Source organism: Pseudochaenichthys georgianus, chromosome 24 (assembly GCF_902827115.2).
Source record: "Pseudochaenichthys georgianus chromosome 24, fPseGeo1.2, whole genome shotgun sequence".
NCBI lineage: Eukaryota > Metazoa > Chordata > Actinopteri > Perciformes > Channichthyidae > Pseudochaenichthys > Pseudochaenichthys georgianus.
The window spans coordinates 16,334,209-16,395,156 of record NC_047526.1 but is presented as its reverse complement, the minus strand read 5'-3'; the positions used below and the strand labels follow the sequence as shown (position 1 = coordinate 16,395,156).

The window sequence follows — 60,948 nt, the reverse complement described above, 5'->3', positions numbered from 1 at the left end:
CCTTCTGATCTCAAGCTCCACCCTCTTGTCAAAAAATGTTCACCTTTGGCTCCAAAGATGTTGAAGGACAAAATGCCAAACCAGGAGCTTCAAAACAGTTGTCCACAAATTACTGGGTAACATATAGGCTCGATCGTTATAGATTTCGTTTATACATTCTATGATTTGCACTTGTGGGTCTGATCACATGACGTAAGCCCAACATTCAACTCTCTTTAAGCACTGTTTTTGTTCGCTAACAACCGCTGAGGGATATGTCTCTTTACCTGCTAAGTGCTCCTATATCTTCACCCAGGGATCTATAAAGAGAACGTTTTCACAAGCTAACTGCTCTTTGTTTGTCTGTAGTTTTGAGGAGAGCAGGAACCGTGGGGTGTACTCTGTTTACTAATTTTCCAAATCAGCTTTATTTGTTAGCATGCTAACATTGCTGTTGTTAAATGTAGAATATATGTCATTCAGTTGTTCTCTATAGCAAACATGACACCCAGCAGCTGTGTCTGAGTTTTGCGGCCTGGTTGAATCTGCCACATTGTTGTCATGACCTCCCTCACTTTCAGCTCTTGTCTTTGAACTGTATTTCAAACTTCACACAACAGCGTCTCAAGAGCTTAAGAAAAAACAATGCATGTCCTCTCCGGCTTAAATGAGGCTAGGGTTTTAAGATCTGGTTAATTGTTGTTTTTTCCCTGTGTTTAATTATGAAAAGACCAAAGAACTGTCATTGCTGCTGTCTAATTCCACCATGTTCCGCTAATTATGTTGTGTTAATAGAGGTTTTTTTGTTACTGCGTCACACTCATTAACTTAGCCGTTCGCTGCCCTTAATTGGATAAGAGGCCATTAAGTCAATTTGCTTTGATACAAATTATAGCTTCCTTACAAACATCAACCCTGACACTAACTGCTTCAAAGCACACGTAACAACACGAGACATAGCTTTCACCACGGCCTGTATAAAAATGCTATATGTTACCTTTTGTGTTGCTTCTTCCTTTCTTAAAACAAAATGCAAATGTATCAAATTTCTAAATGTAACATCACAGTTTTAATCCTACATAAGAAATGTATCTCTTCACATCTGCACATAACAACACAAAGAAATGTGCACACAAGGACTTCTTCTAAATCAGGGGGAGATGTGTCACTTGCTGCTGCATCCTCTGGTTGCAGATACAACGCAGCTCTATAGATTTAATAAGGGTCAGTCTGGAAAGAGAAGCTCTACAAAACTCCAAAATGTCAGACACTGCGGTATCATCACTCACAGAGTAAATGGGCTTCTTTTTCCAGCATCTCCCTTTTGTCTTTTTCTTCGTGATCCTCCTGGGTCCGGAGCACGGCGGGGAAGCTGCGAACTGATATGCAATTATTTAAAGCAGCATGTAAAATACAAAGTTTGAGGTAGACTGATGAAGCAACACAGTGATGTGTCAGTGATACATTTAATTTATGTAGAATTCAAGTTGTCCTACTTAAGACTAAAGCAAGCTACATTCTCTTCCATGTTCACATTACACTGCCTGCTACCATGTTTTAACATCTCAGAGTTAATATCAAGCATTCAACACAAGGCCCGGTATAGACAGAAAACAGACTGACACCAGCACTGCTTTCCAATCCCCAGTACCCCTGTTCCCATACCCACACATGCCCCCAATTACCCTATGAGCACCACATGTGCAACATCATTAATAAGATTCACTAATAATGGTGGCGAGCTCCATTGGCCATGAGTGAGATTTGACTAATTACTGTAATTGTATTGGAGTCATGCTCATTAAATATGAAAATTGTGTTCTGTGAAATGAATGGGTTTTCATGATCACTCTTGTATGGACAGGCAAGAAATAAATTAGAGAACAGTTTCTCGGTGCGCAATTAACAAAGTACAGCACACACACAGCTATCTGCCACACCCCACGGTCTGCTAATATAATGTGTTTGTGTGTGTGTGTGTATTTTTCAGGATGTTTTGCCATTACTTGTTGCTTATGATTCTCTTTACACGCACTGTACGCATGACCTGCTTGCCCATGAAACGTTGAAATGTTAATATTGCTCAGAGCATATAATTGCAATTGTAATGATGTTTTTCTTTATCTTTTAAAGAGAAGTTTATAGAGTTCTCTTGATTTGATTTCATAATGCATGTATTTTATATCAGGTGTTTTCTCTTTTTCTGGTCTGGTTGTACAAATGTATGAAGGAGAGTAAGACATGACAAACATTGGACTATATGCCCTGAACACAATTTGTATCTCTTATTTTTTAACCACATTTCTAAACCTGTAACGGCTGAAAGTGTTTTTTTTTTTAACCAAAATGTGCGATAACTGCCATACGTAAAGAAAAGCAATGTACTATCACACACTTAAAATCCATGTTGTATAGTGATTTAAAGATTTCTTGCCATAAGCAATTAGATGGAAAAAAATGCCCTATCCAAACACAACAGGATTTGCCGGTGACTCTTCACTGTAACTTTTGTTCATACTTCTTTCGATCATCTCTGGGGATTTCAGCAGCTGTCAGGACTCCAGAGCCTAGACGACAGCGTCTGGGAGTGGCTACGTCCCCGAGGAGCAGAGCATCTTTATTCCCCCCTCCCTTGTTTCTGCATGCTCAAGTTGTTTGAGAAATCTTGCAATGCAAATGTGGTACTTACCTTTACCGCCCAGTAACAAAACGGTGTCACACTCTCAGTGTTCTGTGAAAGCCCTAATTTTGTCTGAGGAGATATAGAGGTGAGGAGAGGCAGGTAAACAAAGCATAATGGAGGTCAAATGCTAATGAGCGCTCCATTTGTTACGTCTGGCTCCCTGCAAAGGCAAAGTAACAACGTCAGAGGCGCCCAGACATAATAAATCATCCCAATAAATAATAAACCTTAAGATTCATAGAAGACTTCATGGTATTCATAGTGCCACCTCGAATTAATTTACAACCAAGTGCTGATTGTTCTCGTGTGGCCATATTTAAATGGTCCCATTTTAGGCCACATGCAAGACAGCAAGATGCTTGCAAGTCCATTTTCAGGCCCAACACCCTACCATATCATTTCCATCTGCTCACTGGTTAATGGGGTAAGACCAGAGAGAACCCCACTCTGAACTGTAATGTAACTTGCTTTAGTTGAGATACAGGCCATAATGCTGCAAGACTTGAACAGATGCAATGCCATGCGGGGTTTGCAGCTGTTGCGAGGCCTTAGAAAAACCCACAGCTGTCCCCTCTCTGTCTGAGTCCCCAAAGTGAAAGGAGACAAAAATACATACGTGACTGATGAGGTGATGAAACACCCAAAGAGGCAGGTGGATTTTGAGTATCACAGGTAGTAAAGTGCACCATTTGAAAGCATATTTATCTCCTGCACCCTCTGAACAGCAGAGGTACTGTCCCTCAGTCACTGGGGCTGCCTATAGATGGCGCTCAACTCATTTTGAAAACAACAGCCTTTTCTCAGGGATGTCCATCACAAAGTGCCACAGACTGCACGCCGGTGGGGATGAGCTGCGGAGAAAGGCACCCTTACCTGTCCTTGAGCCAGGCGACAGAGGGAGAGAAAAAAAAAAGTAGATTCAGCATGTATGGACGCTGTAGCCGGCAGCCATAAATCATGACCTTCTTCAATTTACACAGGGAGCATATTGATGGTTTCCTATCTCCTTCACTCACTTTCACCTAGTTACATTGTCCAAGACAACACCACTCCGGGTAACCATGACTGACACTTTGCAGCCTATTCTCAGAGGACTCTCACCTCCGCCGCTGAATAATCCTCACATGAGGCAAAAGGAAGGAGTGTGAGTGTACGGTGGCGGGGACAGTACAAGGTTGCACTAACAGTGTGATCATAGATTTTCTGAAAGAGGAAGGCAACAAGGTTGGCTGATTAACAGACCGCAGGGTGACAGTGTCAATGCCCTTTCTTAAGCACAGGCAGGCCTTACGACTGGTGACGATTTAAGGAGAATAAAACATGGTTTGCAAGATGGAAAGTCACTCTGAGGACAGTGGGCCATGCCCTAATTCCCTCCAGCAAGACTGAAAACAGAGAAAGAATACTCACAAAAGAGAGGGTGGAGCTGAGAAGTGACCAGTGTTTTCTTTAAGTGTTTTCTATGTTTCAGTTATTGTTCAGCAGTCCCTAAGTGTCAATGGGTGACACCTCACTACACTAGCATACTGGTGTTGCTGCAGAACAAACCACAAGTTAATACACAGTTGTTATTTTCAGCAATAACATGGAGTGGCGGGCGTAGCCGGGCCAAGAGAATAAATAAAAAATGAAAAAGTGACAAGCCCATTTATTTGTTTAATTCAATCTTCTGTTGAGAGATCTTTTCGCTGGACATCGTAGCTGATTTTGTTTAAGGGAATGGTTTGTGGCAGGCTGATTAAACACAGACTTACTCCCCCAACCCCCATATTGGCTGAAGTTGAAAGCCCAGTAAATGAAATGACTTCCACAGGATTGTACCACAAAGGACGGGAGTGCATTCAGCCAGTGTTGTAGCCAACGCAAGGTCAAACGGGACATTGTGTAGACAGCTAACCAACTGACAGTCAGGGCAGGAGGATGCCGTTACACCCCAAGGCACCGTCTCGCTAAATGTACAAGTACACAGACAGATGCGCATATACATGATGGGTCAGGCTGGGCACCGTTTGACTGTACATTATATACGCCGATATCAGGGCAATGCTGCACTCTAGCACTCGATACAAATATGTCTGATAAAAGCATTGTATCAGTATTCACTATTATTTTGTTGATATCTATTTAATAAAAAAATGTTACCAGGAAAATTGGATGATCCGGAGTAGCTAAAAGCAACAACACATTACAGCAAACATGTAAAAGTTACTTTATATTACAGCCTGTATTGCTTTGAAGTAATTTGCATATTTCCGAAGGCATGTATGTTTATAAAACCTTGACAGTATGAAGATATTTTATTATTTTAGAATTAACCTGTTTTCTTTTTTCTTGAGGTGTAAATGTGTGTATTACTGCAAATGATATTTTGAATATTTTGTGTAAAATACCCCCTCAAACATTTTTGTAATTGTGTAATGTGGGTAAAATCATCATTGTAGGAGGAAAATATTGTATCTTGCAATTTAATATATTTGTTGAAAACTTAAACCAGAATTATTGTTCCATAAAATATGTATTCTTTAAGTGAAACTTGTCATTAAATATGTTACAAAGACGTTTTTTTAGAAGATTATTTTCTTCCCATGTTCATTAGTAAGAAATAAATTGCAGTGATTACATAAACCATGTGATTTTATTGTCACTGTACATTCAGTGCATTGTTAGATCTGACTCACTCCAAAAAAAGCATATATTTACACATGGGTACATTAGGCATGGACACAACAAACAAAACACAAGAGAATGCCACACAATACTGTCCAGTGAAACCCAGCTGTGGTTGGCTTTTTGCTTCTTCATCCCAACATTTTCACATTATTTGTGTCTCTCCAGGACTGTGTGTGCATAGTTACCCTGTCTTTTTCCAAACATAGGGTACGTTTATAATTACAATGAACCAAAGCTCCCTTTTAACTTGATTCATATATCAGAATTTCTAACATATTGCTTTTGAGGGGAGTAAACCTCTTGAGTAATCATATGTCTACGGTACACACACCTAAGCAGGGTCCTTTTATACACCGCGGAGCAGAACGGCCAGGGAGGTTCCTCCATGTTTTATGTAAATCTCGTCATCTCAGAGTGCATGGAGATAAGATAAGTCCGCAAATGGAACAGCGAATAAGCAGCTTTCTCCTCTGAGGAATGTGTTCCCCAATTGCAGCAGGTTCATCTACATTTTTTTAATACCCAGTCAGTGATGTCACTTTATTTCTGTGCCACTGATTCCCAGGAGAAACCCATGGCCCGCTTCCAAGCCCAGTGTAAGTTTCAAAATATGAATTGAGGTATAGGGTCTAGACTACTACTTCACTCGCTATACGTCCTGCTGTGCTCATAAACAAAACGGACGGCAACACAGAGCGTTTGTTTCAGCTTTGAGAGACACAAAGACACAGTAAAGAAAAAAAACATCCCACCTTAGACCAAATATAACAGACTCAATACAGTGATTTATATTACACAGCTATTCAGGTGGGCCCTAAATGTGTGTTGAAGTTGCTGATACATTATGAAAAATTCATTAACGGGCAAATGAAACAAACAATCATCGTAATATCAATGCACAGCAGCTACAGTATAGTATGGTGAAATATGCACAATACATTTGCGGCGTACAGCTCTGTACAGTATGCCCACGTTGTAAACAAAGCACAGCTAAATGTCCGTCTGATGCTCCACAACACAAGGGAACTTAGGTGGCCATATTTGCCTTGCATAGCCCAGTGATCGCTCTGTTATGAAACTATTACAGACACCCATGAAATCGCCTTTGTAAAGGTTTAGACAAACCCTCCCCGCCGTCAACCGAAATAAAATGTCTCTCGTCCCCAAGGTAGAGCCAAAGCAGAAATTTAATTGCTCCATTTCTATTGAGAATTTCAGCTTAGGAGACAATTAGAATTAATTGGATGTAGTAGAACCGTTTTAGAACTCTGAAAATAAATTAGGCATTTTTCTTTTATTTTCTCATGTTCATTTGAGAAGAAGGGAAAGTTAGGAAACAATTATCCTTCTTCAAAGTGCACAGAGGAGGTACGTGAAGAAGAGGAGAGAAGGTCAGTTTGCATGTTGTGGTCAAGCTTTTGGCCAGAAACAGTCTCCTTTAACCATGGTAACATGAAAAACATCGGTAGTTTCATCTCTTACTTCACACGGTGTCTTATATCGACAAAGTGACAGATGTCTAATCAACATATAGACTAAACAAAAAAGAAAAAAGGTCTTCAGCTTGTTTAGCGGTCATCCCGACCATCGTAGGATTAAAGGATGGTACAACAAAATAACAGACTGGATGATAAGCAGAATAAAAGGTTTAAAAGTTTCAAAAGGTTTAATGTATAACACATTATTATACTGTTAACAACCACAATGGTCTGGCTGGCTCAAAATGCAGTTTTATAAACTTTAAGATATTTACGCTTTGGTTTGCTTCTGTACAGCGGAGACTCATCCCTCAATTTATTTGGGGATGAATTAGCTGGTTACTCATTAGGGAAGTGCATCGTGGGAATTGTATCCTCTACTGTATTGGGTTATATTTATCTATGCATCGCATTACAGTGAATCAATAGCGTCTGTTCCTGTGGGGATCATTTCAAGTGTAGAAAGTGGCGAACGTCTTATACTTGGCTTTATGTTTTATTCTTGTTTGGGCAGAAGCTAATTGCACTTTAAAACACTTTAGATTAACGGCTGCTTCAAAGTGTTCGTAAGGGACAATATCTGTCTCACTAAAGTCCTACAGCAGCTGATTATTGTTATATTTTGATCTTATGATAATACGTTTATTGCAATCACTTAATTGATTGATTTATTTTAATAATTTGGCAACTGGTTTACAATGTATATAGTTTAACCTGTGTCAGTGTTTGTAGAAATGGACAGAGTGCCCTTTTGAATGATGAGCAAAATCATTTTTGAAGATGCAGACTGACAGAAAGCTGTAATCTGAGAGCTGATAAAATACAAATGTAACAGTAATTCAAGTTATTCTCAGAAAGTGTCATTATATTGTTTAACAGGCTGCCAGATTACTTTTGAACAAACACGAAGACAAAGAGACTCAAAACTCTCAAGTGAAAAAAAGAAAATTGCATTATTTCTTTTGATCTTGCCACCCTAAAGATAGCTCACGATAGCTCACAATTATGAGATAATATAAATTATCTGTAAAGCTTAAGCTATGACTATTGTGTGTAGTTGCAAACCAAAACATCTCTAATGGAAGCTTATGGATGGGTGCGTTTCAGAAGGATTATGCCAAATATTTACCCAGCCTTCATGAAGAAGTTACGGTTTTGTTATTTATAAATGACAATGAAAAATATTCGAGTCATATTTAAAAGTTTTCACCCTCAGGGGCCACGATATTTCCCCTGTAGTTCACACCGAGAACAAAATACAGGATCAAAATATATTTTTAAGTTTAGATGAAGCTAACACGTAGACTTTGGTATCACACAGGACTTAAAATGAACAAAAGATAAACTGAAAATAATACCATCAACAAAGTGACATTTGTTGTTTGAGCATAGAACCTAAGCAAAACCTACACAACATAATGCAATCTAATACCGCACCGTCACAAACTACGGCCTCTACATTTAGAGTTGAATCAGCACCTATGTGACACAGAGTGAACATTAAATAAACTTCACAATGGTAGTATTTATTGCAGGGCTATCAGGTTTCATTACAGAGCGTTTTAGATTGCATTCAATTGCATAGATGTTTCTGTAATTGATTTAAATTAAATAAACTTTTCTTTAACAAGCCATACGGTTTAAAAGCTCTCCGCACAAATATAGCTTATCTTGTGTTTTTTTCACAGTATGCTTAGTTTCCAATATTAATGTATAACACTGAACAGAGAATTGAGGACGGGGTTTAGTGTTAATAAGAAAAAAACACTGACTGAGGCTCGGAGCTGGCTAGTACAATACCCATTATTGCCATTTATCCACCGATGCTTAGTGCAAACTCTTTGTGAACTGTGATCACCGGCCAACCATTGTCCCTCTGAAAGCACCAAGTTGACTAAAACTGAGTCGATGAAGCTACTACGAGGTAAATATATTACGAGGAAATCGAGAATCCCACAGTACCACTTTCTTTGCAGACGAATATAAGAATATGTCTAACAATTCTCGCCCCTGCCCAGTGCAATTTCACACAATATACAGTACACATATTATATGTAGACCAGTTAGAGACTATTGCTTTAACAGCTGAGATTCGAAAATATGAGAGAAACAAAAACACTTAATGTGGCTACGTGGCCGTACAGTTCTTTAGGACATTTATATTAACACGCTTTGTTTTGAGATGAAAATAAGATAAGAAACAAATTCACAGAAGCTTCAGGTGATATAGAGCAAAGGGCCTCTGGTTATAACAAGACCTCAGTTGCCTGATTTCTGTACAGAACGTCTTTATATACATCCTCATGATCCCATGTCAATCAAGTTGATATTCACCCTTTTTTTAAACCATTTCTAGTCCCTTTTCCTGTTATGTTTATTACCATTAAAAGTGTTAAAATGACTCAGTAGTCCACGCTTCATCCTCTCTTTGTCAATTGGCACACCACCTTATTATTTTTTATGGGCTGTCCCTCGCCTCCCGTTGGGTGATGCAGCTGTCTGTCAAACATCTGGCCCGGGTGTCAAGCCTTGGCCTCCAACATCTCGAGGAATAGTTTGTGCATGGGGACTTTGCCCTGCATTTTGATGCTGTAGAAGTGCTGCACGGCCTTGGTGGCGGTCTGCCGGAGCAGAGGAAGGGTCATCAGCAACTTGCCCGCCCGCCTGGGGTCCTCCGGATGCTGGCCCTCAAAGTCCTGCAGAGCCTCGTGGAGGGAGTCCTGGAGCCTCTGGACGGCCTCGATGTTCTCTATGTGCATGGAGTCTGGAGAAGGACACAAGAGAGAACATTTAATCAACCTATTCCAAAGCTTTGTATTAAATGACAAACAAATGAACATTTTCTATTGACCTGCAGTATGACGAAAACTACTTTTGCAGCAGCATCCCCCAGCTTTACATTCAGCTGCTTGTCTTTGCAAACATGTAATTTTGGAGAGAGGTTTTCTCTTGGTAGTAGTTAATGACGCTCCTTAAATAAATGCCTACGCGTGGCCGGGACTCTAGGGAGAGAGGTACTGTAGGTCCGTATAAATATACGGCGGGGACAGGAAAAAGATTCATTTCTTTTGGTATCATGGACCACATACATCCCCCCCTGCTAATGAATTCAGATGGCTGCATTACTGGGATATCGTTCAGCTGAATGATGGCGGCAGATGGCCTTCATTTCCATAAGAAAGAGCAGTTGGCCCCCTTATGTATAGGCTCTAAAATAAAACCAGTTGAGACTTATTAAAAACTGCTCTCCATGTATAAGTCTACAAGTCAGGGGAAGGAAAAAAACAGGCTTGTCCTCCAAAGGACAAACGGACAGAGAGCGTTTTAATGAACAAGCAGCGGATTGCTTTCAGCCAATTCCAATGCACAGACTTATATCGGGTCTAATCTGTGTATGTATCATATCCACATTTTATTAACTGACACAATTGTGCACAACAAAATGGGAATTTAATTCAGTATTATAACATTCGAAAAACATCTCATCTTGGTATAACAGAATAAGAGTGTCTCGTCTCCTCCTAAACACACCGTGTCCCTGAATTTAAAGTGAACGTGGCTCCTGATTGACGTGTGTGAGTGAATTAGATCGCCTCAGCTATGTGTCATGAAAGTTGTGAAATGAAGTAAGACCGCGTATAAACATGTAAATGAGGCATACAAAAGGAAAGTACAAGGCTAATTATGTTCCTAACTGACTGATTAAGTCTCTTTTACCAGTCGCCTTCCGTGTAAATTGCGTTTCTATCTTGGGAAATTAACTAGGCTATGTGGACCGCACATGTGTTCCAGCTCTCTTCATTTGAAACCTTCATGTTAATACTGATCTGATCCTCGTTTGGCTGTGCGAGCATATGTGTGTGTGTGTGTGTGTGTGTGTGTGTGTGTGTGTGTGTGTGTGTGTGTGTGTGTGTGTGTGTGTGTGTGTGTGTGTGTGTGTGTGTGTGACTCAGTGAGAGAGAGGAGGAGAAGAGGGAATATGCTTTTCAAATGTGTGTCAGCGTGTGTGTGTAAATGCACAGCGTTTCACATGTGTTGAAGGAGTTTACCGGCGGAATGCAAAACTAACTTTGAAGAAACAATTTCCATGTAATCCGTCAGCAGCCTGGCGTCAATCCCGTCGATACTCCGCTAATTACAAAATCAATGGCCATGAATTTCGACAGCTGTCACACCCACAGGACCCCTGCTGCCGAAGCTCTGCGAGAACTGTGTTCAAACGAGCCGAAGCTGCCCTCTCGCCCTCCCTGAGCCTCCCCCTCAACCCCTGCCTTCCTCTCTCACACTTCTCCCTTACCTTTACATCCCTGTCTTTCCATAACCCCCCACCCATTTATCCTCCTCTCCCATGGAGAGTTTGTCATCAGAAGACTAAAGCTCTGGGCTCAGCATTTTTCATTTTTCAGTCAGGCAGGAGAAAAGACTCCTAACAGGCATTGATTAGTGGGGGACAGGCCCGGCCTCATGAAAAGCAAACTGTCGATACGGGCGCAGCATCTTCACATTGGAACAAACGAGGCCCGTCGCTCCCCACCGCTCATTCCACTCCACTTAACACATTTTATTGACAGCCCCTGTTTTCCTAATGAAATGCTAAATATATCTCCCTGGGCTGTGGCGCGCTGGCAGCCACTGTTATGGAGATGGAGAGAATGAGAGCGCAATGTGACAGTCTCTCACACACACACCCGCATATGTGCACACAAATTAAAAAGGAGATGCACACACACATTCACGCACATTGAGCATTGCATTAAGCAAGCACGCTGCTGACCTTTTTGTCCCCTCTTATCAGGTACCCTTCAGCGGGGAAGTGATCGGCTCACCAGATATAACCAATCACCTGACATTTTTTTTGTTTTATTTAATTGTTTGCTTTAATTGAATGCCGACTATCTAGATTTATTTAAGATTTCACATAGAGATGTACCTTCCTGTCAAGCTTGTGACGTATTCTTGTTTGTAAAGTAAAATAGGAAGGAAATAAGGATACAATAACTTTATATTTGGTAGTTCTTGATGCTACCAAAGAAAAACCATTTGGTAAGTCATGTGCTTAAACCAAAAGTAAAAAAAGTAAAAGCCCTGAAATATATATTTGTTGTGTGTTGCCACCCTTTAACGTTTCGTGTTGAAGAAAACAACAACAAGGTATTCTTGGTGTCTTCCCGCATTCTCCCAAAAATACTCATCAAAAGCATTAATTGGTATATTTGGAAATATTGGTGTCTCCAGAATGTCAAATAAAATGATGTGGGTCTGAATAAAGGTTTTGCTGCACTGCATCAGTTAATTCTATTTTATTTGTATTTACTTGCAATATTTTATCTGTTTTATTGTGTTGCACTGTTGGAGGAGCCTGTGACCTAAGATTTTCACTGACATAACTACTGTAGCTATGTACACATGAAAATAAAAGCCTTGAATCTTAATAGTCACAGACAGTGGTATTGAGGAGGTAAACTGTACCTGAGTTGGCGAGTGCGATGGCTTTGAGCGTGACGAACTCTTCCTTCTCCATGCGCAGCTTCTTGTAGCGTCGCACCAGCGGCAGGATGGCGACGTGCAGGTCCAGCAGGCCTGAGACCCTCGCCTGCTCCTCGTCCACCACGTAGTCCTCTGCGTATACTATCTCGTCCTCGCAGGGCAGCGAGCGAAACACGATGCTCAGCACCAGGATCTCCATCCAGGCGCTCTGCAGTAGACTCATCTGGTCTGCCAGCGAGAGAGTGGAAAAACCTGCAGAAACCAAAATAAACTAATGTTATTTTTGGGAGATTTCCTTTCCATGTATTGCTGCACTCACTCACATGACCGTGAGATCAACCCATTAACTTCACTGCACTGTAAACGGCCGACTCAAGTCCTCAATGTGTTTTATGGGCTGTGTATACAACCCTGTATAATCCCCGGAGAAGTCCAACATGAAACAGAGGCCGATGGCTGTATGTGGTGGCTTAAAGGAAGAATATAAATCAGTCAAGTATGGAGGCCTTTGAAACATGAGCTAGCGCTGCTTCCACCATCAACCGTCCACAGTCAGCCCTCTCCACCTCATAGACACATGACACACCGCTTAGTGATGTGACACACCCTTAAACCTAGTCACCTCTCACTCTGGTCATGCTACAGAAGAGAGAAAACTAAATGAATTCTTCATAGCCAAAACATTTTATTTCAAAATCAACTGAATTAATGGTCTAATATAAATGTGTTCTCAGTCACTTGATCATTGTTTCTGGTTGGTGTCACCATCTGTCATAACATGAACTCAATCCATCAAACAAGTTGCAGAAATATCTACCAATATAGCGGGTTTAATTTCTCGGATATTTTGTGTCTACTATGCCTTTATCAGATTTGTTTAATTATATGTTGTGAATCAATTAGTCATATCATTGTCAAAGAGTTTTGGATTAATGCGAAAGCTCCTTAAACCCAAAAGGATTAAACAAGGAACCAAAGGGGACGTTTGTTTTCTGTAGAGTTTAGTCGATAATATCTGTTCTAAAAAATCAAATAGCTAGGGAGAGTTACAACAACATCGACAATTGATGTGAGACAAATAAACCTCAGTTACCACTCTGATGAAGGCAAGATGGCGGAAGTACAGAAGATTATTTCAGAAGAGTTTTTGGTCTTAAATCCACACTGATCTGCATCAAGTCAGCTCTGATAGTCATATCAGTCAAAAACATACCTAATGAAATTCTCATATACTTGCATTGTTATTAACACTTGGTGACATAATGGTATTTAGATGGGAACGGTTTTCAAATGAAGTGCTGAAACAAAACCAAAACGTATTCCCTGATAGACACCATCTTGATCCTTTTGTCTCTCGTGTTCAACCTTCTGCACTCGAGGTAACAATCCCTCCAAGATCTCGAGGTCGACCCATCAACTCTCTTTGCGACAATCACACCACATCAAACAGACAGACATCTGAAAGGACCTCAAGCGCCACAATACCTTTCACTTCTCTATAGTGAATAGGAAGGTGATTGGGGGGTATTGACCAGGGCCTTGAACCCAGCACTCTGCTTACTTAAATCTGCGCTTGTATGGATGGGAATGGGGCAGGTTGACTTAAAAGGAATTCCTCCCGATGGTTCTTATCAAGCAAATAGAGAAACGACGAGGGGGAGAGAGAATGAGGGAGAGAGAAAAGAGTGCTGGGGGTGTCATTGATTAGTAGATTGTAATCAGTCCACCAAATGCGAAAGGGGGATCGATCCAAGCATCAGATCTGACAAACAGACAGTTGATGGAGGACATCCGGTACACGTTTAGTGGGGGGGGGGAAGGAAGAGAGACTACGGGATCCCTGAATGGAGATACTGTAGGCTGCATCAGGAATTCATGAATGTACTTACCATCTCCAAAACACAAGCAAATTAATGGCTTCAATCCCATCAGGTGTATTTGGAATAATAATGGAGGATCAATGACTAACGTGTGCACAAAGCGAGTCCATACAAACTCAAACTGATGTTGAAATGCTTATTATGAGTGTTTAATACATCAAACCTCCAAACTGGTTATATTCAAGCTTTGTCTCTACATTTTTTTCAACCTTTTCTAGAAAGTAGAGTCACCATCTTCAGCTGTCTCCATCTTTTTCCCCCCCAGTCTATGTTTTTATTCCCTTTCCGCTCAATTTACTGAAGCGATGGAGTGACTTCCTGGCTCCCTGGAGGTCGCCCTCGAGCTTCAGGTGTGCCGCCTGGAGGTGGCTGAGTTAAGTGTCGCTGTGGAGGGTGATTCCCCGCCATGAAATATCAATATTTTGCCCTACGGATTTACTGCCGTTTGACCAAACATGACACAGTATCGAGCCGACTGGGGAATGCCTCCCTCTCTGCAGTTTTATCCTCTTGTGATGACACAAAGCATGAACTGAGACAAGAGACACCACAGGTTTCCATAGTTTTAAGAGAAAAATCTATTATTATATACAGTATGAATCTCCACTACAAAGGAAGAGTGCAGTTAGGGAGGAATTAAGGAAGTGTTAAACGATTACAGCCTAGCAGGCAAACTGCATAAAGGGTTGTCATGTTTTCATTTTATATCTTTTAAAGCTAATTATTATACCCAATTAAACCAGTTTTAAATAGAGAGTACCCAAAATTCAGATATTTCAACCTATTACAACTAAATATACAGTATATTTATTATGTGATTTAAATTCAATTCAATTACTTTAAGATTATGCTAGTGGGTTAGATGTATAGCTACCGCCTTGTTTATTTATTTTGGATAACAAACTGAAATACAATTATGTATAGTTAAAAAAAAGACGGGGCAAGTACATTTGATTAATAGCTGTAACTCTGTGACAAACTAGCATTTAGTCTAGCTATGGCTAACGGAATGTTGCTTTAGCTGTCTAGATGAACGGCCGTAGATTATGAAGCAAGAGACATATTACAATTTGGAAAAAAAACATTAATTAAATCTGAATGAATAAATGTTGTTAATGTACATTATCTCCCAGTGTTCAAATAAGTCATAACTTGTATGTCAAATAATCTTATATATATTATAACTATTACAATGATTAGGCTCTATGGGGAGTAAGGGAAAGATCATGGTCTTGATTAAATATTGATAAAGTCAATATTTTTCAAATTAATATTGAAGCATGAGGTGCAACACTTCTTCAACATTTGATCACCATCGCCCCTGAACCAAAGTGTTTCTGTTGCCTAACCCCAATCACTTGAGGAATTCAAGATGCTAATTCTGCCGGTTTCAAAGTCCATTTAGTCTTTGTAACACTGGAATAAATAATGGTGGAACAAATCTCAATTCAAAATCTGTTTAGTAGACTGAATATCTTCCACACCCAAGGGTGCTACAGGTCACACTGAACCACTGTACCCTCGGGTTTGAACAGCATTGTGTAGGATAATTGTTTGCTGAAAAGCAGAGTGCTCTGGCTATGCAACAGTACAGTACAGGAACAAATCAGATAAGTAATTGAATCCCTATTCAGTACACTGAAGAGAGTGAGTGATTGGCAGTGAAGCTTGAAGCTGTCATTGAGAGCTGGGTCTAAAACAGACAGCAGTTCACTCTCTATTCATTTAGTATCATTACAGGCCTCCTAAGAGCCCTAATGGGCCTAATAAAAAGACAGAGGTAATAATGAGACTAGAGGGCCCGATATGAGCCGCAGGAGTAGGAGGGGGAGAGTCATGGGAACGAGAGAACAAGGAAGCCAGAGAGTGTGTGAACGATATGATGGTGGTGTGAGAGAGTTAAGGAGAGAAAGAGGGGAAAGAAGAAAGCCATGCTGAACCGAGAGAAATACCAGAGGGCGCTGGATGCAGTTGCCTGAATATAAATCTTCACATGTTGTGCACACTTACATGTTAGAGATGGTGTCTGTGTATTAACAGCTGCACAAATTAGTGGCCACCCCTGACCCCCTGACTACCGAGCTGCGATTTTGCTTCCATTTTCATGACAGTGTGTGTAACATCCAATCAGTGAATGCCTCATGATGAGTTATAGCATTTCTTTCACACACGTTTAGTAACTTTATTTAAAACGCTATGAAAACCATTTCTCCTAACAGTTTTGTTCTCGAAGGCAAACATATGTTTGTTTTGAAGCTTAGGAATAGTTGGTTTTGTATAATTAACTAAACTAAAGTAAAGGAAGTTGCAGTGGGCTTGGCGGCCATTTACCACACATATTTAAACAAAATGTCAACATGTAACATAAAATCTTCCCATGCATGTTTTCTCCCAGGTCTCTACATCTGGATGTTGAAGGACTTTTGCATTAATGGAGCAATCCGCAGTAATGACTCTTATTACCTCATCGTTAAGGCCATTTGCGCAGTGGGCTATGAGTGTAATGGTGGGAGTGGACTGTTAAACTGTAGGGACCCCTTTTGTCTTAATCGTTACTTGGTGACACTCTGACCCGCTGGCCCCGGGTAAAGTGTCCCCAGAGTGTCGCGTGCCCCTTTAATAACTCTGTCAGGTCTGCATTTAGATCTACATAGCATTTAGATCAATAGTTATACATAGAAAATGTAACAAGGATTGACGTTCCAAAATATTATATTATTACTGAACCCCTGGAGCTATATGAATACTTTTAAGAATTTGTGACTACTCTCTGATAAATATACATGATGTCATTTTAAAACTAAATGTGTTCTTTTCTTTCTTTGGAGCATTCTTTAGATCCAGATTCTCGAATGTAAGGAGCTTCTTTGTTTTATATAAATTAAATATCTTCGTGTTTTGTATTGCTGGCGGGATATATATATATTTTTAAAGATGATATATTTTGCTCTGAGAAATTGTGATGGTTATTTTATTGATAAATAAAGAACATTTTAGCCAGTTAATTAATAATGAAACTTGTGTGCTGCATTAAAATATTCAATTTGCTACATGTGCAATTTTGTACATACTCGATGGGATCAATAAGATCTACTTTGAGTCCAATCTGTGCTCCCTCCAAACACAAAGTGTCTGTTTCAACTGATAGAGATAAAAAGGATCTCAGGTTATTTGCATAACAAGTCTTATTTAAGAATTTGTCAACAAGGGCCGGGGAAATCCATCAGTATTTCCCTAAATAAATCAATGTTACTGTGTAGTCTCCTTAAGTAAGTAAGAGGATTGCTTTCTTTAAGTCTGGGATTGAAATGGAATACATTGACATGGGGCGTATCTTCCCCCCCACACAGACTCTCCCACTCCACCCAGTCAAATCAAAGGTTTCAGCTGCTCTTTATTGATTAGATTTTAGAATATGGGACTAGCTTCTCCCTTAGGTGCAGATGAGTAGCAGATGTTAATTATCCTGTGTCTGTCAGTGTGTGTTGTGTGTGTGTGTGTGTGTGTGTGTGTGTGTGTGTGTGTGTGTGTGTGTGTGTGTGTGTGTGTGTGTGTGCAACAGTCAGTGAACTACTTCAGTAATCGCATACTGTATCGTTCCAACAAATTAAAAGTATAAATGTGGGTTTTCTTGCTTGCTTTATTTTAAAGTATATCATACGAGTGTCGTCACGAATCCTGTAATCAAACCCTACAAATTAGATATTGATTTTTTTTTATTCGATGAACCAAAACAACTGCTGACATAATCCTAGTTGTATAATGTATGTAATTTGTATTTCAATTGGACCTTCTTAAATTTGGTTTTGTTCATAGAATGTTTGCCAAAGAAAGAAATAAGTATCTAACTTGAAAGTGTTAAATACGGAAATGAATATGTTTTTTTAGAAGTAAAGTATGCCAGACGACACAGTCATCCATTAGAAGCCATGTCTCTCTACCTGGGATATGTTTGGCCCAGCCGATGATGACCACCAGTTCGCGGTCGGCCAGGTCGCACAGCGTGGTCAGGGCCTTGATGTCTCCGTCGGGCATGGTGGGGTCGGGCATGGCATAGATCTTCTCCGGCTCCACCACCAACAGATGGGAAACGATCTTCGTCACTGAGAGAGAGAGGAGGACAGACGCAGAGATGAAGAGAGAGAAGAGAGAGGCGTGGTGAGACCATTTTAGGTGACAAAACAGTATTTGTTTGAGAGAAAAACAAAATGAAGAAAATGAAGAAAATATACATGTATGTTGGATTATAGTGGAGCATAGGAATGATAACAAATAAATAAAGTTTAAAAAGAAGTGGCAGTCTCAATTGAAAAAATGTATACTAATTCTATAAACACATTCTATAAATACCCCAAGTTGTGATATTGCTTATTTGATTTAAAAGCTAAATGAAGCCTCTCTGTAACGCTGAGTTGCCAAACAATTGAGCTGAGTCAGATAGAAACATCAACAACTGTGTGACTCACGTGGCTTTTTGGCAGGAGGGGCCATGCTGAGGCCGAGGTAGGCGCTGTTCTCTGCGTCCAACCTCCGCTTGTACTTCTGTCTCCCCCCTCTCACCCGGTCCAGACGTACACCTGTAAAAAAAAAAGATCACACATGTAGAAATGGCTTCCAAAAAAAGTTTAAATGAATTCAATAACAGCTACATCTATAACTACTTTGCGTGATAAAAGAATATACGCAAATACTTTGCTGAGTCATAGATCTCAATCTCAGATTCCCTTGTTTTTATTATTTTGACATTCATGATTGATTGATCGATTGATTATGTCATGCATACACAATATGCCCAGCACAAACAAGCTTACAGGGCATATTTATTTAGACAGATATAGTAAACTTAAATAAGTCATCCTTTTGGTCATAGTTAGTACACCAAAAACTTTCTAGACTTTGAACAGAAATTCAAAAGAAACACAAAAAATGTCATGAATTTTCATAATTCACACAACCTGTTATTTGACATTACAGCCGTAGAGAATTGGAGAGAGACTTAGCATTTCTTCAGTGTCATATAACTTTAAGACTTTTTTTTGGAAAGTTATTCCTGTATAAGTAGTTATTTATGCATATTCCATAGTGCTGAGTTTCCTTCTTTTATTTTTGACCTTTCACTGAAAGAGTTAAATACCTCTGTGTTGGAGATGGAGCAGTGTAAGAATCTAGTTAGTATACAAGCTGACATATCAGGGATTATCTTGAAAGCCATCTCAGAGGACATCAGATGCACCTTACAGTATGTGCTGGATTTACACGCTTGTATTACAAGTTGTTTGAGCATTGAGGGAGAGCAAACAGATTTTACATGGTCAAGTGGAATTGAGTCGTATGAGATTTCCCAGTGACTCGTATAAATTCCTTTGATTCCCTTGAAAACAAAAGAATCCGATTAGGATGGTCTTTCAATTTCCTGACACCGACTATCCACTAACCTAATTACCCACCGTGCCCAGAGGGAGCTCATTCTTCCCAGCAAACACAGTGAGATCATTTTATGCCTGGCAGATTGAAGCTAAATCGAGAGCCCCTCTCCTAACACAGCTTTCCATTTGTACGCCTTAAAGTAATCAATAAGGCTTGCAAATAGACTTCTTGTTCTTTGAACACATGCGGATGCGGTTTTAATTAGTCAGTTAGGCAGCTAGGAACTGGGTTTGAGATAGATGGAGCTTTTGTAGTAGTTTCTGCCATTACTCTGGGTTAAGGTGAATTTAAAATGACAAATTGTGCTTCGGGAGACCGTGCGCATGTACTCTAGATATTACAATTCGAAAGCTTCTGTCTATTTAATGACACACATAGGCCTAATAAAGAGATATTGAGTAAGTAAAGGCTTTCAAACAATACGAATGTGTCATGCAGAAACTTAATAAGCAGGTGTCTACACTAAATATATGTAGACTTGTCAGACTAAGTGACACAAATTATTGCTGCCTTTGTCCCTGACATCTACCACCGACCTCACATACACACTCACACAATAACACACGCACAGTTTTCCTGCTGCAGGGTCATGTGGCTGCAACAAGCGACAAGTGACCAAACAGCCGGAGTTAGAATTCCAAGATCCGCGGGGGCCGTTTGAACTGGAACATCCAACTGGCCCATAATTAATAGACGCTGACAAGAATTAAGAGCTCAGTGCTAACCAGTTTCAGTTTACAGCTTAGCAGCACTGCAAACGGCAGAGAAGCAAAGCAGGAGGGCAGAGAGGGTAAAAAAAGAGTTAGATAATGTGAAGAATGGGAGGAGGGGGGAGGAATAAGACAGAACAAGCTGCTGTTTTTGGCCGAATGTATCAGTTTTCTGCAAGATCTCTGTTTTTCTTTGCCTTCTGTCTGTCTCTTTTTTCACTCTCCCTTTCAGCATCGAGTTCACGTCTCCGGGCCCTGACAGCCCTGTCTGTCCCAGCCAGAGCTTGATCCGACCATTGCGGGATTATCTCCTCCCCATGTGATACAGAAGAGTACTGAGAATCTGACCACAACAGGACAGCTGGATGAGGCCCCCTTGTCGAGGGCTAGGGGAGGGATGGGGGGGTTCGTGTCATCGTCAGCCGCACATTCAACACCTCGGGCCCAAAACCGCAGCAGCCTTCACGCTTCAGGACAATCGGGTCCAGAGCTTGTGTCTCAGCGCTGAGAGAGCCTGACATGGGGGCCACAGATCATCTTAAAAGCATCCAGATCCATTTTTTACGGTTGCTGAAGTATGGAAGCAGGGGCGAGGCTGCTAGAAGTGTGTGTGCTGAATGTTATGAGCTCGGTAAGATCATACAGTGCAGTATGCTCATAACTTAGCTGGCCTGAGACACAAAGATACTGGCTGACAGTCCATCCTCGCTCTGTGTGTGTGTGTGTGTGTGTGTGTGTGTGTGTGTGTGTGTGTGTGTGTGTGTGTGTGTGTGTGTGTGTGTGTGTATACATGTGTATGGAAAGACGATGAGGCATGTTTGCATAGCAGCAATCTTTACGGCCACCTGACCCCGGCTTCTCTTTCACATTCAATATCTTTATTGACCAACCTTAAAGCACATTCCCGATTCAAGCGGCTGTTTTCCTTTATGTGGCGGTCGCTGTGTGTATGTACGTGTCAGGTGAATTTATTTCTTTCATTGTGTTTATTTTTATTGGATTCCTATTAATTTCAACACAGCAGTTGCTAGTCCTTGCTTTAATGTCCACATAAAGAAATATTTATAAAATCATACAGCCAGGTTTTTGGTATTAAATTAATTCCCACCAAGCCAAACACCAAAAATAATGTCAGGAGGAAAATGTCACTAAATAGTTGTAACTACTTGGACTTGTTATGTTTTATTTATTATGTTAACTGTGGAAAAAACTTGGAAAAAAATTAATCCTTTATCTTGTGGTTGTTATAGTAAGTCTAAACATACTGGGATAACCCTATAACAGGGGTCTTCAACTAAAATTCAACGAGGACCAGTTAGAGAAAATCTCCCCATGCAAAGGTCCGGAACATCAAAATGTCTAAGTTGCTTCATGAATTAGTGTGATATATATTGAAGTGACCTGTAGCTTTATCAACCTCTGCATGTAATCAACAACTGACTGCCAATCAAAGAAAGTACAATTCAAAAACAACAATATTTATTGTCAATTAACATTACTTAAATACTGTGAATATGTGTAATGTTTAAATATTGAAGTTAAATGCATCAATGTGGTGCACTTTGAGAGCAACATTAAGAGATCTATGGATACATCTCTCAACACCCCATATGAAACAGAACTGTAGCATATTTTCCTTTTTGGATATTTTACAAATCACTCCCCTTTTAAACTCTATTCTTGTTATTTTTAACAACTTTTTTGTTGCTGTCATATAGTATTTTATACCTGTTTTTCATTTAGTCTCATTAATAACTATAATGATCATATCAAGGTGTGCGATTAACCTCAGGTTATTTGAGCCTCTCAGGAGAGAGCTCTCTTCCATCTGGTTGTAGAAAAGCTCTTTAAATTCGTTAGCATAGCTAGCTAACCAGATGCTAATAACAACAGATCGCCACTGTGCTTACAACTAAAGACAAAGCCACGCAAACACTGCGGCATGTGTACGGCTCCTTATGGGTATTGCAATATTTTAAGGGCTGGAGCGGCGTTCCAGTGCTCAGCACTCCTTTCAGACAAGACATACCACGTGAAGACACGTTACGCTCATGTTGTGTTCATGAACCTGTCCTTGGCCAGGAAAAACAGCTACTCGCTTGTTTAATTATTTTTGCGGTCTAGATTTCTTCTTCTTTTTTGAAGTGAGAAGTTGTCCGTCTGTCGGACTGACACCCTCCCCCCCACCCCCACCCCCAAAACGAAAACTCTTCGATTCTCCACGAATTACACAAGTCACCCAAATCAGCGTTAAAAAAGCGGGAGGCGCCGAAATATCCCCTATTAATGTATTGATTATAGCCCCGGGTTCGTATAGGTCGGCGTCTGGGTCCGGATCCGGACCGCGGTCCGCCTGTTGCCGACCCCTGCCCTATAACATATCCACCTTGTATACTGTAAATGGGAAAGTAACAAAAAGTTGACTAAAATGTGTATATGTTTGTATATTGAAACGGAAAGTAATATAAAAACTAAGTTATAAAATAATGATATCTGATTTGTGTAAGGGTTTGTTTAAAGTGGACCTATCATGCTATATTTGAATAATATATTGTAGGGCCATACCATACCTATATAAAACATGCCTGCGAAGTTTTTTTTTCAAAATCATGATCATGCATTTTAGCCATGCTCTTTTTTAGCCCTGTTTTTGCAAGGATGAATCTCGGGCTGAAGTCGAATAGTCCATTTAGCTTAGGAACCTTCCTAAAGGAGTGAAATGACCCGGAAGTCCCTCAGTGGCAGCCATGATAAGTGCCGTTCGAATTCTCTAGAATGATGAGAATGATAGGAAAGGAGGTTTCAAACTTCCTTTATAGCCTCCTTTAGCTTAGGAACCACTGGACCTCCCTAACTGACGGGAGAAGCGAAAATGCTGCCCCACAATGCCTTGCAGCCGCAGCATTTGCCGTCACTCAACAGTCGGCCGTTCACGGAAAAAAACGATTATGACGGAGAAATTATATCATGAAAGTTGCTTATTAAGCTTTTTAAAACATAGGTGGTAAGTTGCCAAAGTGCTTTGTTTTGAACGTTCATCAGTATTATAATCAAAGAGAGAAATATGAACGTTAGTTTTTACTGAAATGATCAAATAAAGTCAACATTTCAGTCTTCGCTGAGCTGTGTGGGGTTTGTTCAACTTTTAAAAGATGTTTGAATGGTGATATACACAGTGATAGATGTTAAGGACTAACGTTTATAATAAATACATCTGTATTGATTTTAAGATCTTTAGTTCATACAATCATACGTATTGGGATCATTTGTATTAATGTGGACCGGAGGGAGAGGGTGACGAGCATAAGTTTCACTTTCCTTTTTTATTTCAATTCCAACTTTGGTCATGAAGAATATGTTTCTCTGTTGTCCACGTTCACAAAGCAAAGCAGCAGCATCAGAGAACGGAGCAGAGTCTCTAGATGAGTCCCTCGTTTTTATTGAACATCCATGTTGTAGTCCGCTGTATAGAAAACTGTGGTTTCCATAGTTTCCCCACAGCAGCAGACGCACACAATGACGTCCGCTGGCGCATCATAAACACGTCGGATAGTGAAAGTGCATTCGGATTCTCTAAAGTACCGCAGTCTCTTCTCCTAAGTCCTTTTGAATTCTCCTATCCACTATCCCTTAACCCCGTGACGTTTCACTCAGAGGTCAAGGAATAGACGATAGGGTTAGAATTTAGGAGCTGATTTTTAAACTATCCGACTGCAGCCAGGGTGAATCTGAGAAGTCTTCTTCGCTGCTTTTGTGGCAGACTACAGCGACACCTACAGGCCTGGCATATGTACTACATCGTCTCCAGCGCTTTCGAACGGCAATGGCCGTGGCTGCCTCCTCCGTTTCATTGGTATCGGTACTTTAAGAATGACCGGGAAAAGTACTCCGGTGAGAAAGTGCTGTTGCAATCCCTCCCCTCTCTCGTGCACGTGCTAGCTGCCAGAGCATGTGAGAAAACGAGAAGCATGGCTGCAAGTGGGAGGGCAACTGCTGCTGCGCCTTGGCTTGTTGACAGAAGCGAAATGTGGACGTATTTGAGCTATATATCTGACAGTGAGGGCAAGCCTACGGACACCACGAGGCCTGTCTGTAAGAAATGTTTTAGATCCCTGCAAACCAAGGGAGCCAACACATCAAACTTGGCTAAGCACCTCGCCGACCGGCATCCAGAGACAGACAGGTTAGCGAATGTGATAGATAACATAATTACATCATGCTCAGCCCATGCCCTCAAATCTAAGTCAAACAAGTGTAATTTATTTTGTGACAAACGAACGTTTTCGTAGTTTGACGACGCAATTAATGGCAATGATAACTGTCTAATATGGCTATCTTTTTAGCTAACTTACCAATACATCTGCAATGTACATTTTGTCAATAATTATTTATATTACTGTACATGTTAATAAAATATAAAGTTAACTATCAAAGAAATCGCATAAACTCAAGTATAAAGAAGAGACCATGTTGTAAGAAAACACTTAACAGATAAACTACAATTGTATTGGTATCGTGACAACACTAATGGCGGAGCACCTCGTTTCTGACATCAGAGATATTTCAAATCTGTATCAGTCTGTATCAGATCCGTTGCAGCCCCGTTTTTAGAGATGTTGGGTATGGAGGAAAAGAGAGAGGGTTGTGTTTTCTGACACTTGGTGAGTTCCCTGACACACCGGGGACACATATTCATGTATAAAAGACGTACAAAAGTGCATTTTGCATGATAGGTCCCCTTTAAGTTACAGCATGTTATTCCCCACTGTGGTCAAATTCTCACACAAACAATATGTCTTCAGTTTTTACAATGTCTACGGGCCTGCACAGTAAAGAAAACAAAACTAAATGGCCTGGAAACTAACCAATTGCTGTCCAGTACAAAATAAAATGTATTAAAATAATGAAAAATAAAAAGTATAAAAAGAATATCTATGTAAGATCTATTCATAACATGCAGTAGAAGCTTTATAGAGAGCATCCCACCGGCGTGCACGTGGCTCATACAGTGCGTATGGGGCTGTTACTATATGAACATGTGTGTGTGTATCCCGTGCAACTATTTTCAGCCGCTCACCTGTCAGCAGCGCTTCTTTCTAGAGAATGTGTCAGAATTGGCTGGCTGGCTAACGCTGCCAAAAGGAGATTAGGAGCTCCCTATTTTAGCTGTGAAAAATCAGAGGGATGCAGCGAGCGCCCCCTCCTACTGTCCCTCACCCTTTAAACGGCACAGGGACCTTGCCCCTACAGAGCCGAAGGAGAGCTGAAGACATCGGACAGCTTTTGTTTGATGGTTGAGAAAGAGGGAGGGTAGAGGAAAAAGGGTGAGGAGGAGGAGGGGGGGGGTGTATCAGGATGGCGTCCCACCTGCTCTATCCCCCAGACAAAGCAGGAGTTGTTCTCCCATAGCTGCGAACATTGGCATCGCTCTCTTTATCATGTTTTACACTTTTCATAAATCTGAGTCGGCGTGTCCACAAGGGTATTACTGTGTGTGTGTGTTACAGAGCCGCGCTGACCACAAATGTGCCTGTAATCGGAAACATCTGCAAGGCTGGAGATGACCCGGGTCGATTCAGGATCCCCGGTCTGTGGTGTTTGCACAAATTGTTGCGTGTCGGGGTGGGTGAAAGAGAAAAAAATACATAGAAGGAGACGAGTGCCAGCGGGAAACAGGGACCTCAAGGTCTGATCCCACGTCACTTGTCAGGGGTGATATACATTTGGCATGTGTGTACATGAATGTGTGCTGTGAGTAGAGTGTGTGTGTGTGTGTGTGTGGGAGGGTTGTAAAGAGGTCAGCACTTCGCTAAATCCCCTTCTTCAGGGGAACACGTGTTAGCCTCCGTGTCTGATCTATCACCTGCCAGACACTGAGGACAGGCCAGTGCAAAGCCTGTGGGTGGGCGCTCCGCTGAAGCCCAACACCCTAAAAAGCAAACACTGCCCCGTACATGTGCTGTTAGATAGACAAGTTTGCGGAACAAGAAAAATCAAGTAACAAGGGGTCAAAGGGCAATACAGAATCTGGCTTTGTAAACATATTGAATGTATGGGACTGTAAAAGGCATCCGTACAGTATGGACTTTTGCTATATCTTTATTTTGATGATGTAATCTTAGTGTATGGATTGGTTTCTGATCTAAGGCTATTGATTGTAAAGGGACCTGACAGTCTGTGATATTGGATATGGCTTTACTAATCTTTTGTGTATGTGGCCGGAGGAAAATAAGGCTGTAACGTTACCCCGGTAGCCACGTTCGCTCAGGAAAGACTGCTGATCTCTATCTGTGGTCGGGAGAGGACGAGACAGCGGTGTAGGTTGCCAAAATAGTCTGGCAGCTTGTATTTATCCGCCACATTACAGCAGTGTCAGAAAATCAAGCAAAGAAGCCACCGGAAACACTGAGCTAACACCAAATCTGGCAAGTGTTGACTTCTAAAGTGTCTTTTTATAGTTAAAAATGTGCACAAAGTCAGTAGTCCTAAAGGGTTTGTACACTTGTGTTTTAATAAGACATATTTTCAGACATACCAATTTGCTAACATGATGCTGTGATTACCTGATACTATGCATAATTTGTCACAGCACTACAACTACAGTAAGCTAAAAATAAACCCTCCATCTTCAGCACAAAAATAGAAGTGACTCAAATCACAACGTTAAAAAGTTCTCATTCAGTCCAGAGTGTTTTGCTTCATTTATCACCGTACAGTAATGCTATGTAGTTATTAGCGCTGCTATTAGCTGCAGGCACTGAATCCTGGCAGTAGTGACTGACACCATACCTTCCGCGAGTTGTAATTACGTGAGAATTTTTCCATTGGACCTGTGACCTTTTATCAGCCTCAGCTGGACATTTAAGGGGTCACTGAGCGAGGCCGGTTCCCTCGAACAGACGCCTGCCGCTGATCATCCTGCTGAGGCACGGCAGTAAAGCCCGCTCTGGAAACAAGCCTGTCCCTAACAATATATTTTCCAAGAATCGTTTTGATATCCCTTTCAGAGAGGACATACTGTATACAATGAATGCCTTTATCTCTGGCTACTCCAAACTCATGTAAGAGTGAGAAAGGATACAGATGATCTAATATACAACAGTTAGACCTTCCTCACATTCACATCTTTATATTTTAGTTTAATAAACACATATATTACATTACATTACATTACATTGCATTTAGCTGACGCTTTTATCCAAAGCGACTTACAATAAGTGCGTTCGACCAACAAAATACAAACTTGAAGAAAACAGAATCATATAAGTACATCAGGTTTCATAGAGCAAAAACATTTCAAGTGCTACTCAACTGGCTTTAGATAAGCCAGTCCTTTATTAGTATATAAGTGCTTTGTTAATAGTTCTATCGCTCTAAGTGGAGTCGAAAGAGATGCGTTTTCAGTCTGCGCCAGAAGGTGTGTAAGCTTTCTGCTGTCCTGATGTCAATGGGGAGCTCATTCCACCATTTTGGAGCCAGGATAGCAAACCCACGTGTTTTATTACTTTTGCAGAATCTCTTTATTACTTGAAAGATTTTGCATATTTAAAAAAAAATCTATCTTCTGATATATATATATATGTATATATTCTGATATAATGCACTATTTCTATAGTAAAACTTATATAAAGCATTTATTTTGATGTATATGTATTGTACACATGTTATAGCTTTCTCTTCCTATTGGGTTTCTCTATTTTACATTATGTTATCTTGATTTATTTTCTTTGTATTTCATTTCCTCTGTGTTTATATTATGCACCAATACAAGAACATTCCCTGCATTTCAAAACCTACTTGGCATAAGTAGGATTTTGAATCTCTTGAAAGTATAAACTCATTTTACTTCCCCCGAATCCTTGCTAAAATATGTTGAGTTACTTCTTCCGAAAACTCGAGTGGTTTGGATCTACTCGAACACGCATGACGCCACCCGGCTGGCCGGAGCTCTGAGAGTCAGCTGATGAGCGGCAGGTGTTGCAGGCAGGAGGGGCTACCCCTGCCCACTGATGGGGGGGCCTATAACTGTGGCAGCTGGCACTTTATAATTCAGGATGGCATGCTTAGAGCGGAGCTTAGAGGCTCCTGGTGGAAATATTAAGACACTTTTAGAACGACTGATCGCATAAGTTCTCTCAACATCTTCTGAAGAACGAAGCATGTCTTATGAAACCGCCGCACAGTAACAAGCAACTACTATTGCATTTATATAATGTCGATGGACGATGGTAACGTGCGCAGTATATATAATAATTAACAAGGGAATTACACTAAAATACAAATATTTTGATCAGTTTTTGTATGCCTATAGCTGTAAAAGTATTTTAGAATAGAACGACGTTTACAAGGCAACATGTGGTGCTAATGAAATGCATATCTTCTTACATGACACCTGCATTCATATTAGACGATGTGATTATTCCTTTTCCATGAGCAGCCCTTAGCCACTTGTTACATGGTGATCTCATTACATGAAGTAGGGCAAGCCGCTGTCCCCCACTGATTCCACGATCAAAGCCCCCCCACGTTTGTAAGAGGCCACGCCACGGCACTATGCCACCATTAAATCTCCTTTTTCCCTTTAATTGAATGCCATCACTTTCAGAGAATCACCTACTGTGCCACATGTCGAGGGGGCTGTGATGCTGCGTCTCAGGACCAGCAGGCGGTGGAGGCTACAGATACACACACACACACACACACACACACACACACACACACACACACACACACACACACACACACACACACACACACACACACACACACACACACACACACACACACACACACACACACACACACACACACACACACACACACACACACACTCCACATCAACGGCTTAGCTCGGATCGCCACAGACAATACCCCACCGTTTTTCCTCTAAGCATGCGCTAATAGCTTCAGCTTTATTTCTGAAGCAACGCTGTTTATTCTGGCTGAGAGTCAAAGCCTCGGTGTGAGATATTTGTACCGGGATGAAGACATCAAGAGTGGGCGCATGTAAAAATAGCGTTGTTATGGCAATACAATGGCTGACCCTTCATTGTGACATGAAGAACCACAGCTACATCAGAGCTGTATTAGTGGAAGTGAACCAAAAGCCTGACATACAATCTGGTGTTACCATGTTAACTGCTGCTAGCTTCTATCAGGAGCTGTGTTTGGTGCTGGCAGAACACAACAAGACTGTGTTACCCAGGTTTATTTTAGGACGTTTACGACTAAGATGAGTCTATAAACACATTCTTTAAACACTCCATTTCATATTAGGATTTATCTTATACTATAATTGCAGATGGCAGTGGGCTAAATTCCAGAACTTAACCTGCTTTAATCTGTGTTTAAACTGGGATACAACTTTTAAGTAAGTGTTCTCATGATGGTTGTTGAGGGATGTAATGCTAGGTAATAAAAACACACACACTATGCCATCATTAGTCCATTACACTATTAACTGTGTGCTGGTTAGGTGGATCTACAGCAGTGATTTACAAAGTCTGAGTCTGTGGGAAGTGAACACATACATTATAATTCTCCCTTGCTTGTACTAAACACCGGCATTAGTGCTTTATAGTAAAACTGCCATAATCACAAAGTGTGCATACAATCTTTTATTTAAAAAAACAAACAACCTTTGTCTGCAATAAATGGGTTATAAAACATTATATTGACTTGTAACACAGAACCAATCCATTACAGCGAATGGAAATATATATTTTAACTGATTATATATGATCATTTAATAATAATCTATCAGAAGATCAACAATGTTTTTTTGTTTTGTAATTCTGTGGGTACAACCAACTATTCTGTCTCTGGTGTTTCTAACAAAGCAAAACAATTAATTTGTACAAAATTGTTGACCATCTGTGAAAGCTTATTTTTAATATATTTGTTGGAAGACAAATCCGAAATAAAAAAGGGGTCGCATTTTCGTCTGCATTTTTAAGAATTACCTCCATAAAACTCTGTCTAAAAAGGTGTACCGGGAAGTCTCAATTCAGCACCAAGTATTATACTACTCTCAAAATAAACTACAGCTAGACTCTATACATCAATGTAGAATAGCCCTTCTAGCTAAACACACATATGCAAAAAACAAACAGACTAAAAAACCTCTCTTCTTGCAGAAAAAAAGAAAAATCTATCGGCTAGATATTCCCTCTGTACTCCCAAAGGTCTCTCTCTGGAGGAGAAACAACACATGCAGGAAGTGAGCTGGGATGTTCGGAAAGCATTTAGTGGATCAATACGCCAGGCAAGAGAGGGGAAGGGAGGCAGACAGACAGAGAGGGAGAGAGAGGGTGAGGCGGAGAGATACCCAGAGCCCAGGGGAGAGGGAAGTCTTTGGGGAACAGCCTGTGCTTTTCAAGAGTACTGTTACACTTCTCAGTCCCGGTAAGAACATCCAACTCAGCAGCTTTCTCAACCCGTCGGAATTAAACACAGCCAGGCTCTGCGGTGTGAGGAGAGGTGAGTTGTGGGTGATGTCACTGGTGTCTCCCCGAGGCCGCGGCCATCTTTCTTATCTGACCACTGACTCTTATTTTAGACCCCTGTGAGACTGTGGGGGGTTTCAGATTCACTGGGACGGGACAACGGTCTGACCAAAATGTTGATATTTAGTCCTAAAACTGTCATTCCAATCCACAGAATCAACCCACCAATATGCCTTTGATTGTTAGCTTTTAGGTTCAAATATTTATTTATAAACTCGTTATAAGCCACAAAACACACTTCTATAAAGCTTGGTCATGAAACCTTCACAGCATCTAAATGTATTTTTTTTTTGTATTTATTTAAAGAAGGACCATGCATACAAAAACATTAATCTCAGCAAAGAGAAGAGATGCAATATGCCAGATTATAGCTAATAGCTAATTTCCATCTGTGGTCCTCAGACAGGTTCATAACAATCAATAAACAAATAATAACATTGCATGATCTCTATCAGTCAAACAATTTTAAAACCTGATTTAAGTACAGCTCAATAAATTAATACATAGTACACTTTCACAAATGTTATTTTTTGTTCCATAAAAGGAGCTGAATTATTATTAAAACAGAAATCTAAAGATTGGTTATTAAAATGTCTTCTTGAAAACAATATTCTTTGCCTTTTAGGTGCTACTTTCAGTCATTATTATTATTATTTTGTATTAAGTGTTTAAGGCTTAAGTCTCAACAGGGCTGCGGCTTACAATTATTTGAGTTATTCATTCATTCATTTTAACAATTCGCAAAATGGTAAAAAAATACCTAATACGCACGGTGAATTGTAAAAAAATGTTGTTTAAATTATATGATATTACAAAGAGAAAAGCGAAGATGATTCACTTTTTTTTTTAAAGCTGGAACTCGATGATTTTTTTCAATGTTTTGACATTTTAGGTTGCAGAGTGCATTACTGTATACACATTATTAAACTAATTATTTTGGCCCCATATCTCTTGTGAAGAAAACAAACAAACAAACAAACAAAATGACCAGGTAATAATATCTTTACTCACCCTCTTTCAACATGCCAACTTTAAGACATTTCATGAAGCGGCAGGCCTGGCACGACTTGCGTCTCCTTTTGGTGATCTCACATTCGTTGGTGGCCGGACAGCTGTACTCAATATTCCCTGTAAGAAAATACAAAAAAAACATTTAGTTATTTAATGTGAGCAGAACACATGCACATCAGCAGTAAGGATACATTTTTAGAATGATTACATAGAAAATCAACACACACACACACACACACACACACACACACACACACACACACACACACACACACACACACACACACACACACACACACACACACACACACACACACACACACACACACACCCACACACACACACACACACACACACACACACACACACACACACACACACACACACACACACACACACACACACACACACACACACACACACACACACACACCTGTCCCAAGGTGACCTCATGTGACATTCCTGAGGGAGAGGAGGGTTTAGTGGCATTTTGATGGGACATGTAAAAAGCACCTCCCCGCCCCAGAGTCCCACCCCTATTTTGATTCTCAGATAAATTAGCTTCATTAATGCAGAGCGTCCTCTCCGCAACGCTCACCACGACCCCTTGCAGCCCATCCCTCTTCACCCAAAGGATGATGGGAAAGCTGCCCTCCCTCCACAACACAAGGGCTAAGAGATGGACGCAGCTTCTGCATAATGCTCTCCAGCAAAGAGATGCTGTTAGACTCGCCAATCTAAGGCTCCCATATCATGTAGCAAAGCTCGATGTATTATTCAAGTCTGTCTCGACGTTTGTTGTCTCACTATGGAAATATTTCCTATGCAATTTAATCACTCAGGCCCAAAAAAAAGGCAGAAACGCAGACATATTGAACCTGCTGCCATGTAACCGCTGCCTGCTTTTCTCACCAGGTTCCGGTTAACGCACCCAACTAAAAAGTGAACGTGACCTCAAGAATCCAATGACAAATCCTCTTTCCCAAGTATCCAAATCACTTGATTGAGTGTTTAAACAATGTCCCCTAAACCCAGAGATGTATTAATGGTACCTAAAAACAGCAAACCAGGTGTTATCTGCTGCAGGTCTGCCAGAGCTGCCCCTCACACACACACTGACTCACACACACACTCCCCGGTTGGTCAAGGAGAAGGTGCCAACATTTGTCAGGATCCCTGGCATCAAGAGTGCCAGCAGGGTCACATGCACAGTGAGGGGCCCGGGGCAGCGTGCCAGCCCGTTGGCAGAGGCTGGTTCAGGGTAAAGCCTTTTAGACTGAGAGGCGTAGACACAGGGAAAATACAGTATAGATATAGAGAGCGGACAGTGCAGTGCTGTGTGTAATTATACACTATAAACATTTATACAGCATGTATGCTTATTGCCGTATTAAACTGTTTGTGTGGTGAGAATACAACAATTTGAATACTTCACAATTTAGTACTAAAAGTTGTGGTTTAAATGATGTTTTAAATGTTGTACTACAACTAATTCTTAACAGGTTTGAGTGACAGCATTTAAATGAGTTACAATCAAAAGTATGCCTACAAATTTCAGTAAAAGACATTTAGTATTTCTCGTATACTAAATAAGTGAATGTCATGTACTGCGAAACAGTACTATGATAATCCATGTAGAGTAAGTACTGTATAGGGTTGGTTTAAAGATAATTAGGGTGTAACTAATGTATTTGTTTTAGCAAAAAAATAAAATAAAATATATACAGAAGTTTACTTAATGTCCACTGAGTGTTACATGCTTCTACTATAGAGTTTAACACAATGGGACAGAAAAAGGTAGTGTCCATTAGTAAAGGAAACATTTTATACCTAAATGGATCAAAAAATAACATGTGTGTGTTCATGATTATGTGTGTATGAGAGGGGGGGGGGGGGCTTTGGATTAGGGATCCACAATAGTCTCAAATTGCCTACCTCTAAAAGCTCACTGTCGGCATACCCTCTTAGTTAATCAGGTCTTGTGTCCACCTTTATTTCTCAAAGGACATTTCAGCCACTCTAATATCCTTCCTTAACCTCTCTTATTTTCCCTCTAAATTTTGATATATTATTATGCCATGCTATTATCCACGCACTCATCTCCACTCAGGCTGGACCTCTCCTTGTCCTCCTCCTTTACCGGGGCCGGGACCCCCCGTCCTGATTACCATTCCATTAAAGAGGCTCCTGCTTTCAGTGAATGACCACGTCCCCTGTCCCTTGTCCCTCTGCCTTTTATTTGGAGGACTTCTCGGCAGCGTCTCACTCCCCTCTCCCCTTCCTCTGTTATTGCCCCCGATAACACGTGCCTGCGCTTCTAATTGCCCCCCCCCCCCCCCCCCCCTCCATCTCCTCCCCTTTGGGTGTGGGCTGGAGGGGCCCAGAGGCAAAGAACAGATCCACACCCCCCACCCACTTTCCTCGACTTTCTCCCAATGAAATGCCTGGCTCTTAATTACAGTCACCCAACACTGATTGTTATTGACTGAAACTCCCGCGGCTCAGGACGAAGGACGGACAGATTAGGTTCATTATGGGCCTGTCCTCCACGAAGGAGAGCGTGAAGAAGAAGAAGAGGGGGGGATCGTTGCAAGAAGACACAAAGGCACGCACACACACTATCTACAGTCCTCCACTGTGTTGCTGATCAGACACATTCAACCAGTTAAGAGTTAGGGTCAGAACAATATGTGTTTTATCTGTCTTTTTAAATATTCATATGAGTTTGTCCTACCAATATGTTTTATAAAAGTCTGTTTGTCAACCCTTTATAATAAAATAATAAAAAGCGTTTTTGTCGCCTCCACTTTTCTAAGTGATTACTAATCAGTTCGACTGGTCACACATCTTGTCTTATCACCAACATTTTTATATTTTTCCGCAAAAATACAAACCATTTAGTTTGAGATTTGGCCTTTTTAACAGTCAGTCGTTTAGCGTAATAGAAGAAACAGGAAGATATCTGAAGGACAAGTGTGACACGAAAAGTTATCACAGAGAGTAAAGTAACAAGCTATGCTACTGTACATTGCTTTCCTTGGGTCGGCAGATATTCACTATAAAGATTGTTGAAAATCACAAAAGGGACGCAAACCATTTTTTCCCTTTGCTTAAGTAATTTAGAAAGGTTTGAAAAGAATAACTTGACCTCTTGATGTGGCCTCACTAACCTCCTGTCCAGCTCGATGTCAATAGACAACAAATCCTGCAGATACAACTCAAATCTAAATCTGCCTCTCAGTTTGCAGAATATTATCTCTGTCCAAGTGATTATTCTGGATCAGCTCCCACACATGGCAGAGTCGATGCCAGACGTACGTTTCACATGCAAACGCATCAAAACATCACAACCCCGATCAGATTTACAGTCTGGGCCTAATGCCTGCTGCAGGCTCTCATAATCACTACCTCATATTAGTCCCATAAGAGCAGACGGTTGGATAGCAGCACTGAGAGGAACATGTGGAACACATAACAATAGATTCATCGGGTCAATATGTTCTTTGCTGAATCCCAACTGTTGTGATAAAGCTAATATGTAGAACTATTGTGAAAAATAGCACCCAGGTGTTATAGTACACCTGGGTTGAAAGGCAAACACTTTCTTGCAGAATATTCAACCACTTGGGAAATTACAGAAAACTGCTTATTCTAAGGTTAAACTGGGAGCGTACAGACATTAAAGAGCCCAGGTCAGCCAGTAGAAGAAGAAGTGGGAAATACCTTGTATCGTCCTTTTGAAGAAGGCTTTGCAGGCCTCACAGGAGGCCACCCCGTAGTGGTACCCCGAGCCAATGTCACCACACACCAGGCACAGCCTCTTGGGGATGGTATTGAGCATGTACTCGCACTTGATCGGCGAGTCGTCCACCACGCCGGCGCACTCCTCGTAGCGGCGTAGGCAGGCGGCGCCACCTCCCAGCATGCCTGGGTTGAACATTGGCGGAGAGTCGAGGGCGTGCGTGTGTCTGCCGTTTATGTAGCCGCCACTGGCGTCGGAGTTTCCGCTGGGACTGTGGTGACTGCCGGTGTCTACGAGCGAGGAGGAAGGACTGGATGGCTCGGTTTTGACGTAAGACCCACAGCTGGATGATAGGTGTCTGTCCTCAGAGGGCATTCTGTTTAACAACCTGGATGAAACACACAAGACGATAGCTGTGGTCAGTGTTGGTAACTAAATAAACAGAGCATTTTGTCAAAACTGGGATGCAAATTCAGGAATTGGCCAAACAGTTATTGGATGATATCAAACATTATTTGAAATATCAAATTCTGTATGATCCCATTATGTTTTAATTAAGTTAACCAACATCAGCGATATGGAGATGGAGCCTGTTTACTCCACATGAATAAGCACAGATTTTCTAGCGCCACAATGAATCTTATATTAAAGTAAATGTACATTATCACCACTAACAAGTCGCCTTCTTCCATCATCACCAGATCATTCACTGAGCGATTCGTCAGCTGTGATGGAGCACGCCGGTCTGTCTGAGTTTGATAGATTGTGTTACAGACACAACCATTTATGTGTTGGAATGCCAAGTGATATACTACAGCAGCTTATTTCTCTCAGGCAAAATGGTAACTAATGACCATGTCAACAGATGCCCCATACATCTTGAAAACAATGCCCACAATTGGTCGGCTGCCAGAAGTAAATGAATGAATGAAACTTCAGAAGGCTGTTAATGGACAGAGAGAGGTGTTACACTCAGCATATGGAGAATCATGGGTAATATATGACCCAATCAATAGTCCCGGTTAGTTTGCCAAAGGACGGTGCCGGGTTACGGTGGACTTAAGTGAGAGGTTGGAGAGGCTCTGACCTGGGATTGAGTTCCCCGATCCCACATTTCATTATAACATTTGGGAAAAGACAGTTAATAGAACATTTTACGTATATGCTTCTGTACAAATCAGAGACAAAGAGCAACTGTTGCCTGATAATTACCAAATATTATCAAAAACAAAAGGATCCTGCAGGCATTTTGCAACGCTGCATGTATTGCTCTGAAACTTGAGGTGTATTTTCTTCATTGCCGATTTTATTTGTAGAACTGAAAGAGGACAATAGTTTAGTAACCTCAGAAAAAGGGTTTTCAGTTTGGTTTGATTGTCAGCAAGATTACGGAAAAACTACTCGCTAGATTTTTGTTTAATATGAGTCTTAAAATAAAAGCTTTTGAGGAGAATCTAAAATCACGGGTCGGATACACAAATGATTCTTTACTTTGATAACATTGAAGGATAGGACATGGCGTTGGCAGAGGTCTGCACTCCTAGTTTCCATGTAAACCTGTGTAAGAAATAAGGTACTATCTGACAAATGTTGTCTTATAAACATGCGCGCTGGGCTCAGGACACAATGAATAACAGAAATGGCTACTGTTGTTTTTGTCAGACTATAATTTTTCTTCAAGGCGGTATAGCCTCTGTATGTTTTTGTACTTTAAGCACCCTTGCTACTACAGTAGCCTCAACCTCTTAAACAAAGCGTGACATGAGGACTGGATGTGTTTAAGAACGGCTGGCTCTGTCCGTCAGAGTCGGTGCTGACTTCACACAACTTGAGCCCTACATGCTTGAGAGTTGTAAACATTGAAAAGCCATGTTAAGAATGTCTGAAACTAACAGGAAGCTAATGCTCACCAGATTCCTCTGAAGTTGTTGCCTTTGTGCTGCCAGGGCGGCAAATGTGTCTTTGTATGGAGTGCATTTTCCCAATTGTTGCCTCTTTGCACAAGTGTTTATAAAAAGCCATGAAGTCATCAGGCCCCGACAACATGAAACCTCTCTTTTAACTGCGAGCGGGTAGCGGCTGGAGGGAGGAGGAGGAGATAGCCTCCACCCCTGGGCCCAGATCAGATCTATCGATCCTCTGCTTCCTTCCTGTTCCAGATGAGGCAGGAACAAATAAACCCTCCTCTTACGGGTCCCAGACATTCCTTATGCATTTTTAATCAGTCAGGACTGTTAACATAGTGCGAGATGGAGCGATACAATATTATGTTAGTCTTCATTCTGAGGCTATTGCGGTTTATAAAAGATTCACAGGGCTACCGTTAAATCTTGTAAGCAATCAGCATGCACCTATAGTCAATTGGAAGGTATATGTTCTCCTATCTGAGGGAATTGGAGAGCGCGGCATGGTAACAGTTAATACATCATCGCAGCCCGATAGGGGGATTCCCTATGGAATAGTACATTGTGGCATATGTAAAAAGTAGTTCATTCCCCACTTAGCACACAGTAACGCTGGGGAGATGTTTTTTTGTTAGGTTTAATGGAAATTTCTAATGGGTCCTTTCAAATCTGTCGAAATGAAATAATGGCACAAACCACCAATCCGTGCAGACAGAAATAGCTTCATAGTTTCATAATTTGTTTTTTTTCCTCTTATTATAAAGCGAGACAGAGTTTCCTAAGCGCAGCCTGGCTCTCCTCAACCCGCCCCGCTCTCTTGGCAACTCACACACACACTCTCACCCAAACACGCATTGCACCTAATATCTGATGGGGTAGTCTTTGCTCCGCCGCGCAGAAAATGTGTACAAACTGAGCAGACAAGCAGGACTCATCAGACAGACGTGAAGGTCACCTGCCTCCTCTGCTCTGCTGTTAGAGGCCCAGACGGACCCACAATGGCCGCCAGACACAGGTTCTGTCTGTCCACCACACTGAAAGTAACAACGTCTGGACACGACTGTAAAAACTAGAAAGCTGTCCATAGTGTTTGATATGACTGAGACTCTGTCTGAACACGCACAAATCAGTACCCAGTTGTTTTTAATAATCTTACTTAAGAATCAAAGTGTGGGTGTGAAAATGTCCCATCAGAGCAGTTTAAAATCTCAATGTTATCAGAATGTGTGTGTGTATTTTGGCATGCCTCTTTGTGCTGGCAGTATTACAGATCCCCTTCTTCCCTACATAAATCCATCCACCTCTTCTTTAAACCATGAAATATTTTTTCCAGCCTACTGAATTTCGACGCTATAAAATTTTACAGGCAGTCAAATAAAAATGATATTCAGAGCAATTCTCCACAATGACCTCATGCTATCCTTGGCTGGACTAGTGAAGGGTTAAAACTGTGACTCTCCATATTTTACTATGTATTTTCCCACAGAGGGGAAATATTATTGTTAAGCTTGGGGTTAAGCTTGTAGCAGCGAATACAGCGTAAATCACGGTGCTGAACACACAGTCGAACATGGAAGCGCAGAAGGACAGAGGCAAGGAGCCATGCATGAAATTAGTTCATTAATCTTTCTATGATAGGCTGTCCTTGTTTAGGGCAAATTCTATCAGCTTTAAACTGAGTGCCCCTTCCTGCCTGACACATAGATTACACTGTTAGTCCGCAGCCGGGGTGTCTGGGAAATGAATGGTCATGGGAGCGGGAAAATGGGGTAGCGTGTCGCCCAAGTGTTAAGTAGTAACAACAACATGTGCGTGATAGCGCTGGCACAAATGAAGGTCATCAAAAAATGTGTGCGCTCTAAAATATAAATGCATTTATGCGCCGCTGCAAATAATGTCAGTTTATAGAGCAAAGACATTTGTCAAGATATATTTTTAAAGCATTAATTTAGGGTTAGTTGTTACACCCCCAACAGCCATGTTTATTAACATTTGCAAGCTGTGCACGTTTGATTTGTTGCGTCCATAGACTCCATACATATCAAGTTCTCCTTTTTTTATTTGTCTCAATATCTCGCCCCTTTGTGAACGGTTGTGTCTTTAGCATATATTGTAGTTTATTTATGCTTAATTATTTTGTAAGGCTGAATGTATATTATGTTTTAATATGCGTTCAAGGCGGGTAACTCAAATACCACTCATCACTGAATACAGTACAATTATTTTTGACAGAAATAATAAAATGTCACAAGTTCTCAGAGACAATGGGTTTGTTTTAATAAGGCTTGTTTTGTCTGAAACTCAAATATAACACATGTATTATTATAGAAAATTAGGAAGATATAACACAAAAACCAGTGAATGCCAGACATCATTGCTTTAAATATATTATTGACGAACATTCTAATAGCGTCAGCTCTAATTTAAGAGTAAAATTAGTATGTTGCGAAAGATTTTGTGGTAACAATTGTTTACGCACTTACTTAGCTATCTGATCAAGCACCATGGCTGACAAAGACCACTGGGAGAAAGTGAAAAAGAAAGTGGATTTATTTACAGATTTGTGTTGCGAGTTTGGAAACAAAATCTCATCGCTCTTAATAAAATGTTTGAAAATTGTATTAGACCATTTTTACTTCAATCTAAAAAATCTTTAGTTACGATGTTTGTACTGCATGGCAGATATGGCTGACACACACACACACACACACACACACACACACACACACACACACACACACACACACACACACACACACACACACACACACACACACACACACACACACACACACACACACACACACACACACACACACACACACACACACACACACACACACACACACACACACACACACACACACACACACACACACACACACACACACACACACACACACACACACACACACACACACACACACACACACACACACACACACACACACACACACACACGCACACACAACTTTCAGCATATGGCCTCTTCAATGTCACTGCCACGAAGAGAGATTGCATAGATTTCCCACATGGATGATGTCTCCTTACCTGGAGTATCAACCCCCATCTACATACACGTCCACCACCTCCAGGAAATTGCTCTCCCTGCAAAGTCAAACACACCCCTAACTGCCTTTTAAAAAGAGACAGAAGAAGGAGGTTGTGGGGGAGAAAGAATAAACGAGCAGAGACTTAAGCCGTCATTGAGAATCAGAGGGGGACTCATGAGGGACAGTTACGATATTGATTTCATAAATAAACAGAGATGGCCATCGATCCTAATGTTATTTTGCATTTCAATTACTGCCCAGAAACATAACCTTCAAACGTCTGCTTCTCCACAGTAATAACATCCACTGATAATCACAAGCGAGTCTTGTCCGGTGCAAATTGGCTTCTCTCTCTCTCTCTCTCTCTCTCTCTCTCTCTCTTTTTCCAAATGTGTAAATGACACAACTTTGCATTTGCCTAATGGTATTAGAGCACGGGCTGAATTTCAAGTGAGACTCAAGCTGATACAGTAAGCGCTCCGGTCAATTGACACAATGCAAATTAACATGGTGAAGAGGAATTAAGTTCACAATGTGAGACCTGGTAAAGCTACAATGAGGCCCATTAAATTAAACATGCCGGCTGACCCACACTCCATGATTAGACGCACTGCTTCTTCTTCTGGGTGTGTGTGTGTGTGTGTGTTAATTTCCTTTCATCAATAAAACAAACTCACTCTAAGAAGTCCTCTCTGCTGCTGCTTGCCTTTAGCCTGAGGACACAAGAGCCACTTTCATGTTTTGATTGAATAGCGGCTGCAAAAAAAAAGGGCCATCTACATCCTGATGTATTCAGAGTCCTTGACAGGCTGCCTAAAGGATATATCTATATCAAGAGGGGGGTCGTGACATGTAATGAAGTTATTTCTCCTGTCATGCAGTCACACAGAGCTGGGCTTGTATGCAGCAGCCATTAATACACACGCCCGGCTAAAACACTTTTGTATTGTTTTAATCTCTGGTCATTTCTCCTGGACTTCTTCATGGAAACTCAAAGATCGTGGTAAAGAATATTTGGAGGGGCAAAGCATTTTCCCTCACACACAACACAGCCCCACCTGCTCCCTCCATTCACCAGTAAAAGCCAAAGAGAGGTTTTAATGTTGGTACTGAACAACCTTGGACGTCTTACTCAAAGTCCAGTGACGGCTGTTTCCATGTGTTGCAGAAAAAGTGCAGGGAACAGCCAAAAGAGTCCACTCACTAGAGTGATAAAGCATCAAGTAATACACTGGCCCTCACAAGTTACATAAGTATCAATTCATATTTTGTTGTTGTTGACTATTTCTGATGTATACTTAAATGCTTTTAATACAATTTCCCAGTTAAAACTCTCAACCTTGGCGCAACTCAATAAGAAATCGTACACTACATGTCCGAAATCATATTCAGAAAATGTATTTAAACTGGTAAGGATCTAAATATTCTGCCTTAATTTAATAAGGACAAACATTTCTCTTTTATTTATGTTCTTTTTTTAATGTTTAATATGACGCATAGATACATAAAGAAGTCTGTTAAATATTACATATCATAATATTTAACATGTTATCTCTTCTTTATGAAGAAGAAATTGTGTTGTCATGTTTTGAAAAGACAAATCATTGGTCTATGGACTTTTAATCTTTTTTTGTTGTTGATATTAATGACACTGATTGATGCAACCGTTAAATTATAAACGCAACATGACCGTGTGCATAACTAGTGTAATACATCCAGATGCAACGCAGGATAAGATGTGTTCCTCTTAACAGACACAGTCAGGTGTTTTCAATATGGCACCGCTAAAATTAGATCCCAGGTCAGTGTGTGATTCTTTGGTCTCATCCGTATGTGTGTGTGTCGCTATGATTGTGTGTGTGTGTGTGTGTGTGTGTGTGTGTGTGTGTGTGTGTGTGTGTGTGTGTGTGTGTGCATACATATGACCGCTTGTGCTTATGCATTCCTGTTGGTTTGCTTCTGAAGGGCAACTATGCGGACAGCAGGTGGAACGAGAGGGAGAAATGGATTTGATTTATTAGAGCAAACTGAACAGAAACACTTTAAGTGTGAACAATGCCACGCTTAATCCTACTCAAACCACAGCTAATCACAGAGGTTTACCTTTAACAATCAGAAATGTGTTAAATAATAGTAAAATAATGCGTTTCATATTAAATATTAAACATTATATCATGTGTTTATGAATAGGCATATGTCCATTAAAACAGCTATTTATTATATCAAATGAATAACGTTTTCTCTCACCAAATCATGTCATCTGCCTGAAGAGTGGAGATGGGAATCATGAGTGGGATTTTAAGTATTTTATTTTATTCAGTTTTGTGGACCTTAGTAATTGACTGTGAAGCTAAATGTTATTTAGATTTTAGTTATATACAAATTTGCAATTATTTTTCAAGAAATAACAATATGGTCTTCTTAACAATATATTTACTTTGTGAAATATTTTTTTGCATTTTTTATTATAATGTAATCCTTGAAAACGGTGACAACTATTAATACAGATATATATGGCCGCTTATATTTACGCTTATTAAATATTAATGTGAGATGCCTGATCAGTTAGTTGGTTAGCTAGTTAGAGCCTGTTTGCAGAGACGTGTCGTGAGAGTTAGACTCAACAGACTTTGGACCTCTCACCTCTGGCCAGGAGCTCGGTCGTCAGGACACATTATTAATAGCATTGCCTGAAGACAGACTTTACTAAGCACAGCTTTTTGTCACACCAAACGCAGATTTACTGCAAATAATTGAGCGACAATTAGTCTGAAAGTTGGACAGTAAGGTTATCAATACTTAGGTAGAGACATGTTTAGAATCTGTGCTTTATATCACATATTGAACTTTATTGAGTCTGCTACTTGAATAGGGATGATTCCTTCACTTTATAGAAATGCTCTTTTACTTAAATGCTTTAATATGTTTTACTCTTCAAAATAATCTAACCAACATGGCAACATAGAAGTAATCTAACTTTTAGAATATCTAGAAAATGCATTAGTTGCAGGAGAAATTCAGTTTTCATAGAGAGCAGAGTTTGTAGAATGTCAGTATTCGTGACTGATTAATAAAGTGTGAACAAACGATCCTGCAGTTTTCAGAGGAGGAAATCTGAAAGCTTTAAAATATTCACATGTTCAGACAAAATGCATACGTGTAGATGCACAGAGACATACATTCCTACAAACACAGCAGCACTCACATTCACACACACTCAATCACACACACACACACACACACACACACACACACACACACACACACACACACACACACACACACACACACACACACACACACACACACACACACACACACACACACACACACACACACACACACACACACACACACACACACACACACACACACACACACACACACACACACACACACACACACACACACACACCTGGCCCAGGGTCACTTTAAGCGTTATATTTCATTTGTCTTTTTTACAATTCAAATTTCAGTCTAAAATGTGTTCATGTGTTTTTTGAATGGCTGTGAACTAAATGCAATTTACAGATTCTGAAAAGGGATGATTTAGCAAAAAAGAAAAGCTCAGGGGGAGTGTTTCTTTTCCCAACGCTACTGCAATATGCAAAGGAATTACAATAGTGAATATCAAAGGCTTTAAAAACAAAACTAATATATATATATATTTAAAGACATTAAAATAAATGAAACCTACGTCTGTTACTAGTTGAGATAACAAAACACCTGACAAACTTATTAAACATTACACTCGGTATGTCCACAGAGAAATTAGTGAAATTAATTTGATTGTATTAATAAATTAAACTTATGTTCTTCCTATAATGCACTTTACATTTTGTATACTGCAAAACATCTTCACTGTTGAAGAGTTTGAATTGTCAATCCTACACTTTATTACTTTCCATTTCGTGTGCAAAAGGACTTACATTGGACTGCAACACTTTTAAAAATAATTTATACTGTTCAACAATTACAGGCTGATGTTATTTCACTTTTAAAGGTGTTTGTTTAACACTACAGAATTCTCTTCTATTTTTTCATTCGTAGAAAGTATTGTGAACAGTTTGAAATAATCCTAATCACAGTCCTGTACAGAGTGCTAAGCAGGTTAAACCTCTCCAATCCCATCTACAGCTTAACATTAAGAGGATCCGAGTAAAAGGTCTCACCATCAGGCCAGATTTGCTCGAAAGAAGAGCGTCTTTCCAGGCATGAAGAGTTCAGCAACGACAGAGAGCTGGGGCTCCATTTGAGCTTTGAGTTCAACTGAGAACTGATATTTAGATACAATGTATTTACATAAAAGGAAATTCCTCTTATGAATTCATCATAAATGGTAAAATTAAGTAAATCACAAACAGAAAAGTGATCCACACTGTCTTTTTGCCTCAATAGATACACTCTTATCTGTCTCTCAGGAACACACACTCTCTCTCAGACTGGGCGACAGTCCAGTCACAGTTTTCTTTCCCTGGCACACCGGCTGCTTCCAGAGGATATCGCCCGCATTAATCAGCCTCTGGCTCTCCCCTGCAGCTGAGGTTAAACCCTGGATCCTGATGCAGAGCTGGACAGCTGTAGGGCAGGGGTCCGAGCCGGTCTCCCCGCGGGCTTCACTACCGCAGCCTCACTGACTCTGAGCTCTGCTGTCCCGTACATGAGGCGCTGAGATAATACAGAACTCTGGTTTTTAAATAGTTTACTTTATCAGTTTCACTAATGATTTCAACCCATGTTATCCTTATATCTTTCTCTCCTTTTTGATACAAATAGAGAGAAAGAAGTGAATTCAATTCTGTCCTGTGAAATGGAAACAACAATAGAGATGGAACAGGGGATAGGAAGTGGGATAACAAGATGCACCTACTGGTTGTGGTAGCAGAGAGCGTCAGGGATGCACAGTTCGGAAACATCCATCAGTCCAGGTTAAGCATTCCAGGTGTTGCAATGAAAAAACAGATAAACACACACCTAAAGAAAAGCTGGAGGAGGAGATCAGTTCCTAAGTCTCCACATATCTTGATGAAATGTTGGTCAGATGTTCCTGGGTGTTGTCTCCCCTCCTTCCCCTCTTCGACTCACACAAATTAAAAAAAAGAATTCTGCTTCGGCCCGACAAACTCCAGTCTGCACAGGTGCTGCACTCAGGAGGACGTGAGTAGAGAGGAAGAGTAGTGGGGTTATAGAGAGGAGGAAAACACTGAGGAAGAGAGGAAGAGAGGAAATAAGTGTAGAGAAGAGAAGAAAGAAGGAAGATCAGGGGAGTGATGGAGAGAGAAAGAGAGAATAAAAGGCAGACACAGATGGATGGAGAGCAGCAGTGGAGAGAGCGACTCAGGCTGAGGAAGTCAGTGAGGGGATTGAGTCTCCATTGAAGTCATGGGGGCTCTTTAAGAGCAGGGGGGAGTGGTCACAGCATATGGAGCAGCTGCCATTGGTCTGTTTTGGGAGGGCTGTCCTGAGAGCATCCAATGAGGAGGAGAGATTACTGAGACGGGAGGGGCTAAAGAGCGGCCAGTAGGTGTCCAGTCATTCACAAGGGAGCGCTGCAAAACACAAGCAGAGCCCCCCCTGATATCTATATAGATAAACAGTGGATGTGAATATATATAGATACAGAGAGGTTTGTATGGGCTGTGCTTTGATGTTGCTGCTTCTGAAGTAAAGTGAAGTGGACAGCAGTAATTGACAAGCAGCAGAAGTAGCAGCATGTTCACTGAAGAAGGTTTGAACAGGTCTGTTTACTGTGCTTTAGAACGGCTCAGTGCCAGCTTACGGAGCTAAACTGTTCCCTTTACCCTTTCATCCTCTCCACCGTGGATCTGGCTCTCCACAGCCTGGCCCCCCCTTTGAAGTAATGGCAGCTGCTTCCCACAGCATTTCACCAATCACACACTGTGGTGAGAGGGGGTCTGCCACTCCTGAAAGAGGCAGGATGTAAGAAACCGAGAGTGATAATGACCTCGGCAGGAATGATAATAACGATGACGACGACAGACAACTTTGAGTGGATCTTTACCACGTCTGTGTAATGTGGCAACCATCAGAGGAAACCCAAAGCCCCCTCCCCCTTCTTCCCCTCCAACCCACTTCATCAACCCACATTTTCCTGATCGATACAAAACCCATCACACGCTCTTATTGATCACAGCGTTGCTGTGTCGCCAGAAGCCCCGGGACAGACTCTGTTTCCCAACAGTCTTTTAAATAAAAAGGAATTATAATTTTGAACGTTTTTCTTTTCATGTCAGTCCATATCAAAGTCACAGGAGCAAAGGCTGATTGCTTTGATAAAAGGAGTTGTGCATTCTCAATTACATTTTGTATCAATATTTTGGCATTTAATGTACTTTCCTATGGAGGAAAACCTGGATTTACCCACTGATCTGATTAAGACATCCAGACATAATCAATAGAGGAGATATGTTTATGTTTTTAATGAGGCCGAGAGGGAGGATGGAAAGGGAAAGACACTAATGTTTAGTTGACATGTATGAATTCACATTAAGGTTTGAATACTGGGGAAGTTGATTTAATAAAAACAATAAATGTTTCATATGGAAATATATCAGCTATATGACATTTCTATATAACGCTAAACTGCGTATTTGGTTATTCATGCACATTCTATCGAAGGAATATTCCGCTTTTTTAATCTATTAATTAAAACATTCCCTGCATGTCTTTTTGCACTCTTGTGTTGCCAGTTCTCTGAGGTGGGCCATATTGTCAGTCCAAGGCTCATCTGCCTCCCTCCCTCTCTGCCAGCTTACACAGCGAGGGGACACCGGGCTTCATGGCATCTGACAGGAAATCTATTGAGCGCTCAGTCTGTAATCCCACTATCACGCCATCGCCAAACGAAGAAACAGTAATCCAATCATTAGGTCTGTATTTAAGCAAAACAGATTTTCCGCTTCTTCCAGAGACCAGGAGTGTGTGTCTTTAAGCAGATCAGAGCCAGTCTGGGATCTAAAATAATGTGCATTTTGAGGAAGCGGTCTATCTATCTAAGTTTAGGGCTTATTTGCCGTTTTTCATTAACAGTGATTTATTCCTCACCTCCAGTGCCTCGTAATGCTGAAATATGGCTAAATTATTAAGTTCAAATTAGGCTGGAACAATTGAAAATGTGTGCATTTCTGAACAAAGCACATTAAATCTCAACAAAACAATCCTAGAAGCAGATCAGAGACGCTGAGATATAACCGTCTGGGTGCGATCTGCAGCTTGTTTTTAAAAAGTGAAGAAGAACCAATCATTACCTGTCAATAAATAGTAATTACATATTGTGGTGAGTTGAGGGACAATATCTCTGTCACACTGGCAGCATGTAATTACATTCCTGATTCACGAGCAAACTAGTCTTTTATGTTTGACCTCCTGACCTCTCCGAACAGACACTGTATGTGCGGCCGAGCGCTCAGTAGGAAGCGCCGTGTACCCAAAAGGTGTGTGTCATCTACACTACAACAGAACAAATAAAGAAAAGTAGTTTTAAGTAAGCGATCACATGACCTCACAATGCTTTAATAAAATTACTGATAGTCCAAAAAATAAGAAATTCTAATAACCAAATCAATAAAATGGGAAATATCTACCCCCAGATGTCATATTCTTTAAACTGTTCTTAGTCAGTGTTGTTTTATTTAGAATAATTGTACTATAATTAATTGTTGGTTTTAAAACTATACGTTTTCTGCTCCGCTCAAAAGAATGAGAAAAATAAAAAGATTAACAGATATGTTTCGAAATGTATATTAATTATGTCTAAATCTGAAAGCCCAGAAACTAGCTCTGGACAGATATATTTATTTCACTATTTGAGTAAATGAGGTGCACAGCTTCATTGGAAATAATATATATTGTAGAAACATGGTAAAATATATATATTAATATGTATTACGAGTCTGTTAATGTTTCTGTGATGCATGTTTTTTGGAAGAATTGTACTTATAGAGCAATATAGCATATACATCTGACTAAAAACAAGAGGTATTATCAGGGGTCATGGTGACATTATTTAGGAAATTGTACCTATGAATCTCTTTTGCTATATTTATGTACCTTATTTTCTTTGGTTCTCTCATATGGTTTTTAATATGCTGTCCATGTTTTATGTTTGGTTATGAACATATTGGGAACAAGTGTTCTAAGTAACTTAAACAGAAACAAAATATATTTTCATTTACTAATACATGTTTGAGCCCTCACTAAAAAAGCAAACATACTCTTCACAGATATTGAAGTCCAGGACAAAATACTGTAGAGATTAAACTTCTAAAAAAGGTGTAAAAGCTTAAACTCTCTCTTAAATCCTCCAGATTCGACCGAACAAACAAATATGTGTCTTTATCCAACGACCACAGAATCTGAATCCCACAGATCCATCATTTGCACATGTCCCTGTCGCTGCCACACACTTGTTTGGCTCGTGTGCTGGAGGAGTGTGGAGAGGGATAATTACTATAGCCACAGGGCTGCATTAATCAGCTGGGTGCAATGGTTGCTTTTTATTATGTTCCACTCCCCTCTCTGGGCAACGCTCCCCGAGCCACCAGGACTACACAGAGCTGGGGAGGAGCAGCGTCGCCCCACTGCCCGCTTCACGCTGGGTTAATAAATGCTATTAGCCTCTATCTCTTGCCTCTTAATTTCTCATTTAACTGGGGACAGTTAAAACAAAACTACACGAGCAGTGGTGTTAATCAGGGACTCGTAGCAGGACTCAGATATCTTGATTCAGAGAGCTGGACTCACACGAGGAGGAAATAATTGTGGGATCTCTGGTATAGTTTTTTCTGTGACAATGCTTCATTAAATATCCATGCAGGCAATTCAAACTCCATCATTAATTATAGGCATGTTATAATCTGATAACACAGAGTAAGCAGCAGGAAGAGTTTGCCCACAGGTGTTGAGTACAATTATGCTTGTTTGCTTATTTTTGTGACGATATTTAAATGTCCCTTCCTCCTGAACACTGTTTGCCCTCGCATTGCAGCCGCTTGGATTGTGGGTTCATGTACTATAGTTATATTACATATGAGGAGTCCTTACATCCTTACAAGTAATTTTTACTGTGATTTTTAAGAAAAATCAGTTTTTATAACTTTAAAGCTGTTTACTTGCGTTGAAGCGGTTTTGTCTTAAGGCACTAACACTATCCCAAAACTTATTATTAAAATGTCTTCAATCTTGGTAAGACCCTTTGGTTAAATGCAATCGCCAAATGGCATATATTATCTTGAGGACATTTCTCTAACCTGCGGTGCTTCTGTGCGTCAGTGAAAGCCGTGATTGGGATTCCAGCAACAGCAAATGTTCTCCACTGTGTTTAATCACATTAAATATAAACAAAATCAATTGCGCCGCCATGCTCTAATTTTAAATAGCTCCTTGACACCAGTCGAATCCTCTGCGACTTGTCTACGTCACCTGCATAACACAAGAGGGTCTGGATGGAGTCACCTCTAAAGAAGCCCGGTTGTGTCATTGCCATGCAGAAACGGGATCAATACTTTCCTCTCAAGTTCATTTCAATAAGGCAGCTGGCAAAAAACGGCCCTCGTGGCGTCAGCTTTTTACAGCTTTATGACGCTTGTGCGTACGAAGCAAGCTTGCTGTGTTTAGACCATGCAGATAAAGCAGCTAGAAGTGGGGAACTTCTTGATTTGAGTTCTGTTTAACAAAAATACTAAACTACATATAATAAGACTTTTTTAACTGAAAAATACATATAAAACACCTTATATTAAAAAGGAGCATATTTGACAGTTAGCTTGTGCCTGTAAAGTAAACGTGTTTAGATGGTCGTAGATGTATGTGTACGGACACTGTTCTGTAGAATAACAGTTGTGAGCAGTCTAACCAAAATTGTCTGAAAGAAGGAAACAAAATGGTGTGTTGATTGAATTCGTGTCACGGAGCTGCCGGTTGGGCTCCTACCGACTTCAACGAACACCCACAGGGCTCTAGAAACTCTTCAATTCCCAGCTTTACTCTGAGGAACGGTTAACTTAAGTACAAAACTTTCTGTTTCAAATGACTTATAGTGTGTTTGATAAGGAAATTATCCTCTTTGCTTGTTCCAATCCCACGACAAAAGAGGCTGTTTTCTGTATAAATTACCACCATCGGGAGGATTGTCAAAATACTTAAGAGTTTCCTGTGAAGCAATAATCATCTGAGCACGATTTCAGCTGCTGAGAAATCAAATTATTTCAACACGCTAACACTTGAAAGCATCATGCATAGTGGTATACGAAAAGCGAAAAAACGTCCAGTGGATTTTAAACTGCTGGAGTTGCAGCCTGTTTACACAGTGCTGATGAATATAACACTAAAAACAAAAATGTATGTAAAGCAGCCTCGGTTGGCATTAAATCTCATTTTGAAGAGAGGCTTGGTATTTCAGACTTGGCTCCCCTAAGATCCAGGGATGACTTTCATTTAGTCTCACCTCTCCATCCACCCGGGGTCACCCCTGTTGGTATAGCAAGCACAGCAGTCACATTGCTCCACCATGCGCGCAGATTGCTTACTAGAACCGCCTGGAACCTTTCATATTTCCCAGTCAGCATTTTTACAGGATAATTTTGGCAGCCTTTAAGGATATCGCTGCCTTAATAGAGGATAAAAATAAACGGGTGGTGGAAGGGCTATATCAGGCCGGTATAATCTTGTATTCTATACTGTGTGGAGCTAAACGTCTGGCTTTGGCTTCATTCAATGAGATTAAACTCCTCCCCAGTTGATTCCAAAAGACCATTTGTCCTATTTTTAAAACTAGAAAGAGTGTTACGAGCCAAGTAAATCTAGAAAGGCCAGTTAAATTGATTAAAATACTCCAGTATGGTGTAAATGGCATTATAGGGCAGCTTCTAAGAATGTCTTTGGTCTATATCCCATTGAGCGATTATGGTCAGCAGATTTCTACAGATAGTTTGTCAGATGCAGTTTGGGTTTGCAAGCCTTGATATGTACTGTATGTGTGCATATATACAAGAATTGTGTGTGTGTGTGTGTGTGTGTGTGTGTGTGTGTGTGTGTGTGTGTGTGTGTGTGTGTGTGTGTGTGTGTGTTAACGCTGTATTGGTGTGGCTGTGCGTAGTTATAGCAGTGACTGACTTGTGTATAAAAAAAAGCTTGTCAAAATGTCTCAAAGAAGAAAACAGCTTAATTCAATCAGCGCTGCTGCTTTCAAGACCACTAGGGAGCCAGCTAATGGTGTTAGAAACTTGAAAAGTAGGAACAAAAATAAGCTTGAGGAAGTTCTCACTACCTGGGAAAGAAGTCTGTTCCTTGAGGCTTTCCTATACTGTATGATAGTAAAAGCTCCACTCTTCTGGGCCTTGTTGCTTCTCTGTGAGCTCAAATGCTGGATTTTAGTTTGTGCTCCTCCCATGAGGGGAAAAAGCTTTTGCAGAAGTTGGAGGAGGGTTATATGAAGTTCAGTGGAAATGTTTCTTTTACAGTACTCAGCCAACTTTTTAATAAAAGGCAAGAATATGGATCGGGATGTTCTGCAGAAGCATGTTTGGAAGTGAGTGGATGGGGAGTTGGAGAATATACAGGTTTAGTTAAATGGGAAAAAAGTATCCAGTCTTCTAAATAGGCATCCTGTGGGCATTCCCTTTCAGGGTTACCAGAAAGAGGCTGATGTTATGGTAGAATCCAGAGAAAACATGACTGTGTCTACGACTGTGCTGTGCAGTGAACAACTGTGAGTCTATAAGGCATGCACCTCGTTTGTTTTATGCGCCCTTCCCCCCTTCTCCGACATTCACCCCCATTAATTCCATGATTGTGTCTTCCTCTCATTTTCTCCCTCGTTATGCATTTAATGTTTCCAATTTGCCGTCATCACAGAAAAACACCACAAGAAGCTATAAATTCTTTTCTAATTCCAAATAATTAGGATTACACGGACCAGTGGTTTTCAATCAGTGAGATCATCTCGATGATAGATGGTAGGATAACTGGTCATTGCCGAGACATAAATATTGTGTCGTTCAATTAATCTGGTCTAATGAGGTGTCAAAGCTGCCACTCATCCATCAAATACAATTAGGAATAAACACATATGCATGGAGATGGGTAATTAATAATTAGCAAAGCAAAGAAAACAGTATTGGTTTCAGCAGCCGCATTCACAGAGCAATTTACCACAGCTCTTTCTGCATCGCATTTTTCAAGTGAGTGAGACAATGCCACATCAAAAGAATTTCAATCAATTTTTACCCCTTTTTCGTGTCTGAACTTTGCTTCGCTCACTGATTCAGTCACTTTAGAAAAGCGTTATGAACCTTAAGGATGCTGCTGTGACATTAAATACAGTTTAACCTTAACACAACTAATCTAGGTGCCTTTCATCTACACCTGGATGCCAAGAGTGCTCCTAAAACGTGATGGATCGAGTTATTTTGGACCAAGTAAGAGGAACACATTTATTCTTGATCTTGGGAATTGGGGACTGTCATCAACAGTTTGTCTTCATGACTCTCTCTTAAGCCCACAAGGCTCATTGTCCTAAAAAAGACATTCCATGCAGTGTTTGTTGTCCTCCATTTTCAGAAGGCAGTGAAGCATCCTGACTGGAATTAAAGGGCAGGGAGACCTCCAGTATGGACATCATCATTTATTCTGCCAAGTTTAAAACTGATATTCTAACTGTCAGAAGCTCTCATCAGAATCTGTCACACATGGGGAGTTGGAGAGATATCAACTCCCAGCCAAAGGTCCTGCCTATTAAAGCCCTCTGTGGCACCTACTGTAAGATGACACCTCTCAAACAGGAGCACGGAGGTAGTTTGAATTAGATTCGGTAAACAATTACAAGACTTTTGGTTGAGATCGTAAACCCTGCATAAGTTACACTTGTTTTCTTTAGTCGTGGCTCGAGGAGCAGCCGGTTACAGCAGCTCTTACTCACCGCCAAGTCGCTTTATCGATGTTTCTGATTTTGATTCAGATTCTTAACACTTCATCCATTAATCACAAGTTTGCCAAATGAAATAAGTTTTGCAGGAAACATTTCTGTACACATATTAAGGACTTTTGTTAGTAAACGTAACAGGCAGGATATTGTATGTTGACACTAAACTTATCAGTCAAATGTCAAATGTTTAATATGCAGTATAATGTATTTGAAACACAGGACTTTTTTGAAGGACATTCGGTATCTGCTGCAAATTTTGCTCACAAAGTTTTCTATTGCTTTATGATTTCAGGGTTTACATTTTACACCGCGCAATCTCCAACCAATAACGGGGCAAATGCCAGTACATGTTTAGCGCTAGTGCTTTGTATTCACACCTGTCAGCAAGTTATTTTTTCTATTGGTTGGCTTACATTTTCGCACTTTAAAACAGAACCAGAAAAAAAACTAAAAACATACTGAATGAGGCAGCTTTGAGAGTGGACCCTGATTTGTGATTATTTTGCCGCTTTAGCTCAACCTATCTGTATCACTGGTTTAATGAATATAAATGAGAATATAGAGTAAAGGGAATTCATATGTTTATTAATTATCCTTTTTATTCCAGTGACACAGAAAAGAGCCTTTACAGTGTCCATTGCTGGATCCTAAAGAAGTTAGCGTACAGTGTCCCTGCAGAGTCCGAGCTCATGGTGGAGACACGTGACTCAACAGAAGTCAGTGTTGTCTTCCTGGTGTAAGAGTCTAAATAACCGGACAGAGACACCCCGATGGTTCAGTTCAGCAGCAGAGAGGCAATTACCCAGAGGCATCGGGGCGAAAGACAGGAGGAAAATCAATACATCATTTCAGCTTTTCAGACGGTGTTTCCTTCAACTGAGTCAATGTCTCAATTTACTGGTGTGAGTTGCCTTTTGAGTTCATCTCCTTTTTATATTTCATATTGTGCCAAAATGTTAATAGATAATTATTACTTATCCTTACCTATACTGGGTTATTTAGGAGTGGATGAATGCAAATGCAGTTGGATTTTGAATGCACTGAATGTGAGGCGTAGCATTAATAAGAATTGACTGCCATGAATTCTGAGGCTGAAAAAGCTGATTCTAAATTCACAAAAAAAGGTTATGCAGACACCTCTGTGCATCCTGTGAGTGCCATTAACCCCGGGGTTAAGTGTCTGAGGGGAATTCCCTCTCGTCCGAATGGCCCAGGAGTGTGGTGTAAGTTCACACAAAGTTTAAGGCTTCCACACAGTACCTCCTAATCATGGAGGCGGGCAGATGGGCAACCCCTGTGTACCCCACACCACGATGCCATGGGTAAGTGACAGCAGCCAGACGCAAAAAATGAAACAAATCAATAGCAGCGTCTCTTATGGAGAAGACTCAACCACAGCACAACATGATAATGACCACAAGTCCACTGAAGCGTTGAGGCTACCCCCAGAGAGGCGCTTTTTAAACCAATGTAGGTTAGTGTGATTGACTAATCGCTTACTAAATTAGAAAAGACAATATCATACGGCTTTGTGCTTCTTCTAACAGCTTTGTCTGCTCTGACTCACGGGAGCACCTATTGCCCATGATGATTGTTAAACATAATACTACACCTTCTTCCATAACCTGGCAATTATACCGCCTGCAAAAACTTCAGGCATTCTCTCCTTAAAAAATAGTAAAAGACCCATTTTTGGGATTAGATATAGCTCACTTTTATGTTGTGGATTTGAATATGAAAAGGAGGCTGGTGGGGAGTGCTGGGAGCCCAAGGGACCCAAACACAGACTTCCTCTAAAATGTTAATCGTTTGGCTAATTGAAGGTATGTTCTTTGTCGGCTCTGCGTTTTGGAGGGTCTCTTCTATGGACCTAAGGTAGCAGAGCGCTCAGATGTTATTGTATTTGACTGCTGCTGCACCGGGGTGCCAGTGGATTTAGGCGCTTTTAAGATAAGTTATGGGGACATGCACACACACCCACAGACGTGCGTAGAAACACACTCAAACCTGCATGTATACACACCCACCCGCACGGCAACACACACACACACACACACACACACACACACACACACACACACACACACACACACACACACACACACACACACACACACACACACACACACACACACACACACACACCACACACACACACACACACACACACACACACACACACACACACACACACACACACACACACACACACACACACACACACACACACACACACACACACACACACACACACACACACACACACACACACACACACTCTGACACATGTACGTGCCATCTATTTGCATTTCAAAAGAGGCCCTGGGCATAATTGCCCAGGGCGGTGGCAGGGGGAGTGTGGCCCCAGGATTCCCCAAGAGCGCCTGTGAAGTTAACGAATCACGAGTCTAGACTCAACCGCAGCTCCTCTTTCATACGAGCATATTCACACCAGCATCCTCCTGAGTAATAGGCAGGTAGTCACACACCGTCACACATACAACCCGTTTACTCCTTCAGTTTAGGTTTAGCTTGTTCAAGGATAGTTTTAAATTGTTTAATATGCTCAGGCATTAGTCACTTTACTTTAAAGCTGACCAACACTATAACAAAAAGCTAATACATTAGGTTGAGGCGTTGACATACGCTGAAGCACACGGTTACATGCAGTTGGTCAATGATCAGATCTTGAAATCCATCTGTCATCACAATTAGAAAAAGAAGAAGAATGTTTTAAGGAAGGCTTTGGCCCAATAATGATGACAAGTTTGTATGAATTCTGAATGTTCCGTCTACCAGCCCCAGATACAGACTCATGTGTTTTTTGTTGTACTTCATTAGTAACTATTCCAGAAACAGCGACAATGATAGCAATGTTCTTCCCTTTTCATCAAAGCCAAGCCAAGAAATCAATTTAATCCATCAAAACTCTGTTAACCAGTTTTCTCTTAATCCTCAGAGAATACAAGACGTTTCTTATTAACGGAAGTGCAACAGGTCAAGCAGCTAAATCGACTTCTGAACAAGAGACATTTTGGACCAGGGAGGAAACCGCAGTGTGAATCCGCAGACGTTGGAGAAAAACATTAATGAAGATTATTGATTCATTCTTATTCCTTGCCAAAAATATTACATTTAGTTAATTTTTTCAGGTTACTTTATACCGTTTTAATCTCCCTTTTGTCATTTAAAAAAAGCTAATATTTGAATAGTAGTTTCTGTAGATTAAATGAACACTGCATTGCATTATTGTAAATGGTGAATATGACACATTTTCAATATGAGTGCCTTTGTAAATATAGCAGGTAGAAATGACCGGAAACAGGCAGAATGTTAAGCCTTGCATCACTTTCTAAAATATGTTTGTTACACATCAGGTATCCAGCCTCATGGCAGTCCGGTGGGGACGGTCAGGGAGTGAAGGGGGAGGCGATGCTGAGTCTGGTTCTACACGGACCACAGTCAACTGAAAGGTAAGCTGCTGCCTCGTTGCTGGAAAGACTGATGGCCTGGCAGAAGTGTTATTTGTCTTGTATTGCTGGGCGAGCCCTCAAGTCCACTCAGGAAGAGATGAAAGAGGGACGGACGGTCTGTCTGGGAGAAGTGCTAGCAGTGTGGTGGAGGACAATCTGTCACCAGCAGTCATCACTTAACTGCGCCCAGAGCTGCACCACTCACTCAATGAGAACCTCACCAGACTTAAATGGGAGCGCTGGGCAGAGCCAGAAAAGAGACATGATTAAAAATATGCATGAAAAGGAAATGAAATGCAAATCCTTCACCTTTTTACTTTAGTATTGAACTCAAAAATATGAATGTGGGAAACAATTGGACCAAAAAGGAATCCCTGGAGAGCAAAATTAGAGCAAGGAATATTCAAGAGGTTAAACTACACATGACTCTTACTGTACCTTTTTCCACACATAGCTGTATTTTCTACGTTTTTCATCCCGCAGTCACACCCGGTTGTTTCTCAAAATAACACACAACACACTTTAGTTCTAATAGGAGCTGGCAGTGTACGTGGAGGTGAAGGACGTGCAGAGGGGCCGCCCTGTCTCATGACACAATAAATGACTGTGATCCGGGTTACAGCAAAAACAAGGACTGCTTTTCAATTCCACCTCTTTTACCCGGATGAATGATGAACCCTGGGTAAGAGGTGCAGTGTTGTGGTATTAATATACATCATGGGCCAGAGCGCCACACTAAATCAGGAGCTCCAATGCATTTGTTATTCTAATGACAAGCAATATTCACGTTCGGACTGTGTGGAATCGGGAAATTTTTAACTGTGAGAGAGCTCTAATAAATTTGAAAATAAAAGTAAAACCAAGGCTAGGTCTTTAGGAGGAATCAGATGGATAGATAGATTGATAGATACTTAATTCATCCCAAATTTGGAAAAAAGACATTCACAGCAGCAGTGTTGTCAAGCATTACACAAGTTTAAAATATTTAAAAGATACAAATGTAATACAAATACAAATTAACATTAGCAGCAAGTATATTTATTATATATTACTTGGGAGACTGATACTTAATATTTTAGCCTATACTGAATGTTGTTTAGAGTATAGGACTTTTCTTTACTTAAAAGTATTTCCAAAGTGAACTAAAAAGGAAAAGGATGACAAATAAGAGCCCATGTACCGTGCTGGAAAACAATTCTACTCTAATCTACACAAATAATACACAAAAGCAATCTCTTTGAGTGCTAACATTTAAAATATAATCAAGATAAAGCCATATTTCAATCAATGCTAGTCCCTTTTTAAAATCACATTAAAGGCTCTCTACTTCAAATCACCTTTTATTCATCTCTGAGGTGTTTTAACCAACAGCTGCTCATCTGACCCGATGGATCATAAATCAGCTTTCAGGAGAAGATCGAATGAAAAGGAGAAGAGAAGACGGACGATTCCGGTGAACTCTCCCGATTGAATAATCAATACTGACAAAAATAAATGGCTGGACTATTTATCAAAGTCTGTGGACAGCGCTATAGCGGGATTCCTGTAATGTATATTTCATACACTTTTATGCTCATTGATTACCTGCCCTGTAGTTTGTAAATTACGTGTATATGGATCCGCTCATCATACAGTTGTGGCTTTTACTGTCGGCCATTTGTGCCACTGATAAAGAGATCAGGATTGAACTCTGTAATATAAATCTTGAGCCATTTTCTACCAATATCAGGTTGAATAAGAGATGTGTACACTGTATATAAAGTTATATTGGAGTGTATTGCGTTGAATATTTCTAACAGCACCTTACAGTAGATTGTTTTTGTGAGAAGCCTAACTGGGGCTAACAGATTGCAGACAACTATTACTAGTAAACTATTATTTACAAGAAAAACATTTTGCACAAGATTGTTTCTTGTGATAATGTGAATTTAAGCCTTTTCGTACTAAGGTTTGATAATTGGTTCTCGAAATATTACCAATTTGAAACCGTACTCAAAAAAGGGATTTCGTTCCAGCATCACAAGGTGAAATATGCTCCTAATACCCACAATATTGATTAAAAAGGTGATAAATCAAACACAAAATGGAGATATACCACTCAGAACTGCAATTTATTCTCATTATCTATGGTCATGCGTATATTCCATAGGGAGATACAAGTGAAAAGATGACCAGGAGTGAGGGAGGGAGTTAGTGTGGGAGGGAAAGAGGGAAGGTTTGGATCGATGGCGCCAGATCAATGATCAATAGGCCGCTCTCACCAATACACTTCCTGCTGACGCTCAGCTCTGGTTACACAGATGAAAATGGGTGGGCAGGGCCAGAGTGTGATGATGATTTATGTGAGCGGGGCAGATGTTTCATTTTGGAGAGAGACTGTCTGATAGAGATGCCTGAATGTCACCGCCTGGACAGTGAGTGAGTATTTTAATGTTTATACCAATGGACTGGTGCTGGTCGGCAGAAGATGATAAAACCCACTTGTAAAAATCCTGACTTCCAGGGAATGAATCAAACTCTTTTAAAATAGTGAACAAGAGGGAAAAAAACACGAGAGACTTCAATGCAGCTGGATAAGTATTGTTTACTTTAAACTCGATGCCGAAATGAAATATAGGAAACTTGCCATCCGGAGTCCAACAATTCATCACTTACCCTAAGTGTGGAAGTGGGCAATAGAGAGGTTGAAAGTCTGACAAAAGGAAGAAGAAGAAATATTTAAAGGCTTAGTTTGGTATATCTAACGTAATGGCACATCATTTTTCATATTTAAGCTAGTTGCAGAGTAAAATCTCTCCTCTAAAGGAAACCAGTACGCAGTAACTGAAATGGGGAAATTGCAAAAATCTGGGCAACCAAGAAAAAGCAACAAAAAAATATTCCCTGAAGTAACATGGGTGATATTTTATCATTATAGATTACAAAAATACTGTCTGCACAGTTTGTTATCGAATTTCCACACAGAAGAGGCTTTTGTCTTGGAAGAAGTGAACATGGGGCTGTATTGGACAAGATTTAAGATGGATCTTATCTTATGAAGTCATTTTACACATGTCAAACTATAACAAAGGGCCCATTCTAACCTCAGCTTAAGGCACTTATCTCAGTACAGTCAGAACCCCCATATCACATTATCTTTACAAATTAAATGTTGACAGAAAGAAGTACAGTCAGATAAGGTGGCCTTAAATTTAAAAATGTTGTCATAATGAGCCATCAACGAACATATCCTTTCAAACCAAATGGTTATTTAACTTCCCAATAAAACACTTTGTTTCCTGGTTTACTAGCTTTAGGAAGCAGAAAGGAAGAAGCAGGAAGGACAACATTTCCCAACAACACTTCTTTTTTAACAGTCGTAAACCAACGCATAGAAGGTGAACATGTATTACATGGGTGGGTGCGCACACACACACACACACACACACACACACACACACACACACACACACACACACACACACACACACACACACACACACACACACACACACACACACACACACACACACACACACACACACACACACACACACACACACACACACACACACACACACACACACACACACACACACACACACACACACACACACACACACACACACGGTCCTCGTTTCGACCTGTCAGTCACCCATGCCTCTCAAAGCCAAGGTTTAGTGACAAGTGTTAAATCAGTGCATGCCTTCATCCCTGCCATAGCTAATGCTGTTAACCGCAGAGTAGCATCTTGGCTAACACATCCTGGGTTCCTCTAATTACCCCGAATGAGTCTCGCTCCTCCTTCTGCCCACATGGTGCCCAACTCCAGGAAAACGTGGGGAGAATAAGACAGGACCCCAGACTATCACTGAACAGATTTGAATTCTTATCAATTCAAAATGACGATGTTTAACTCTCCTCTTGAGCTATAGTCAACGTCTCTAAACTCTATGCTTCTGTAACGGTGTTGGAGATCAATAAAGACGTGACCCCCCCCTTCCTCCAGATCCCCCTTAAGTTA

At 40.6% G+C, this 60,948-nt stretch overlaps 1 protein-coding gene across 2 annotated transcripts; it reads right to left on the bottom strand.

Annotated features, from left to right (window-relative positions):
• Positions 1-8,573: 8,573 nt before the first annotated feature.
• Positions 8,574-45,878, bottom strand: LOC117440345 (estrogen-related receptor gamma-like). 2 transcript variants are annotated; one of them, XM_034076667.1, is made up of 7 exons: positions 45,400-45,878; positions 35,554-35,960; positions 31,831-31,947; positions 18,644-18,754; positions 18,119-18,280; positions 12,280-12,549; positions 8,574-9,574 (listed from the first exon to the last, which is right to left on the bottom strand). In XM_034076667.1, the coding sequence occupies exons 1-7, from the start codon at positions 45,447-45,449 to the stop codon at positions 9,333-9,335; spliced, it is 1,359 nt and encodes a 452-aa protein (XP_033932558.1). In that variant the 5' UTR covers positions 45,450-45,878; the 3' UTR covers positions 8,574-9,332. The 2 variants fall into 2 exon arrangements, with proteins under 2 accessions (XP_033932558.1, XP_071058084.1); XM_071201983.1 differs by lacking the exons at positions 31,831-31,947; positions 35,554-35,960; positions 45,400-45,878 and adding an exon at positions 28,932-28,987.
• Positions 45,879-60,948: the final 15,070 nt, after the last annotated feature.

Coding starts and splice junctions, on each gene's coding strand:
- LOC117440345 (XM_034076667.1), bottom strand. CDS start 45,449: ATGGATGTTTCCGAACTGTGCATCCCTGACGCTCTCTGCTACCACAAC. Junction 31,948..35,553: donor CTTCAAAAGGACGATACAAG/GTATTTCCCACT, acceptor ATTTTCTTACAG/GGAATATTGAGTACAGCTGT. Junction 12,550..18,118: donor CTGGGCCAAACATATCCCAG/GTAGAGAGACAT, acceptor TGGTTTCTGCAG/GTTTTTCCACTCTCTCGCTG.